General features: G+C 44.6%; 2 long non-coding RNA genes across 2 annotated transcripts in view; one reads left to right on the top strand and one right to left on the bottom strand.

Annotated features, from left to right (window-relative positions):
* LOC103891487 (uncharacterized) overlaps positions 1-9,961 on the top strand; it is a 16,389-nt gene extending 6,428 nt beyond the window's left edge. Inside the window, exon 2 of the long non-coding RNA XR_008509502.2 lies at positions 9,769-9,961. This is a non-coding gene — a long non-coding RNA (uncharacterized LOC103891487). The remainder of the gene's footprint in view (positions 1-9,768) is intronic.
* A 33,242-nt stretch (positions 9,962-43,203) lies between these two features.
* LOC103891488 (uncharacterized) lies at positions 43,204-63,984 on the bottom strand. Its single transcript, XR_655734.4, has 4 exons — positions 63,778-63,984; positions 58,544-58,627; positions 47,108-48,643; positions 43,204-44,097 (listed from the first exon to the last, which is right to left on the bottom strand). It is a non-coding gene; the product is annotated as an uncharacterized LOC103891488 (long non-coding RNA).
* Positions 63,985-72,089: the final 8,105 nt, after the last annotated feature.

Below are 72,089 nucleotides of genomic sequence, written 5' to 3'. Positions count from 1 at the left end.
ATCCCTAGATTCCAAACTTCCAGTAATTAAATGTATGTGTCTTGTCTGCAATACAATTCATCCAAGGTGAATAAAAAATTGACAGTGATTTTGGTAACAATTCACTTGTTACCAAACAAACGGCAGGTCATTTGTAATACATTCAGTGGCACCCTCACCCCTGTTCTCTCAAAGGAATTTCAGTCTTGCCTCGGTCAGAATTAAAAGGTAGATAAGCTGTCAGCCTACAAGCTTCCTGGTCTAATTAATTTGGGGACAGCAATGCTGTGAGACAGTAATAAGCATCTGTTTTCTTTTTCCATTTTCTCATGAGGTTATCAATTCCTTTTTCTGTACATGTCAACTGCAAACTTGAGAATAGACTTCAAGGGAAAACTTGGAACAATGCATACTTTCTAAATAAAAAAAGAAAAGAAATGAAAAATGAAGAAAGGAAGAAAAAGGAAGGAAGGGAGGGAGGAAGGAAGGAAGGAAGGAGAAACAAAAAGAAGAAAGAAATAAAAGAAAGAGCAGATACAATGCTGCTCATTTCTTCTTTCAATATTTCATATTTAAAGTGAAATCTGCTGCTTTTTACTGTGCATATTTGTTCTTTGACCACACTAGTGTTTTGCGAAACTTAAATTATTTGGATTTTAGAAACACCAATTAGGTCACCATGGATGCTACACTATTTCTTTTCCCAAATATTCATTTCCCTTACAAAGTGGCAATTGGCATAAATTGTAATGTTGGAAGTACACAGACTTGAGATTGGAAGGGAGTGAAGTTGCTCAAGGTCATTTAAGTTGTTGATTTTATCTCCTAGGACTTCTACGTTCTGTCCTTCTGCAGCCATCTAAAATCAGCCAGAAAGGTTTAGGATCCCATTTCCTGTTCTTGCATCGGCTGTCCCAGCTGCTGTTCCTCTCTCTGCAGTAAGAGGGTGTTTCTCTCCCTATTCAAGAGGAATGCCAACACTTGAGGTTTGGATTCCATCTTTTCCTGTCCCTTCTGCATCATTATCTTCTCTGCCCAATAGTAACAGCACCTGCCATAGCTAAAGACAGACCAGAAAGAACTCTCCTGAGAACTCATACCCCTTCGTAGGTACCTCCCCTCCCCTCTCCTTCCCTTTAGGGACCTTCAAAAGCAGCTATTTTGTTCTCCTCTTTCACTTTGATCTTTTATTTCTAGCTTTGTAATATACTGTTTTTGTCTCCACCATTCCATTACAAACTAGAATTTTAGACTCCAGAAGTTCTTCAAGAGCTTTTTATGTTGATTTTATATATTTTTTCTATTAATGAATCTAGACACACACACGTACACTTTTTAGCCATTTGCATTCTTGATGTCTTATGTTGATTGCCAATGCTGATGCCTCTCAAATCAAAAACTTATAACCATACTTTTGTTTCAAGCCCTGGGCCAGTATCCAATTTCTTAGTAGACCTGAGCATCTGGATCTAGACAAGTCTAAAACCTAACTCATGATTTCCTCTGTTTGAGTCCACTAGACTTGCTCCTAAAGCTGACCCTTTACACACATAACTCATATGTGGTGAGTAAAGCCACCATCCCACCTGCTGTTCAACAACACACCTCAGGGTGATTCCAGGTGCTGCTCCCTAGCCTCTCGATTCCATCAGTCACTCACCCAACCCTACGGATTCTGTTCTAAAATATCTCACTTTATTACTTTGTTACAGGTTCCCACCCTTTCTTACCATTCACATTTTAAAAACCCATTTACAATAATCATGACATACAACATTCAAGAAAATAGCATAAAATTCACATATATATTAGGTTGGTGCAAATGTAATCATGTTTTTTTTTTTTGTTTGTTTGTTTGTTTTGCACCAACCTCATAGTATATCAGAAACAGCCAAGTAACCAGTCCTCAGGTCAAGCAAAAGAACATTCCTCAAATTCTGGAAGGTTCTGAGTTTTCTCTTCTGGGTAACATCCTCTTCCTCCTTCTGAAGGCAATCCCTAGACCAGTTTAAGAGTGATCACTTCTTTACTTTTCTCCTAGTTTCCTCTCTGACACATGCCCTGAATTTCCCTCTCTGTGAATGGTATGTATTCTCTTCCTTGATTTTCATTTCATTTTATTTTTTCATTCACAGTTATGAATGAGTTCGAGATTCATCTATGCAGCGAAGCACAGTTGTTGTTGTATAGGGTTCCATGGCATTAATACAGAGCATGCTTTTTTCCCATTTGTCACTTGGGGGACACTAGGTTATTCCTAGTTTAGAGTGGATCATAACACCACTGCCTTCAGGACGCACTGCAGTTCCACTCTCTCGTATGTGTCTGAGAAACTTAGGGTGCATTCCTTGGAGTGGGATCCCAATCTCAATTAGGGATGGTCCCAATTACCTACACTACCACTACCTGCAGTGGAAGTACAGCATGAATTCTTCAGTGATTTCTGCAATAGCAAATGAATCCTTCTCTTTTTCCTTTCACCTTCGATGTCAAGGATCTTCCCAAGGTGCAGATCTGATGATGCCACGCTTCTGCATGGCATCTTTTTAATGACTGCCCTCCACCCTTGGACAATATTTATATTTTCTAGCAATGGCATTTAGGACTGATTGTGATCAGAGATCTGTCCTCCAATCCAGACTCCCACCTTGCCATTTGCTTACCTTGGTGGTATACATCACCCTTACAGAAGTGCTCCCAGCTACTGCAACATGAAAGCATGTCTTCAAGAGCTGACCCTTTTACACGCTATTCTTCATTTATATCAAATCCTTAGGGAAGACATTCCCTTATCTCCAGCCTGAGTCCAGTGCAAGTCCCCAGGATTCTGAAATCTCTCCAGGCATTCATTTATTATAGCAGCTATCAAGTTGTATTGGAAGTATCTGTTTACATTGAATTCATTCATATCCTGCCTTCTTATACAAAAGGGTTGGATAGATGAAATACAATAGAGATGGAACCATATAAGCAGATAAGTGTAGCTAGACTACAGTTTAAAGAGGGGAACATTGGAAATTAGACAGACAAGCTATGGGATTTCATGTGGTCATTAAAATTGGGTCCCAGAAAGACACTAAGGACAGGGACCACAAAGCAGGTGTGCGCCTTCACCAGATGGTGGGAATGGGGGCTGTGTATTCCATCTCTGAATTGCCAGTGCCTGACACCTCTTCAGAGCATTAGGATCACGTGGGTGTTGAAGTGGATGCCCAGGTAACAGGCACCTTTAGAATTGCCATGACCTCATTCATGTGCTGCAGAATGATGCTGGTGTACATGGCTAGACATCTGAAGTATTTGGAAGAACAAGTGCCATTTACAAGCTGCAATTGCTAACTAAACGGTCTGTAGGGACAATCCATCATCAGCTGTCACAAAGACTGAGCAGGCTTAGGAGGTGGGAGCAACTAACAGGGCAACGATGGAGGGCCTTTTAAAAATTAAATAAACACGAAGAAAAATTTAAACAGTCAGCTAAAATAACTCTTGTTGTTCTTAAATATTTAGAGCTTCCAGTTTTATAACTTTTTCCACAAGGTTAGAAGAAGAACACTCAGGATTTAGGAATCTGTCTAATAATAACTGTCTTCAATGACGTAGGGAGGACGGGCAGGTAGAAAGTGATTTGTTTTGAGACCAGCATCCTAAACTAGGTTCATTCACAACCATTGTCTAAGAGGCTGCCATTCACACAGAAGAGACGCCAGGGAAGAGCAGCTCCTGGAAACTGCATCCCCTTCCTTCCGTCTGCTTACCAAGTCCTGACCACATTATGGGGACCAACAGAATTTACCCTGCCTTGTTCCCTTCAAATGTGATTTGGGAAATCAGGAAATTTTTATCTGGAGCCAGTAAGAGACGGTTTTATTTATTCTGATTTCTCTTGGGAGATGCATTCGATGGAAGACATCAATATTCTTTTATATCGTGCAGCCCGACATGCTAAAGTCTTGTTAATGAACACTTTCCCATCTGGCAGTTTCTCCATAGCAGTTCCATGCCTGGTGGTGATGGAAAGGTTTCTCAGAACACTTAGGTTTTTTCAGCCAGCCAGACAAATAGCATCCTGTAGGCTAACTTAAAGCTTGTTTTTTGGTTATATTGCTGTAACAGGTGAGTCTTAAATCCCCAAATTCTAAGAAAATAAAGCCTGAGGGCAAGGAGGACGTATTTGACACCATAGCTCACTTAAAGGTAAACCAAAATATGCCTGGAGAACAAAACAGAAACTGAGCATTACCTTAGAATAATAATTATTATTATTATTGAGACAAGGTTTTGCCGTGTCACCCAGGCTGGAGTGTACTGGCGCTATCAGTGTTCACGGCAGCCTCAACCTCCTGGACACAAGTGTTCCTCCCTCCTCAGACTCCCAAGTAGCTTCCCTTTAGGATTTAAGGAAAAATGCTGAGTTAATAGATGGCACAAAGAAGGCCAGGATTACTCTGGAACCCATCACCCTGAGCCTTCACAACAACATGAGCTCTCCTGGTGGATACCACCTTGCTCCTCCTCAGTGTGATAGGAGCCACATGACTGAGCTCAGCCTTCAGACTGATCAATCCCATCTGTGGCCCACATGCCTCATCCCCATCTACATCCATCCCCAATAGACATCCGAGGGTGCTACTCCAAATGTCATGCCCCCAAGTCCTGTGCAAGTTCTTATCTGACCCTATGGCGCATCCCTCCCCTCCACCTCCATCTTCTGGCCAGCCTGAGTACAGTGCATGTCCCCAGGATTCTGCCCTGTGTCCTATCAAGTTCTCCTCTGATCTTTGCTCTCACCTTTTGACACCTGGCTGTTCTCTGGGAACACCCTGTCACTGCAGATGCAGGGTTTTTTTCTCACACACTGCCTCTATCAGGATCAGGAAGTGGGGTTGGTTTCTCCTCTTTCTTATGTTCCTTCCAAACCTTTCTTCTCCCTCTCTCCTAACCAGAAGTCCCTGATGATCAAGGATGTGTCTCACTGGCCTCTGCCATCCCCTGCCCTGGTTATTGCCATTGTCTCCTTACTTGATCCTTCTCAGTCATTTCAGACACTAGATCCAGCCACAGCTTTGTGCACACTCCATCCTGATCATGATCTACATTGTGATCATCATCTACACTGTTGTTTCCAACCTCATGGATGCCTAGGGTGGCCATATGTCATGGTTTCTCTTGGAGTGTCCTGGCTTAGGCCTATTGTCCTGAAGTAATTATCGTCGGCACCACTTTCATTCTCATGCCTCCCCATTTGGAAGATAAATTATATTGGTGGTCTTGTGGTCGGCCAGATATCTACTCCTCTGTCACTGCTTTCTCTTCATCTATGTTCTCCTCCCTCCCACTACCACCAGTCATTCCTCCATCATATCTGGGATCTTGGGCTCACCAATATATAGGATCTCAACTCTGAGCATTCAAAACATGAGTGTTGCCTCCTATTCTTTCAATTCCAAAGCAATTTAAACTTCACTGAGATCTTCCATTTGACGATCCCTTCACTCCCTCTGTGGACTGTCATTATAATCAACTTCCCGATGCCCTCTACTCCAGTAGAATTCCCTGCCAAACCCTAACCTGCTTTAGTGAAAGTATCTTTCTTCCTTCTGTCTGTGTCCAAGCAGAACTTGATTTTAAAACTATCAATCACTCAACCGGACTGACTGGTTTCATCTTAAATCATGACTATAAACCTCAAATGAGCAATGATTCTACAGACCAATCCTATTCAGGTTCCCCCAATTGCAGTCTGCCAGTGTGTCAGGCAGTGGTCTTGAAGACAGAGAAATAGAATTTACCTCATCTGAACGACAGAAAGAAAATAGATTAGAAAAAAAAAAACAAAGAGAGCCTCAGGAACCTGTGGGACTCTGACAGAAGATCCAACATTCATATTTTTGGAGTCTCAGAAGGAGAGGAGACCATGAGGCTGAAAGAGTATTCAGAGACATAAGGTTTATATATTTCGTTTATATAAACAAAGGTTTATATATTTTGTCAAATTTTGGGAGTTTTCTGGTGTTGTATCTTTGAATACTCTTTCTTTGTTTACATATTTTGTTCAGCTTTTTGAATAAATCCCAAATAGAATACACCTAAAGAAATCCATGCCAAGATATGTCATAATTACACTTTTGAAATCCAAAGACACAGAAGAAACTGTTAAAAGCAGAGAGAGAGAAATGACACACCACTTGTAGGAAAACACCCACTCAAATGACAGCAGATTTCTCAACAGAAACCACAGAGGCCAGAAGAAAGTGGTACAGCATTTTTCAAGGGCTGAAAGAAAAGGATTGTCCACAATGAAGTCTAAACCCGCTGAAATTATCCTTCAGGAAAATAAAGACGTTTTCCTATAAAGGACAACTAAAAAAATTGTCTCTAAAAGACCTACCCCAAATGATTGCTAAAGGTAGCTCTTCAAACAGAAAGGAAAAGCTGAAAGGAAGAATATTGGAGTTATTGGAAAGGAGGAAGGAACGGTGGAAAAGGCAGGTAGACCGAGACACAAATGAGACTAGGCTTTTGTCTGTGAGTTTTAGAAACCATATTTGATGAGTGAAACCAATATAACACTATCTGATACTCAAGATGATATTTAAAAATGGGACCATAAAGAGGCCTAAATGGAAGTTAGGATTCCACATTTCACTTGAATTCATAAAATACAAGATCTAATATTACTCATTAAAAAACAACAACAACAACAACAAAAGAAAACCTCCTGTCTCAACCTCATCTTCCCCTTCACTACTTTTTCATCTCTCTGACATTTTGCAGCAATGCTTCTTAGAAGAGCTTCACTCACCATCCCACCCTGATTTTGTTTCCCTTCATACCACTCCATTCAAAAGGATCTTTTCAAAGTCCTTTGCAATTCTGGCAAGAATAGACAGCTGATATTTTCCCAAATTGTCTTTGAGTAATCAAAGGCATTTTCCTGTCAGCTCTCTCTGATGTCAGGATTATTCAGAATATGTATTTTCTGAGTCATCCTCCCTCACTGCCTTTGGTTCCTTGACAATGGAGCTATACACGTTAAAGCACAAATACTCCTAATATTTCATACGCTGGCTTGGATTTCATCATTCCTAACAATTTGCTGCTACCTTGAAATTAAAACCTGCTTACATCTACTAAAGGCTCAGTTTTAAAACAGCACTTGAACCAGACAGTCAGTCCTGTGGGGAATGACATAATTGCCCAAAGAACCAAGCCGCAAGCTTTTTACTGTACAAAGAGTGAACATTTGCAAGGGTTAAGACTTGTTCTATTTTCACTCTTAATTTTTTTGATGCTACACAAAATTATGGCACTCCCAGATATGGGGCAAAATTAGAGTCTTCTTATTTTTTCTTATGATGACAGAACTTTGAACTGAGCTATTTTGAGTTCAGTATTTTGAGTATTTCAAGATAAGTTTCAATTTGTAAAGACGCACATCTCAGTACAGAGCAACCTCCAGAGGAATGAGATCCATCTGAAGCTTAGGAATCCTGTTTTGCCCAAACACAATGAAAAGGAAAGGAAATGAGAATGTATGGGTATATGTATGAAGTGTGTGTGTGTGTGTGTGTGTGCGCATGAGAGAGAGAGAGAGAGAAGCAAATTAGAATGAAAAGATACACTTGAAAAAATCCATTGGCCTGAGTTTAAATGTCCACTCAAGCAAGTCACGTAGCTCCTCTGAGCCTCACGTGTGAAATAGGAGGATAATGCCAATCTTGCAGGATTATGGGGACGCTGTCCATGTTGATCATCAAACCTTGCTGACCTCTGTTCTCCATGAGGAAGACTCAAAGACTAGCTATTTCTGGCTTTGTTGGGGTGTTGGGGTGCCACATGACTCATTGTGGTCATGAGTTAGGAACAGAGAGCACCTCAAGGATGTGCATTTGATTTTCAATGTGAGGTCACACAGAGCTCTTTGGCCTGCCACATGGCCAGCATTCAAACTGGTGCCTTTTGGCCTGGCCTCTGAGCAGCAGTGATGAGCAGGGAGCCTTGCCAATGTGCATTGTCATGTTCCATGGGCTGGAATGAAATTTTGGTTGTTCCAAACCCTGAGATGTTCAGTCCTATGTTCCCAAGGCATTATCAAATTTCTGCCATATCAGGTGCCTGTTGCAGTGATGGAGGCCAGAGACGCTCATTAGGCAGGGACGTGACAAATGCTGCTGTTGCTCTTGCTGTGAAATCCATTCTTACTGATTCTTCCCTGGCTTTAGGAGAGTGTTGCAAACTCCTCATACCAACCATCCTCACATAACCCCCTTCTCTTAAAGTCTTTGATGGACCCACATTCATGTGAAGACAGAGAACCAAGTTGATTTTCCAACAGGCACTGGGAGTCAACCCAAGTTATTTGCTTATTGGGTGGAGGCAAGTAGCCTTAACCCTCATGGTAACCCTGTGACAGTGCAAGTTTAGGTAAGATGCCATTGTGGTGTCTCCCTTCTCTGCCAGACTCCATTCTCATTGCACTGACCTTGCAGTGAGACAGCCCTGAATCCTGTGCTGTTGAAGATGTGAGGCCCTCCTAAACGGCCTGCTTTATGGAAGGATTTTTGGTACTCCCATCACCACATCCACAGAGAAGCCAATTGTAGGCTAAGGGATCAGGGGCTGTGATACTGCTGTGTGCTGTGATACTGTGTGCAGCGAGCTGCTCTGCATTGCCAAGGCCTTATGCTTGCTATAAACACCATTGTTGACAGCTCTGCTCTTTGCCAGGGTGCTAATGGTCATGGTGGAGGGCAATGAGCAGACAGGAACCACCCCGGCCATGGCTGGTCTTCACATCCCTCCACCTGCAGGGAGCCATGGACCCTTCTACTGCTGACGCTAGGAGACCAGCCAGACACCACTGCTGACTCCACCCATGCTCCCTGCACTTGTTCACACCTGCCACACGAATCATCCCAGAAAATGACTTCCACATGTCACCTCTGTGTTCCTCTCATGGTTCTCCATGCTTTGAGAGCACAGGCAAACTCCCTGTGTCAGTCAGCTAGGGTTGCTGTGACAGAGAGCCACAGCCTAGTGGTTTAAACTGCAGAGATTCATCATCTCACAGCTCTAGAGGCTGCAAATCTAAGATCAAGGTGTTGGCAGGTGGGTTCCTTCTGAGGCTGTGAGAGAGAATCTGTACAGGTCTCTCTTCTGGGGGTTTGCTGGCAGCCTGTGGGTTCCTTGGTGTGTGAACGCATCACCCTGACCTCTGTCTCTGTTCTTGGCATTCTCCATGTTTGTGTCTGTCCTTGTGTCTGAATTTCCCCTTTTTACAAAGACACTAGTAAGATTTGATTAACCACCCACCCCCCCGCCCCTGCCCCCGACCAACCCACTTGCCAAGGACCAATTCTAAATTGACTGCATTGACAAAACCCTATTTCCTAATAATGTTACATTCTGAGGCACTGGGGGTTAGGACTTCAACATATGTATCTTAGGAGGGGGTGCAGTTCAGCTCAAAACACTCCCACGGTTGAGCAATCCAGGCTCTCCACCAGGTTTTCCAACCTTCCTTTTCCATCTTATATTCTGAATTGTAATATGCTTTCCCACCACACCTGGGTAGCCAGACTGCTCGAACACTTCTCTGCCTGGGGGTCTAAGCCGTCCTTCTCAGGTCTATCCATCCTTTAACATGTAGCTAAATCATTTTTGTGGAGGGTGTTGAGATTCCTTCAACCTTGGTGATATGGGTGAACGCACTGAATTCAATTTTTTGCATATACAACAGGTTGGGCAGCTACTCACAGGTTTTCTTGCAATTATCCTATCTTCCAGGACAGTATCATCCCTAGACCTCAGCAAGAGAGACCACTGAGTGAGGCATCCATGGAACCCAAGGAAGAGGCCTATGAAGAACCTGCAGTCACCTTCTAGACCATTATCCCTTACCAAACTGTGTCCCCTCCAGAGCTGAGGACTGGATGTTCCCATGTTGACACCTCCAGTGGGAAAGAAAATTCTAGATTCAGCTCTGGGTGTCCAAGTCATTATGGAGGCATATTTGTCAAGGTGGAAGAAAAGGACATATTCTATTTAGCAGTTTGTAAGTTTGATCGATAACTTTAAAATATTTGGACCTATGGTGTGGGCGCCTTTTGCCTCTTAATCAGGGTTGGGTAGGAGTAGAACTTGCTACAGGCAACCTCTTTCCCCACCTGCTGCACTCCTGTATTATGACATGAGATTTTTTAAAGATAAATACAAACTTATCTGAAAGGAAGTTGGTCCTTCCTGGCCCTTCAGCATAGTTTTAGCTGCTCCTGTTTTGTTCTGATATCATTATTCTTCCACTCTCCTATTTTGTGCTGAAGTAATAAGATGTTTCCACGGGAGTATGCATTTGTCCCAATAAAAGGACTTTTAGTGAACCAATCGAACAAGTCCCCAAAACCCACCTCCAATTCACAATGATAGTCTCACCATGCAAGAGGAAAGGTGGTTTTAGGTGCAGCAGCTTATGGGGTGAGACATGGGAATGAGGCTCCTGCGTCTTACATGGTACCCACTCTTGCCTGCTGTGCAAGTCAATTTCTATGTCTGCCCCCAGGCAATGTCCAGCCACCTACTGATCTTATGTGATGGGGGGAGAGGAGGAGATACTTTGCATGGCCCCCAGTGACAAAGAAGAGGCCCTTAGCTATAGCTACTCTTGTGTGAGTACAGGGGAGGATTTCTCAAGGAGCAGAAGTAGCTTCTCCTTGAATGTATTTGGCAATTTTCAAAGGCATATCAGATGCCAGAAAATTAATGCAAAGAGCTTATGTTGGTAAAAAGGCATTTGGTTGAATACAAACTCACCTGGATTTTTCCTTTCTGTAAATGGGAAGAGATTGTGGCTTTTCTTTTCTAGGAGCACCAGGAAGGGTTGGCTGTTCCCAGGTGAGAGGGTGGCAGCCAAGCCTTCCCAGTGGCTCACACCACCTCCTGCTCCGTTCCACCACCAACCCTCTGGGGAGCGCTCTGCCTGGGGGCTTCTCCCAACCTCCCTGCTCCCTTCCCCCTCAAGGACGTAATGACTGAGCCCTTGTTACTCTGTCATAGTTAAACTAACTTCACTTCTAAATATTCACTTGGGCAAAAACATTCTCTTTAATATTTTTCTTCTCATTTTTTTCTCTTTGAAATCTTATCTACCTATTTGAGTAAAACCTCTCTTCCTTTTCTCACTCAATTCTATTTTGGAATCAGAATATTTTGGAATCAGAATGGTTTAAGTACAGGACTGACACACCACTTCAAAGCATGTCAGGAATAGAAAGCATCTTCTTTTTTATATTTGATACAAAATGTATCCTGATCTTGCTGTCTGCTGCTGGCCCCGTGCTAGTTTAGAGGACAACTTCTCTTCACTGAGGAGAACATAGAATCCTGGAGCTATTTTTGATGAGTAGTCTAAGTCATTTCCACTATCAATAGCTAAGTAAATGTTATGAATCTTTTCTGTAATACCACCATAATTCAAGTAGTTCTGAAATAAAAATAAAGTAAGGTAATGAAGAACTATCCATCACTAAGTCAGGAGGTTTTCTTCTGAGGCAAATAGACTTGTATGTACACATATTAATCATTAATTTTACTTTTTGTGGGCAAAGTGTCATTTGTCTATCTAGTACTTATCTCTCTTTTTTTCCTTAGCCACAGAACCCTTGTTTTATTGAAATAACAATGAATCCAGCTACAAAATTCAAATTTCTCAGCCCGCATTGCAGACACTTGTGGCTGTGCTAAATTCTGGCCACTGAGATTTAAGTAGCAGATTTTGGCTGAGGCTTCCAGGAAAGTACCTTAAAAGAGGGAAAGGCAACTGGCACATTTCCCTTAGTCCTCTCGCCTTTATCTTTCTTCCTGCCTGGAATGCAGACATGATGGCTTAGGCTTCAGCAGTCCATGAAGTAGCCTTGAGGTCAGAAGCAACTCGTTGAGGGTGGTGAAACAGAACTTTAGAAGGAACTTGGGACTTCCTTCTTTGGACTTCTTTCTTTCTTTTCTTTTCTTTTTTTTTTTTTTTTTTTGGAGACGGTGTTTAGCTCTTGTTGCCCAGGCTGGAATGCAATGGCACAATCTCGGTTCACTGCAACCTCTGCCTCCCAGAATCAAGCGATTCTCCTGCCTCAGCCTCCCAAGTAGCTGGGATTACAGGTGCCAGCCACCACACCTGGCTAATTTTTTGGTATTATTAGTAGAGATGGGGTTTCACCATGTTGGCCATGCTGGTCTTGAACTCCTGACCTTATGTGATCCACCCGCTTCAGCCTCTCAAAGTGCTGGGATTACAGGCTTGAGCCACCAGGCCTGGACTTCTTTATATGAGACAAAAATAATCCCTCTCTTCTTTAAGCTGCTATCAGGTCACTCTAGTTCTATGCAGTTGAATTTGATCCTAGTTAATACATTCCACTGTACTCAAATGCAAGAAATGTCATATTATTTTTCTAAATGACAAAAAAAAAAAAAACAAATTTCTAAGTCCCATTTAGCTGGCTGGTAAGAAATTGAGTCTCAGCATGGACCTGACACAGTGCCCAGAAAACACGGTAAGGGCGTATGGTATTTGGCCCATCAGGGTGGCTGCTAAGATGCTCATGCAGAGGGAGACAGAGCTTCCAGGTTTGATGTGGGCACGGAAGTCTTTGGCTGGGTCTGCAACCTGGGCAGCCCGATCCAGCCCTCTGGGTGTATGAGGCAGCCATGTCCCTCCCCTTGGGGTCCTATGGGTTCCAGCACTGACTTCGACCTCCCCAAGAGGCGCCCCCAGACTCACACCCCTCCCCAGAATCAGGGATATCCCCGGCCTCCAGGCCAACCCCTCTGCCTCCATGTTTCCAAATTCTTCTCGTTCCCTGCGCTCCTTCCTGTCACTCTCGGGGAAAGGGGCTCTTGAACCACAAAGGGCCTCTCCTGAAGGCAGGCGGGCATGAAGAAAGGGGATGCCCACCCTCAGAGGGGGGCCTCTCTTTGTCCTCCTGTTCACTTGTGTGTAAGTGTTTTCCTGTGGGAGACGGGACCACTTTCCAGACTCTCAAAGGTTCCTGTGAACCAAGAAGATAGAGTGTGGAAGAGGCTCAAAAGTCTCTTTCAGAATTTCCACATCAGCATCTCCTGCTTAGACCTGTTCTTGTTTCCATGGCATATAGAATGGTTATAAGGGATACAAGTTTGGAAAGTCAAAAGACAAAACAAAGACAGAATGAAAGGCAAAGTAGAAAATGGAAAGGTTTGAATCTGAATGTGGGAGAAGAAAGGAAGTGAGTACTGACTGGAGAGGCGCATAGCCAATGCCTGGGTATGTTTGGCAACCACAACATGACTGATAAGAGTCATGGTCAGAATGAAATCACTAGTGATTATTTGCCCTTTATATCAATAAGTTAAAATTACTATAGATTTTGCCATATCACAATGCTACAAAAAATAGATGTATCACCTAAACAGACATCTGATCCCTTACAATCTGAAATCAGGGACGAAGTGGAGTTTGACAGTGAGTAATACATGCATATAAGTCCTTATAGAATTCTAGCAGTGGCCTCTAACTTGAAATTAAGATGTTTAACTCTTCAAATATTAAAATCACTGCAGAGTCTAGTCACGGGGTATATCAGCCTCAATTTCTAATCATTGTAATGCAATCAATAATTTGCTCTTCAGAAAACACCACCTCTCTGTTTTCTCATCTGCAACATGGGAGGCCTTGTTAGCATTAATAATTTAATGTGCATCAGAGCTTGGAGGAGGGAGAGAGCCTATAGAGGCAGGCTTTGTTGCTGCTGCTGTTATAATAATGATTATGTCTGAGGCGCCTGGGTGTGTGTGGACTTAGGGAGATCACGTTCTGACGGGCTGACTCCCTGAAACTTTCTGCCTGGCACTGGTGCCTGCCCAGGGAATGGGTTATGGAGTTCAGGCCTGTTTGGGTTTGTAGCATGTAATGATAGTTTCAGGGTAACTGGTGTTGTTGAATTTGGAGCTGGGTCTTGGGCGTTCACCATCTGATTAATTTGCCCATCTGACTCACTCACCTGCCGAGGGAGTCAAGAACCATGTCTGTAATAGGGGAAATTGGAATCACTTGTTTCAGGCAAATTTATCCAAAGGTCTTATTTTCTCAAAGTGCTACCTGCAGTTACATTGGAAGAGAGCCCAGCGTGGCTCCTCTGAGTCAAGTGCTGCATCCTTTTTTTTTTTTCTTTCTCCCTAGGCTACTGTACTTCTTTGTAAAAAGAAGAAAATTAGTTAATGGAATGAGCCTGTTAACACATTGCACTCGGGCTGCAAGAAAAGTCATGGTTGAATCAAATAATGATCTTAAGCTTGTGCTCTTAGATGAGAGAGAAATACATTGAAAGAGGATGTGCTTGACCTCTGCAGACTGAGCCTGGCCAGGTCCCTGCTTGTCCTGAGATGATGAGAGGAGGCATGATGTGGCCATGGCGTGCTGGAGCTGCCAGGAGCATCACCTTCACCTGGCCCCTCACTAGCTGTCTGCTGTCTTCTTACAATGCTGGTGTGTCTGTAAGTGAAGTGTGGGAGTGTGCTCAGCTGCAGCCCATTTTGACATAAAAGCATACGAAGTTGATGAAAAGTGCTGGCTTCTTTGTGCTCAGGTCTACTGTGATCTGTAAACCCCCCAGAGAATTCTGAGCTCAGTTCTTTCCATCCCACCTGCACCATCTGATGTCTGGCTTTGCTGTGACCACAGGGCACAGATTTCCCTTCGTGAAAAGGGCTCTGCAGGAGGCAGCCAGGAGGGAGCCGAGCCAATGGGCAGTTGGGTCACATGTGTGAAGTAGGGGTGAGTGGATGTGAACAGTCCTGTAAATGGATGGTACCTGTGGATGATGTCAGGTCACAGGAGGAACACAGAAGGGATAAAAGGGGGAAAGCGCATTGAAAGGTGGAGGCTGAACTGGAGAAGGTCCTTTTAGCTGAAGCTGCCTGTACCCTGCCCATAGCCTCTGACTCTTGGCCTGAGGGGTTTCTCTGGATGCTGGAGCCCTCAGATCCTGCACAGAGAAGGCCTGAAGTGCAGGGGAGTTAGTGCCCCCATCCCACATGAGAACAGGCTCCAGCCCATGAGTGATGAGATGGGAGCTGGGAATCCAAAGCCTAGGTCCTGAGCCAGCCATGGGAATGACTGGGACAGCTGAAGGTAACCTGCAATAATACGCCTTCCAGCCAGGGCTGTGCTGATCGAGGAGTCTCACTGGCTGTCCAGAAGAGCACAGAAGTCCTAATTTGTAGCCTTTGCTGACTTCCGTGATTCCAGTTCCCTCACTGACGGCAGAGTTGGGAGGAGGAGCAGTGATGCTGATATGCCACACCGGGTCAAGGTCAGCACCAAGCTGGAAGTTTTAATATAATGTGTTTAGTTGTAAGTTTGTATAATTTAATTTTCAACAATAGACAACTTTCAAAACCAGCTTACAAAAATCTTGAAAATGTCCCAAGCGGGCTGGGCTCTCTGCTTCCTCCCTGCTCAGCAATTCGTCCCTCACTCAGGGCCCCAAGGGCCCCTCCTCCGTTAAGTGCTGTCTTGGACTGTTGTCTTCCCATAGGGACTTTCAACAGTCTCTCAGTCGTGTGACCTACTTTGTCTACTGAAAGCCAGCAGGTGGTACAGATCCATCCTGCTCCACTCTCTGTTTCTCCTTCCCTGGAAATGAGTGGCACCTCTGGTCCTCACAAGGGCCACACTCAGCTCTAGCGGCTGCCTCACTGTCAGCTCCATGCAGCCCTCAGCCACTGGCTTCCAGGCATGGAGCTCCACTGCAGCCTGCACCTGAGCCATGCCCAGGGCTGGAGCGCAGCAAGGGCTGGAGAGGGCGTGAGTGTGAGCGTGTGTATGTGTGTATGTGCAGGTGTGTGTCTGTGTATGTATCTGTGACTGTGTGTGAGCAGGTATGTGTGAGTTATGAGGAAGCATATGTGTGTAAGTGTGTATAAGGGTATATATGTGTGTGGCATGTGCGTGTGTGTGATTGTGTATATGTGATTGTGTGTGAGGGTACATAAGGGTGTGTGTATTAGTGTGTATGAGGAATGTGTATATGGGTGTGTGTGTGTCATTGTGTATATGTGAGTGTGTATGTGAGTGTGAGCATGAGTGTTAGAGTATATGCATTCTTGTGTATGGGTATGTTGTATATATGTTTGTGTGCATGTGGGATTGTGTGAGCATGAGTATGTGCCCATGAGTGTGTGTGTATGATTGTATATGGCTGTGTGTATGATTGTATATGGCTGTGTGCATGCATGTGTATGAGTGTGTAGGTGTGTGTGTGTGTGTGTAAGGGAGTGTGTGAATGTATGTATAAGAGTATGTATATGTGAGTGTGACCATGAATGTGTGAGAGTATATGAGTGAGTGCGTATGGATATGTGTGTGAGTATGAGTGAGTGATTGTGTGTATATGAGTACATGCATGAGTGTATGAGTGTGTCTGTGATTGGGGGGGTGTATGATTGTGTATGTGTGTGTGCATGCATGTGTATGAGAGTGTGCAAATGTGTATGTGTGTGTGGCCTCAGTACCTCTGCCTCCTTTCTTTAGCAATAGTACCCCACTTTTCTTGGGATACATACCCCACATGATCCCTGCAAGCTGCCAGTCCAGATTGCCTGACACCCTGGGAGGCAGAGTCCTGACTCCTGCAAGGGAGCAGGAAATTCAAGGGCAGCAGTGGCAGACGCCAAAGGGGAGTGTCCCTTACTTGAGCCACCTGTGTCACCAGGGCCCAGAGCGTCTTCATGTGATCCTCGAGCCCTCCTGAGATAGAAGCTTTCTAATGTCATTTTATAAATTCCTTTCCTGCTTAAGTCAGCTAGGGAGGCAGGCTGTTTGCAAATACGAGCTCTATTACGTAACTGTCTTGTGAAGGGGACCCTGCTGTCCCACTAGAATTGTGAAATTATTTCCTGACGGTGGCCTGACAGGGCAAAGGGCAGATTAGGTCTCGTCACTGTCGGGGAGGGGCAGAGGGCCAGGCTTGTTGCTAAGAGACGGAAACTGCAAGGACACTGTCTCTACAGGATTTCTCCCAAAATCCATGTATGGGATCAATCCAATAACCAGGGTAAGGACGACAGTCGTAGACAGATAGAGGAAAGAATCCCTGGAATCCAAGAAGCATATGACAACTTATCTTGCTAACAAAAGCAATGCACCCTGACCACATACTGAGCACCAGGCCTGACATACTACATTACTGAACCATCGCAGCACCTGGAAAATAGATTTTTAAAAGGCCCTTAGTATCTCCACGTCCAGTCAGTACCCCTCATTCAGAAGACCTCAGGTGCACAGAGGTTACACAGAAACACGCAGGTCAGTGGTGGAGCCGGGAATGAATGAGGACGGCCCCACCCCAGAGTCGCCAAGTCTGAATCTCTGGGGGAGGGGCCGGGAATCTGCATTCTAGCAACCACTCCCACGGCCCTTTATGCACCTGTCTGAAAACCACTGCCTTATGCAGAGAGCTGGATCGGTGTGCTGTGAAACACAGGTTGATTTCTGTGTTCTCTGCATCTGACTTCTGAGGGATCTGGTTGGAATACTAAGAAACACACATGGTGGGCTCCATGGATCCGTCCTGCCCTGCATGCCTGGGAAAGGTCTCCCACAGCACCGGCTGTGGCCTCCCACAGAGCCCTCTCATCTGAACATTAGCCTCACAGGCTGCTTGGGTATGGGGAGACCTTGCTAGAATCCTCCTGGAACGTGTGACCTGTTGTCCAGGATCCATAGCTACGGACTCTGCATCAGCTGTGGGAGCCGCTCAGTGTGGACCAGGCTCAAAGAACCCTGCATAGAGAGCTGCCCACGTTTGTTTACGCACCGTTTGTTGTGTTTTTCCGGAGTGAAAGGAACAGGACATACAGGGTGGACAAAACCGATAGGGGCAGCTATGTCATTTCAGACAAAAACAAGCCTTCTCGGAAACATTCAAATACTAGATGATTATGGCTTTCCAGGGACAATGTCTCTCTACTTCTGTCTGCAAACATCCCCAGGGACTGAAAGCATCTTGAAGCCTGCCTCCCCAGGTTAGGGAGTCACTGACAGGGCAGAAGTCACATTTTGAATGTGTGTTTTATCGGCACTTCACAGAGGATGAAGCAAAGGCACAGATATCTGACACTGTGGCTGTGCCTCCGTGCCCCCGCTGTCAGTGACCGCCTCACCCTTCAGGATGGCCCCGTAGACTCACACACCACTGCTCCATTCTGCTTTGGTCTTGATTTTTTTGTTCTGTGTTTGATTTTCAGCGCCTTTGGCTGCTCTTGGGGTCTCCTCTTTCCCTGAGGCAGGGGCCTAAGGGCAGGAAGGGGCGTGTTGGGCCCAAGGGGGCCAGCTGGTGAGGACAGCCCTGCCTGCTCTGGTGGTCTCACCTCTCTTCAGTGGGCTCATCACATTCACAGAGGTTCTTCGTGCCTCCCTCACTTTGTTGCCACAACAAGAAAGATTTCATTCCATCTCTATTTGAAAGAGAGCCGGAGACATCAAGTGGCTGGCTATGGTCACCCAGCCCCAACCCTGGGTCTTGTCGGTGTAGGACCCCGTGTTTATCTTCGTGTCATTTCATCTTCCCCCTACTCCCACCAACACCTTCTATTTAATCTTTCCCTCAGCTCTTCCTCCTTCTTGCACAACTGAGGTGCCTGTGAGGGGCTGGATGTGGGAGGTGGGTGATACCTCAAACAGTAATTTCCAAAAGCATTTTAGATGCAACCTTGGAGTCTTCAAAGGAGCACTGGGCAATTTTGCCTGGAGAGGGGGTGGAGGCGGGTAAAGGATCTCTGCATTTTCATCCCCTGGAACTGGCTGGAACTGGCTGGAACTGGCTGCCTGTTGGATGTCCCTGGAGCTGTGGCATCCTTTTCATGTCAACTTCAGGATTTATTTGGCTCTTGTCTCTGCCCTGGGCCTGCCTCCCTGCTGCCAATGCCTGTGGTCTGGATGCACTTGCTGCGAATTGCCCAGGTGGCAGTGGTGGAGCAGAGTCTGCTGGGAGACACAGCAGGAAACATACAGCACCCTGGGGTCCCAGGTGGGACGGCTGGGCACGGTGTATTTGTGAGAAGAGGCTCCAGACCTGGGGTCTGGGCTCTGGAGACATGTGGGTGGGGCACAGGTGACAGGAAAAGGATGGGTGAGCCCAGATCCACCTGGCCTATGGAGGTCTTAACTTCCTAGACCTATCCAAGCCTCTCTGTAGCGATAAATGCCATGGAAAGGTTCTGGGGACTGCCGGGTAGTGGGATGGGAGGGTGGAGGGGGCTGTCTCCTACAGCCAAGAAGGAGACATAGTAAAGACCCTTGGATTCAGGCTTAAAGAATAACTAGGGGCATTGGCCTTCTTAGAGAGGACACAGGACTTTGTCTGACTTTGCCCTTGTCTGGTGTCATTCCAAGTGGCAATTCTCAATTCTCGGTTCTGCAGTTATCCAGCACCACCTGGGTGTCCAACAAGTTCATGCCATGAACACTGGAGGTGAAGGGCTCTGTCCTATGACTCTGCCCCACAGCAGACACCAGCCACAAGGCCCAAGGGTCATCCGGCTGTGAAATCAGGGGCTCCTATGACCTTCCCCCCGGCTTAATACCCTGCTAGAATAGTCACAGAATGCAGGGCAGCACTCTACTTACAATTATGGTTTTGTTATGAAAGATACAACTCAGGAGTGGCCAAATGGAAGAGAAGCATAGGAGAAGGTATTGGGGGAACAAGTGTGGAGTTTCCCTGTCCTCTCAGTGCACAGCTCCCCACTTCATGTGGGTGCTTCTACCACCCTGCAAGCTCCTCAAACCCCATTGTTTGGGGATTTTGTGGAGATTCCATGATGTAGGTGTGATTGACACATCATTAGCCATTAGTGACTGACTCAGTCTCCAGCCCCTCCCCCCCACTCTGGGTTGGGGATGAAGTGGCATCATGTTTGGTCTTTTTGGCCACTAGCCGCCATCCTGAAACTGTCTAGAGTTCAGCCACCAGCCATCTCCTTAGCACACAGAAGACAGCAAACTCCCAGGGTTCCGGGAGCTGTGTGCCAGCCTGGGATGGAAAGAGATCAGGAGGTAGATGGATGAGCAGGGGTATTTTCCTGATCTATCCCCAGAACCCCCTTGTCATCCTCAAAAAACAGGCTGTGAAGGCAGAGGCAAGGCTCATCGTGGGGTTCCAGGTGTGGAGGTGCTGCAGACCACCTGCAGTTCCAAGGCAGCAGATGCTGCCAGGGGCACGGATCGCCCAAGAAAACCTTGGGGCTACTGTTGCCTGACTGAAGGACCCTGGGTGTGAGCAGGACTCTGCTCAGAGGGCCCTGAGCCCTCTCAGGCCATCCCTGACCACATTGCAGCCTCCACTAGCCCCGCATCAGGTTCTGGCCCTGCCCAGAGCCACCTGCCTGCAGTGGGGATGAGACATCCCAACTTCTCTCAGACTTGGGAGGCCACCCAAGGTCTCAGGTTGGAAAGGCCGCCTTAAAAGATACTTCGCTTCCAGTTCTTAATCTTTGAGGATTTGGGGGAAGAACCAACAGTGTATTGTGTGTGGTGTGGTGTGTGTGTGTTGTGTGGTGCATGCATATAAGTGTGGCATGTAAGTATATGTGTGCTTGGTACATGCATACGGATGGATGTATATTGTGTGTATGTATGGGACACCTGGTTTGTAACATTTGTCATTGTCTATGGTATAAATCCTCCCATGACAGCCAATGGAAAGCTAATGCCATGTCACCAAAAACAGAGTTGGAAAGGGTGTGCAGAGCCACTACCTTAAGTATGATGACGTACATATATCACCAGACAGATAAACAGACACGCAGCCTAGAGAACACTGACAATAACACAACGTGGGGGTTATTATCTTGAATTTTAATATAATTTATTTTATTGCAAATCTATTCATTTTAATTTTTAATAATGGCTGTGTGTAACAACTGGTCCCGAAATTCACAGACATTTGGCAATCGACCCCATCAAGTGGGTACGGGTTGGCCTAGACCACCCTGGATTCCTTCTCTGGCTGCGCTCTGTGGCCAATGTACTGAGCCCTGCCGGCCTCTTTCCTCAAGAAGCTGGGAATCTGGTAGGAGCTGGAGATGGTTTCACTGGGGTCCCCAGGCTCACCCCCCATGGGGCTGCAGAGGGAGTGGTGGAGATACACATGGAGGCCTCCTGGCTCTGGGAGTAGCTTCACACTCACTCAGGGAATTGTTCGAAGGGCTCTGGCTTGAGGCACCACATACAGTTTTCTTTTTTTAAAGTATGGTATTAATTTATACTTGTCTGTTGTTTATCCAATAAATGGCATTCCAAATAGCAGGGCACTAACCTGAAGGGGAGAGGAGTGTGAATTCTGTTCTAAGCATGGTACAGCATCTGCTTACATACTCATGCATATGCACACATGCATATATGTATATCCATGTCTACATCAGGCGTGGGCACTTACTGACTTATAAGGCATAGCCAAAGATAAAAGGCAACACTATACTCCATTGAGGATGAATCTCACTTGGGTAATAAAATGACAAAGAAAACTAGAGAACTAATGGCCATAAGACTCAGCCCAGCTGTGCCCCAGGAGGGAGGAGAGATTTGGGAGTGGGGTTCTGTAGGGGGGTGGGAAGGCTCTAGAGTGGGCGCTGAGGGTTACAAGCATGTTTGCCTTATAGGACTTCATTAAACTTCATGTTTGCTTTATGCAGCTTCCTCTACTTGTGGGACATTTACTGTTAAATATATACTTTCATATATATGTGCAGATATACCTCAATATATATGTATATATATGTCTGTATGTGTGTGTTGTGTGTGCACACACATGCACAGAGACATTACAGACATGTACTCCCTCTCTTTCACCTGAGTTGGCAGAAAGTTTTGTTGCTGGGCCCTGCTGAGGTAACCGGTTTGCCCAGTGGCTTGCTGGCCTTGCCAGGCTGTGCTGAGTCTTCTGCAACGGCTGGCAGGTGCTGCCTGGGCTATAACTGGTCGTAGGGCTCCAGGTTTTAAATGGACCTAGGGGGATCAGCCCAGGGTTCCATGCAGGTTTAGCAGGTAGGGTTTAGCAGGCCACAGCTCTGAGAAGGCTCCGACCTGGAAAATGCTCACGGACTTGAGGCCTGCCCTGCCTGACAGTGGCTCTGATTTCCTGACCTGTGCACAGGAGCTGGCTGAGGGGCAGCCCCTGCAGGCTTAGAGTTTTCTGGTGAAAAGTGTTGTGGCAAAAGGAGCTTGAGCTGGTCCCCCAGTAACTCTGGGCCATGCGGGGCCCTACCCCTCCCGAGGAGAAGGGCATGACTGATATGCCCCCTCTGCCCCAGGGAGGCACACACCAGGGCAGGGGTAGGAGACACTCAGCCTCAGTAGCCACTTTCCAATCAAGGGCCTGGTGTCACAGAAACCTCAGGCCTCCTTCCTGTAAGTCGGGGTGGTTCTAAGCAGCAAGTTTCACTTTCCATGCCTGGCCGGGACAGCTAGGTGTTGAGACTGAAGAGACAGCCCACCTGTCCTTCTGCCCAGAAAGTGAAAATGCCTGAGAAGGGGCTGGGAGTGACTGGGGACAGCCAGATGAAGGTCCAGGTCTGGTGTCGGGTCCCTGAGGAGGGAGCTCTGTGGACTGGCTCCGTAGCACATGCTCCTGGGGCCTGCCTGGCACCAGTGCAGGGATTAAGGTCGGAGTCCACTGGCTGCTGGGAAGGCTGGCACTGCAGTTACACTAAGGCGCTGGGCAGTGTTAGGCACTCAAAATCTATTTTAAGCCTTGTGTAAACATGCATGAGGCAAAGTCTCCCTCTCCCTGCTGCTCCTGCAAAAAGAGCTGTCTTTTGCATTGCCAAATTCTCAGGGTTCTTGTGGAGGTTAAGCGAGTGCTGTTTTGATTTTTTTCTGGAGGTGAAGTGAATTATAGCCTTGTTGTTTTAATAAGTCACAATATTTACAAGTTCATTTCTTTGAACTGTGTGTGGGGGGTTATTTTGTCTGCAATTTTGAAGGTAAATAATTTTCTGCTGTTTCACTGTCGTTTCAGCCAGATATTTTTGTTTGGTTTGGTTTTCAAAAGGAGGAGAAGGGAACTGGCTTTTATAGAACGTCTTTGCTCTGTCCTTACCAACATGGGAGTTGTGCTTCCATTACCTTCTTTAATCATTTTCATAAGGATTTTTGTACAAATGATGAGGAATGACGGGTGGTTTTAAATTTGTTTTTCAGAAAGAAGTAATGCATGACTCTGATTTGCAGCTGCAGGATAAATCCAAACTCTTTCGGTGAGATGTCATGGAGAGCTCATCTCTCAGCATCAAAGTTGCCTCTCCTGACTTTTGAACCTTAAGTGTTCTGTGTGGAAGAAAAATGGAGACAACAAATTTCTATGCATGGATTCAAAGACTCCTCATAATATACAGACTGCATTCTCCCCAGCTTTTTATCTCTATATATTCTTTTTGTTGAGTTTCAACCACATAGAGTTGAAATTCACCTTCCCACATTACATTTTTCATCAATAGTTGAAGGCCTATTTATGTAAATATCAGGAACTATCAGAACTCCCTGCAACAGGAAACCTGACCCCCAACTCCCCCGAAATGCATCATGATAAAGAGTCACTTGCCAAAATAACAAATCAGCTTCCTGGAACATGCTTGCTCAAAACCAGGAGAGGAGCTTAGAGACGTCAGCTTGACTTCTGCCTCGTACGCAGGAAGGCTGACCTTCAAAGATCAAACATCGTCCCAAATATCCCTTCATCTTGTAATACTCCTGCTTGTCGTAGCTCCTGTTATCATCAGGCCCTGGGCCAACCACCCATCATGTCAGAAAAGAGTTGGGGACAATCCCTGCATTATTTCTCCTTTGCCCTGCTGGTATAGACAATCTGTGTTATGGCTGGGTGACTTGCTGACTTTTACTCTGAGCAACAGCTTTGTCAGAGTAAACTAAAACAGAGACTTCAGAGCATAATAAAATATGCCATTTTTTCTGTATAGAACTAAAGACATGGGTGAGAGAGAACAACTTAATTAAAAAGACAGTGCCCTTTCAGTCTTTTTTTTTTTTTTTTTTTTGAGATGGAGTCTTGCTCTGTCACCAGGCTGGAGTGCAGTGGCGTGATCTGGGCTCACTGCAACCTCTGCCTCCTGAGTTCAAGTGATTCTCCTGCCTCAGCCTCCCAAGTAGCTGGGACTACAGGCACATGCCACCATACCCAGCTAATTTTTTTTTGTATTTTTAGTAGAGACAGGGTTTTACCATGTTGGCCAGGATGGTCTCGATCTCTTGACCTTGTGATCCGCCCGTCTCTGCCTCCCAAAGTGCTGGGACTACAGGCGTGAGAGTTTGTATTAATAAAATAAGAGGAACAATACCAAGGAGAGTGCTTCGTAAGGATGTCAAGGCTGCCTGTTCCCTGCTCTACACAGCATATCTCTGACAAAGCGGAGGCCACAGAAAGGGGCACCTGGTGGAAGGCCCAGGCAGCAGAGCACAGGCCCTGCAACTCTGGATGCTGGGGTGTCATTTAGTGTTTTGAATTAGCCGTGAGCCTGGGGGGCTGCCGCCGGGATCATTTCCAGCAGGGCGGTACCATTTGGTTCCTTCTGACAAAAGGGCCACTGCCTAAGATTTTCCGCGTCTGCATTCAAGTGGCAGATGAGACACGGATAATAATACACACTCCAAATCTTTTCAGGAATTCACAGACTCTGTTTGCAATGTTATCCTGAATTTGATCACGACATGCACAGAACTGGTTTGAAAATTATTTTCCAGAAGCAAATCTTTAATAAAACTTTTTCATCTGAAAAGCAATCTAGCCAAAGTGTCAACAGAGGTAGATAGGATAAAAAATAATTACTCGGGATTCCAAGCCAAGACGAACATATGAGTATTACCACGGATTTGGGTGTGATAGCGACCCCTTGCCCCTCTCCAACCCCCTTGATCCTGGGATCCCTGCCTGTCTCTGTGCTTGCAGGCTTCTCCCCGGTAGGGACAGAGAATGTGAAGTGCCTAAATGCTTAGTGATTTCATTCCAGGGCACTTTCCTATCATCCTGGTTACTGATGCCAGAGGAAAGCAGGAAGGGTGGGGGGTTGGGTTTGCAGCATCTGATGGAGATTGTGGTTTGCAGATTGTGAATTGGTGTTTTGTTCTACAAAAATAATGAACATGGTAACCATAGAAACCTAGTAGAAAGGTGTCCAAGAGGCTAATTGACTCAGTCAAATGAGTATTTCTCTATGATGACTTGTAGTGATCTTGTTAAATTGTGCAGGGTTTCTTTCTGGGGGGCAGCAGGAGCTGTGACAAAATGCATTTATTATGCCATCCTCACGTGTCAGACTGACAACGACTGCTGTGTTGTTGCTACGAGCTGGCTGCATAACAGCACCCACAGCTGCAGGACCATTGCAACTGCTTACTTGCAACAGGTGCTGTGTTTTAGGACCCAGACCCCAGAACCTGGATTGACAGAGGGGCCAGCTGCTTAATTTTTGGCTGGCTGTTTTTCATCTGTGGAGTGGTGCCCCTCTGAAGAGACCAGAGCATGTGAAACTCTATCCTCATTCAAAGAACACTGTCCTAATTTTTCTTTTGTTGGAGGCCGCAAGTGCCAGAGAGAAGGATAAGAAAGGCTTTGGGCCACTTGCCCCAGCTTGAAGGCCACGATGCCAAACCAACCCGGGCAGTGCCTGGAGTGTCAGGAATTTACAAGCAAAGAGTCCAAGTGCTGAGCACATTTGACTAGTAAGGGTGTCTTTACCCCAGCTGGCAGAGTTTCGATTAAAAAAAAAAAAAAGAAACACAAAATGGCAAACAGCTCTTTGCTTTTTGGGCTCAACTTTGCATAGCAGAGTGCATTAGCTTAAAATGTCAACAGTGACCATTGCCAGATAGATGTACTTCCCAAGAAAAATACTGGGGGCAGTTTCTATTCTGGGAGAAATTTTTGGTGAACAAAAACCTCATTCCAGCGCTACTCATCACTTTATTTAAGTCAAAGCGGGGGGGATGTTTTAATAGCAAAAAGGCCCATTTAACATTTCAGCTGACTCAAAGCCCAGATTCTCTGACAAGGTCTTTGGTGCTGGTGGTGGTCCGGACCCATGGGAGGACACTGGGGCTTCTTCACAAGGGATTGTTCATGCCATTCAAGGATAATGCCAAAATATATATTTTCCTTTTTCAAACGTAAAATGGACACGAACTTTTGGAAAACCAGGAAAACACACAAAAGTAATTAAGTAAAAATATGCATAATTGATATATAATCTCCCCATTGAAAACTGATGATTCTACCTATTTTTAGATGTAGTCTTTTCCCAGGGGAAAGATTTAGGGGTCCAGAAGAACTTTCTGGAAGCTGGGTCCCCATCTGAGTTGTAGTGACAACCAGGGTCAGAAGGAGAGAGGACGGCTTAGCTGGACATTTCACAGACAGTAGGATAAGGCCACGCATGTGCTGAAAGAGCATGCTTTGATCAAAGGAGCCTAGGAAAGCCACCATGAGTGTCTGCCTGGGAGGGACAGCTCATCCCCAGGGGGCTGGAACCTCCATTCCTCCATCTCTCCCAGATCTCACCCTTCCCCTTGGGAGCTTAATAACTTTCTGAGTTCCATCAGAAACATGCTGTCTCCCCCAGCAAGGCAACTGGGTGCGCGTTTTGTGAGATGAAGACTGGGAGGGCAGGCACTATGTGAGAATAAACAGGGATGACTCTCCCCAGCTCCTGGACAGCTGGGGGCATGGCGGGAGGACTCTGTGCATTCAAGACCACCAGCTGCAGTGACCTCATGCCCAGCCATGAGGGAGAAAGCTCACGTGACCTACCTGTCTCCCCTCGCCTGTCAGGGGCTCCCTCACACAGAAAGGAGTGGGCTCCTCCTGGGCTACCGATGGGACAGGTGTATAAATCTTAGCTACACATGTGAGTGTGCAAAAAATGTCCTATGTCCTTATTTACTTGTTAAGTAAAATTAGATCCCAGTTCTGAATTAAATCTCAGTTCTGGAGTGTCTCTCTCTGCACATATTTCTCAGGGTTCTTGAACAGAACAATGTATTTGGGGGCTCCAGGTCCTAGGCTCACACTGAGGTCCCTAAGTGATCCCTGACTCTGTGCCCGCAGGGGCCTTGAAGTCCTCCATCTATGCTGCTTTTTAGTTACAGGAAAGATTTTCCTGGTGAGATTTCTGGGCCCAGGGGCTACCCTTCCCTAGATATTAGAGATGCAGTGTTGAACAAAATGTAGAACAAGCCTATGCCCCTGGAAGATTTTCAGTGTCAGGGAGACAGGCTAAGCACACACACAAACTGCAGATACTAAGCCATTGTCCACTATGGACCAGAAGTTTCTGTGAGATACTGTGGTGGTGGAGGAGGTGGTGCTTTAGCAGAACCCCTATCCTCCCTGCGTTCCCCAGCTGGAAGGAGTCTCTCCTAAGTCCCAGCTCCTCACCTGATTTTTCTTTTCTCCCTCCTTCCCATTTTTGTCTCCCTCCAGAGACAGAATGTGCTTTAACCTTCTGGAAACTTCTACTATTTTCCTGCAACCTGACTACCCCTTAGGTGAGGGAGTCCAGAATGCTGGCTTGAAATGGGAGAGAGAAAGAACTGCCACATAATTTGCAAGACCTTTTTTGAAAAAGAAAAGGTATTAAGAATTCCAGGACAGCATTAGGAATGTATTAAACCAGGTGAGAGACATTGTATGACAGCACAGCTCATACATTCATGAACCTGATGCCAGGGAGGAAAATATGCAATGAGGAATAGTCAAAAAACACTACAGATTAAGAACTCAATAAATTATCCTGATGTTTATGTACTTTTATATGTACATACCGTTTTAACATAATTGTCATCATTTTTCATTCCCCCGATAAAAAGGAAGCTATGGAGTATGATGGTGGCCATGAAATCTGAGACTAGACTGCCTGGTTCAGGTCACACCTTCATGGTCACCATCTGTGAGCCCTTAGGCAGTGCCTCTATCTCCTCTTCTGCAAAATGGAAACCTTGACCTCTCCTTCTCCTGGACTGAGTGGATTAGGACAGAGCAGTGCCTGGAATGAGTGGGGCTGTAGGCACTGTAGTGATGCTTCTCTGTGTGTCAGGTCTGCTCTAGCCCAGAGTTACACCATTGAGCAACCCACAGAGGACCCTGGGCTAGTGGAGCACCCACCCACAGAGCTGAGACAGGCAATGGAGACCCTCAAGCAAGCCCAGGGCACCTCAGGGGCTCCATTCTCTGAAGAAAACTAAGACAGGGGAAGGGGCTGCAAACTCACAGGGCTCTATTAGGCATTCAGTTATTTTGTACTTTTCTTTATGTAAGTATTATCACTTTTGTGTTAAGAGTAATTCTGGAATAGTTTATATTTTGATGCTATATTTAATAGATTTTTTTTCTGTCAATAGATATCTTGATTAGTTATACCTTAAACCTATGTTTAGTAAACTTTCCTTAAATTTGTCTATTGTATAGAATTCTCTTCGTTCTATTCATTCCAATAGATTTTTATTTACCTCTCTTGAGTTTTCTAAGTGGACACATTGACTGAAAACAATATGGTATTCTATCCTCCTGTGTAACAGTTAGAATCACCACTTAGCTTTACCTGCCATGGTGTTGCCCAGGGCATTTGGAGTCATACTAAACAGTAATGTCATGCAGAGGATCATTATTTTGTCCCCAGCTATTATTTGGAATACAAATATATTCTGTCCATGGGCCTCTTCTCTACTCTAGCTCAGGAGTTACTTTGATAATGAGCTACATAATTCAATCTCCCACCTCTATCCTTTTTGGGGAAAATTTTTACAATTATGTTCTTTATTAAAAAGGTTTATATTTCTCTTCCTGTTAAAAAATTATTTTAGTTTCTGAGTATTACATGCTTCATAAAATAAAGTTAGTTGATTTTATTTATTTTATATTGTGGAAAAATACACACACAGAACACTGGAATAATAGTAATAATAGAAAGAATAAGAAAAAGAATAACAAAGCTAACTAAGTAACTTGCCCAAAGTCAGACTGTCAATAAGTGGCAGAGATGGGATTTAGATATTTCCTTGAATGAGCTCTTCTGAGAATGAGCTCTACCTTGAAGATGATTTTTAAGAAATGACAAAAATATGCCAGCTGCCAGAAAATTACAGAATAGAGTCCGTTTCATTCAAAGAATTATGCAGATACAACACAAATCAGATGTTAAGAGTAATAGTTTACTTGACAGTGGTTCACAGTGTCTTTTTCTGGTTTCAGAATAAGGAACAGTGGAGCTTCCCCCTAAGACCCTGGTGTGTTTCTGCATCAGGAAACCTTCTCTCCTGCAATGTGGTGAGTTGGATTTATGGCAGTTATATCTGCTGCTTGGAAGCCAGACTGCCTTGAAATTAATCTTGAAATTGACCAACTGCATAACCATGGGGAAATTAACCTCCAAGGTTTTGCTTTCTTATCTATAAAATGGCAGTGATTATAGTGCTTGCTTCCAGGACTAAAATGAGATAGTGCATGGGACACGTTTAGCCCAGATGCTGATCTTTAGTAAGTACCCAGTGCAGTTAACAATATCACATCTAGTATCCCCGATCATGGTTCCATCCTTCCATGGCTTTCTGGAAAGGTTAGCAGTGGTACTAATGGTGAATGGGTTTTGGGTCCCGGAGTCCTCTGATAATTTGATGAGCATTTACATGATCTGAGTAGAAAAGAAAAGTGCATGTGAACACAGGCATCTCATTTCTTTTCAGAAGATTCAAATTCTGCATTAAGAACCCCAGCTAAGTAAGTTCCTGGTTCCTTCTTTCACATGTCCAGTTAAATAATTCTCAGATGTTAGGATGACTGGGACACCGGGGTCCCACTTCCCCAGGACATTGAATTTGTAACAAATATCTCATGTGCTTCCATACAGTTAAATCTGGCTGCTTCAGATGCTGACTTCATTCCTCACTTCATTTTACACCCCTGCCTGATTTTCCTTCTGCTTTGCTTATATCGTCTATTTTTATTTTATTCTCATTGCCAATGTTGTGGTCATGTTTGTATGCCATCTTAAATCCCTTGTGGGAGGCAGAGAGCAACGACATGGAGTATTAAACAAAATACTCACAGATTCCACTGCCTCTGCGGGCAGGGCCAGGTGGAGCCGCAGTTGTTCTCTCTACTGTGAGGCTGCAAGGCCTGGAGGTGGGTTTTGGTGAATTCCTGAGCTAGTTCCCCTGCTTTCCTGGTGCTGATGACTTCACTGGAGCTAACCAGGGAGCAGCCGCTGTGGAGTCTTGCTTCTGCCTGTTTTCCTCTCATGTTTGATAGAGGATTTCTGCTATGATCCCTCCAGAGACCAGGGCCTGCTGGCTCTGTCCTCACACTGGTTTCTGGGTTTCTGGTCGCACCATTTGTCAGATGAAGTGTTCCTTGTGGTCAGCATTTACCAGTCAAGCTGGGCTGGGGATCCACACAGGCTATGGTGTTTTCTGGTCATAGAGAAGCCCTAGAAGCCAATAATTCCTCATGTATTAGTCAGGGTTCTCCACAGAAACAGAAGAAACCGGATCTCTCTCTCTCTCGCTCGCTCTCTCTGTCTCTCTCTCTCTCGCTCTCTCTGTCTCTCTCTCTCACACACACACACCATACATATTTTTGTTTTGTAACACATTTTGTTTTGTAAACTAGGGTTAATGATAAGTAACCAGCAAAGGTTTCATGAGGATGAGAGAGAGAGAAAGAAGAGAGAATGTGTGTGTGTGTGTGTGTGTATGTGTGTAAAGAGAGAGAGCGATTTATGATGAGGAATTGGCTTACACAAATCATGGATTCTGAGAAGTCCCTGGGTCTGCAAGCTGGAGAGTCAGGAAAGCCCATGGTGTGATTCAATCTGTTTCTAAAGGCCTGAGAACCAGGGAGCCAATGATACGAATCCTTGTCTGAGGGTCAGAGAAGGTGAGATGAGATGTCCCAGTTCAAGCAGGCAGACAGGAAGCACACAGGGTAAATTCCTCCTTTCTCTGCTTTTTTGCTCTACTCAGCCCCTCAATTGATTTGCTGAGGCCCCTCCACCTTGGGAAGGGCCATGTTCTTAAGTCATTCTGCCAATTCAAATGTTAATCTCTTCCAGAAACACTTTCACAGATATACCCAGAAATAATGTTTAAGCAAATATCTGGGCACCCCATGACCCAGTCAAGTTGATACATAAAATGAACCACCATACCTCACTTGCAGACTCTTTCCCTCTAGATTCTAGAGCATCACTTTGATACTCTATGGTTCAAAATTATTTAGTGACTATTTTTGGCCATAGAGTTAAGTATTAATTGAATACAAAGCCGGTTATATATTCAAAGCCATATGGGGCACCAGCCTTATAGCCATTATTCTGTACACATTCCTGGCGAGCCTGATGTCCCTTCAGCTTTCTTGGCTATTTGTCACTCCACACCTAGCTGCTTTAAATCTGGGGGTGTGGAGGTGGGCCTTTAAGACCTTTTGTTTCCCTTAAAATAGACTTAGGCAGTTGCTGCCTATAGCCGTTTTTTGTGGAAATGCATTTGTTACTTTTGAGAATACAGTGACCTCTTGCAGTTCTAGGAGTTCTCTTGAATTCAGAAGAGCCCCTACAACACCGAACCTGTGATTTTAAGGATCACCAGTGCTTCTGTTGAAGGGCAGGTTCCCTGCATTCTCCTCTCCTGGGCCTTCCCCTCCCCATGCATCGCACCATAAGTCTTCTATCTCTTCGTGCAGAAGGGAGTAACAGCAGGAATTGTTTAAGCAGCTCTCGTAGCCCTTCTATATGCACATTTTTCTAGCACACCAATATTAACCAAGGTGTAGATTGGGCACAATTTGCTTCCTAAGCAAATTCGTCATGCAGGAGCCCACCTTTCCTCTGGATGTGATGTTGACTCTGCTCTCCCTTCCAGTGGCAAACAGATGGAAACTGGATTGGGAAAGCATCCCATGGAACAACAATCTTTTCTTCCTGTGGGAGCTAGTGCATGATCCAGGTGAGGTCTGGAAGGATAGGCTCAGGGACAACGAGATGTGGGGGCATGAATGGCAGCCAGGCAAGCTGGGCTAGCTGAGCATAGCTCAGATCTCAGTCTGCAGAGGTCAGCCCCGGCAGAACATATGTGTCGGCCTCCTACCCCACAGATGAGCTGGAACGGCTCGCAGGGCTTCAGCTGGGGCAGGTGCAACACTTCCCCAAACAGCAGTTTGCACGAAGTCCCGTAGTTCCCACAGAGACTTAAACAGCAGAAGCAGTTCCTCCTGGCTGGACAGGCACCCACAGTCCCACCTCCCTGGAACCCACATCTGTCTGTGAGCATAGTGGTTGCTCTGTGCCAGTTGATAAAAAGTAGTGTAGAATTATCATTACTTGAACTTTTGCCTAACCTTGTATTGTGAAAAATTTGAAATGTATCAAAAAATTGAAATCATTTTGCAGTGAACACCATTTACCCACACCCTGAATCACTCCTTTGCTACATAGTAGTTGCTTTATCACACATCCGTGCTGCTAGCCATGCCTGTATCCACCCATGAATTCCTCTTATGCATTGTATTTTGGAGTAAGTTGCAGACATCAGTTACATTTGTTTTTCATTGTAGTATTTAATTAATTTAATTTAATTTAATTTAATTTAATTTTTTTTTGATGGAGCCTCTCTCTGTCCACTAGGCTGGAGTGCAGTGGTGTGATCTCGACTCACTGCAATCTCCAACTCCCAGGTTCAAGCCATTCTCCTGCCTCAGCCACCTGAGTAGCTGGGATTACAGACACGTGCCACCATGCCCAGCTGATTTTTATATTTTTAGTAGAGACGGGGTTTCACCATGTTGGCCAGGTTAGTCTTGAACTCCTGACCTCGTGATCTGCCCACCTCAGCCTCCCAAAGTGCTGGGATTACAGGCGTGAGCCACTGAGACTGGCTTTTTTTTTTTTTTTTTTTGAGACCGAGCCTTGCTCTGTCACCAGGCTAGAATGCAGTGGCGCGATCTTGGGTCATTGCAACCTGTATTTAATTAATTTTAAAGTTTCAAAGGAAATTAATGAAAGGCATGATATTTTGTAATTACCAAAGGGGCCATGGGTTAAAACAAGCTGAAGAATAGAAGCTAGAAAACATGTTTTCCACTGTGAAGGCTGAGCTGTCTGGCCCTTACGGAAGACAGGTAGTTATAGAAACACATTTGGTGGCCATGGTTAGCCCATCAAGGTCTGAAGACTCCAGCAGGTAAAGAGAGTCTGCGGCGCGCATCTGGAATTTGGGGGTGGGTTAGGCAGGATGGATTTGTGAGAGTAAAGACAAAGGGCTGAGGGACAACCCAGTAGATGGCACCAAGGACAGAAATGCAACCTGAAAACCAGTCTGGTGGCCTCACTGAAGTCTCGCTCTGAAGTACACAGAGAATGCAGGCCTGGTGTGAGGAAGCACAAGGAAGAGAGAGCCCGGCACCACAGCAGGAGGGCCCAGCGTCAGAGGGACCGGGGGAAGATCCAGAGCCTCTGCGGTAGCCATCTCATCTGGGATACCCGGGCTCCTGGGGCACTCACGGGCCAGCGTCTGACCAGACATCACGGTGCAGAGTGTGGCTGCATGGACCCTTCGTCTTGTAATGATGGCCCTTGATTTGGGGTGGTTACATCCTCTAGGGGCACACCAGAACACTGCGTGTTTGCTTCTCTAGTCTACAAGGATTCTGTGTTCATTCCATTAACAGGGAATGGGCATTGTATGAAAGAAGGTTCAGCCATGATGAAAGTTTGGGAAATTCTAGTTAAATCTAACAAGTTTCTTGACTACAGGACTTCTTAGATGTTTAGTGCACGATGTGGAATATGAATATCTAAGAAAGTAATGTATTATGAGGTGTTTCCCAATATTTCCACCCTCCATGGTTTGTAGCCTCTTTGGGAACTCATTTTTAGCACACGGCCCTAAGCTATCTGGGGTATCATTTGTTAATGGAGCTCATAGGACTCCACTAAGTTAAATTAAAGCTATATTCAGGGCAGAAAAAGAGAAAGCAAACAGTGTTTCAGACAGACAACAAGGTGTGGGGCAATCACACTTTTTCTCACCTGCTTCTTCATCAGAGCCATTCTAGGGGGAAAGACATAGACGTTTGTGCCCCTAAAAAGCATTGACTACCTCGGGTCAGTCTAGGCTGCTGCACGAAGCCTTTCCTATTGCCTCTGGCCAGCTGTTTTCTTCTGTGTGGTTGTGGACTGAACCCTCTGCATATTTCAGCACTGCATCTATGCTGTTTTATATGGCTTGGCTTTCTGAGTGTCAAGAGAAGGTCTAGGCTTTGGAATCAAAATAATTTTTTCTTTTTTTTTTTTCAGCGGAGTCTCGCTCTGTCACCCAGGCTGGAGTGCAGTGGCATGATCTCGGCTCACTGCAAGCTCCGCCTCCCGGGTTCAGGCCATTCTCCTGCCTCAGCCCCCCGTGTAGCTGGGACTACAGGTGCCCGCCACCACGCCCAGCTAATTTTTTGTATTTTTTAGTAGAGACAGGGTTTCACTGTGTTAGCCAGGATGGTCTCGATCTCCTGGCCTCGTGATCTGCCCACCTCGGCCTTCCAAAGTGCTGGGATTACAGGCGTGAGCCATCACGCTTGGCCCAAAATAGCTTTTTCAAGTTTCCCGGCTCTGTGATCATGAATACTTGTCATAAGCTCTCATTTTGTTTTATACACTAGGATTCATGATAAGTAATTAGCAAGAGTTTTATGAGGACGAGAGTTAATATAGATGCTGAGCCCTCCCTGAAGTGTCTTGCATATAGTTAAGTGTTCAGTTAATGTACTGATGTGGTAATACAAGAATCATAATTGGTATCATTATCTCTGTTAAGATTTATTTCAAATTTCATAATGAATACTCAATAAATATCCAGTGACTTGAGCTAGAAAAAAAGAAAAAAGGATTACATTAGAAAAATTTTTAAAGAATTGATTATATTATGTGTTGATTAAAGTCATATGATTTGAGAAAAATACTTCAGGATCAGAACAGAAAATGCTATGGTCTGTTTGTGTCCTCCAAAATTTATATGTTGAAATCCTAACACTTCAGGTGATGATGTTAGGAAGTGGGGCCTTTCAGAGGTGACAAAGTCATGAGGGTGGAGCCTCCATGAATGGGACTAGTGCCCTTATAAAAGAGGTTTGGTGGCTTAAGCCTGCAATCCCAACACTTTGGGAGGCCAAGGCATGAGGATCTCTTGAGCTCAGGAATTTGAGACTGGCCTGGGCAAACAGTGAGACCCTTATCTCTATAAAAGTTTTAAAAATATTTGATAGGCCTGGTGGCATGTTTCCGTAGTCCCAGCTACTCGAGAAGCTGAGGCAGGAGGATCGCTTGAACCCAGGAGGTCAAGGCTATAGTTAGCTATGATTACACCACTGCACTTTAGCCTTTGGTGACATAGTGAAACCCTGTTTCTGAAAAAAAAAAGAGGCCCAAGAGAACTCCTGTGACCCTTCCACCATGTGAGGAACAGAAAGAAGGCGCTGTCTGTGAACCTGGAGGCAGGCTCTCATGAGACGCTGAATTTGCCAGAGCCTAGAGTGTGGACTTTCAGCCTCCAGGACTGTAAAAAATGTTTGTTATTCCTTGCAGTGTACAGTATTTTGCCACAACAGCCTGAATGGCATAAGTCGGGAAATAAGCAATGTTTTCAGAGGAATAATGGCATTGCTTTGGCGTGTGATTAGTTAATAAATTGCCACCTGCTTCCATGGCCTGCTGCCCTAATACAAAAGGCAGGAGGCACCTGAAAACTGAAAGTGTACATTTCCTCATGCCCAGCCTTCCTAACTTCTATCACTTGGAACTCCTGGCAGAACGTGGAACTCCACGTTCAGCCTGTCATGGAGTACGAGCAGGAAGGGGCTAAAATGCTATCTCTCCCATCCATTTCTGCTTGTGCTTTTCTGATCCCAGGACTCTGGAATTCCTTATGCATGACCTCCAAGGGAAGGGGTGGGATGAATTAGTCAGAGCTTTAACATTCCCAAATCCTCCTCAAATTAAAGCAGCTAAGTTTTCATTTGTTGTCTGTTTGAAGATCCTTCATGAAGTCTGGTCTGAGAATAAGAGCTCCATTACTTAAAACACATTAGAAGTTGAGTGACCTACTCTTCAAAGTTTCCGGTGATGGAGTATTGAAATGATGCAGCCAAGCCCAGGTGGTTTTATACCTGGTGAGCCATAGCATGACCCTGTCTCCTGGACTCACCGACTCTCCGCTTTACCTCCTTTGAATTTGTAGCCTCTTCCCTTCTGCTAGGTGACAGGTGGCTATAGGTACACAAGGGGTAGGGAACATCAGGAAGGTGAAATTTCAGATCTCAAGCAATTCCAGAGAAAACTCTCTGTCCACTGATGGTGTTCACTTCCACAGTCTTGGCTATATGCCCCCGTGTTAGTGCCCCAGGCACAGAATTCGGCCGCTTGGCTGGTGGCATTTCCCTTGGAAGAAAACAGAAGGTTAGCGTCACGAGCTGTCTCCATCCAGGGGCCCACAGCACCACTTCCCCACTTGTCTCATGGTTTCAATTCGAATGAACCTTCACCCTTAGACAGTGCCCTTCTGTGAAAGTATGGCAGCCCTCAAGGTCTCTGATACAGAAATGCCGCTTGTTAAGTTAACAGGACTGTTGCATTGGGTCCACCTTTCTGCCACTCTGACCTTTAAGGTGACCATTTGAAGCTCCTTAAAAGCCTTCTGGGGTCTACTGGGGGCGACAACTGTGGTTATGCAGTGATTAAAAACGCTGAAGTGTTGCTTACCCACGCCTACCCTATGTTTCTACTAAGCATGTGGCTTGAACCTTCAAGGATGATCACATTTTGCTGCTGCTTCTACCTGGGGTGTCCTCTCCTTCCTTCACTCCTTGGGATAGATGGGATCATGGCACACAGACACCCAGTCTCCCGGTCCTCAGTGTGGAGTTCACATTCCTAATGCAGGGTCTTTCGGATTGGCCATGTGTCTGCTTTGGCCAATGAAATGTGGGCCAAAATGGCAGCCTGCCCGTCCTATGCTGATACCTGAAGAGGCATTGCAGGTTCTGGCTTGCCCTTTGGCATATTATACTATGCCTTCACAGTGGAAGGGTGCCTCATTGAGTCACTGATCCAAGGAGTGTGAGGCACAGAGAACACACCTGGGCACATGCCATAGCCTCAAGGCACAGCCAGCAAACCACAGCCTACTTACCTGAGAGAGAGGAATATAAATGCTTATTGTTGTAGGCCACTGAGTTTTATCCACAGCACTATTATAGAACTAGCTCACTGATATATTTCTTCTCCTTAATAACCCTTCACGTTGGCCAGGCGCAGTGGCTCATGCCTGTAATCCCAGCACTTTTGGAGGCCGAAGTGAGCAGATCATTTGAGGTCAGGGGTTGGAGACCAGCCTGGGCAACATGGTGAAACCCCGTCTCTACTAAAAATACAAAAAAAGTAGCCAGGCGTGGTGGTGCATGCCTGTAATCCCAGCTACTCGGGAGGCTGAGGCACAGAGAATTGCTTGAACCTGGGAGGCAGAGGTTGCAGTGAGCCAAGATTGTGCCACTGCACTCCAGCCTGGGCAGCAGAGTGAGACTCCATCTCAAAAAAAAAAATAAATAAATATATAAAAATAAAATAACCCTTTATGTCCCGAGGGGAAGGGTGCTCTGTCTGCTGTGGATGCTCATCACACTGTGTTCCGTTTACAGTTAAGGCATGCACCTATCTTCTAGGATGGAGCTCTATGAGGAGAGAGACCCTACTATTCACTTTTCTATTTCCAGGCCACTGCAGAGACTGTCTTATGGTAGGTCTTAGATACATGGTGTGTAATACATGGTAGTATAAATTAATCAGTGCCCCTCAATACTTTTGCCTTTCTTCCTTTGTTTATTTTAGTCGTTTAAGATTGAACAACATGATGCCTTTGCCAGAAGTTAATGGGAAACCCAAGAAGAGATGAGCCAGACTGGTTAGTTCAGAAGAGAATTGATGGGGAAGACAATGGGAGCTGCTGTTTGAATGTGGCCCTGACATTATTTGTGCTTTTCAATCCCATGTTACCAAAACACATTTCAAACTGGCCTATAAATCACACCTTGTGCATAATTTTAAGTGGATAAATATTTGTCGCCCAAGTGAACGATGTTTGCAACTTTCAAAAAATTGTATTAAGTGTGGTTATTATTATAATGGTGTGAATGTTTACTCTCATTGCCTTGGCTGTGCAGATTCAATACAGTTTCTTTTTAACATAGAAGATTTCATCTTCTTCATTGACTCTCATCTCACTAGGTAAAGAGGAGATAAGAGTCCATCCTCTCAGTTCAGGTTCTTCAGAAAAAGGCTCAATAACCAGATTGTGAGTGCAAGTAGTTTCTTTGCAAGGTCATCCTGGGAAGCTGCAATGGGAAGGCAGGCCGTAAAATACGTGTTAGCAAGAACTTTAAGCACCGTGGGCAACTGGAGCCCAACCCCACTGGGGAGCTTTGGAAGACAGTATAGAACATGCCTTAGAATGATCCTTCCTGAGGTGAGGAGCTGGGGTATGAATACAACCAACCCACTCTCCCACTCTCAGTAGCTGAGGGCTGCTCCCACAGGGTGTTGATTTTCTGGTACTTTCTGACCTGCTCCACACACGGCTGGAGTGGACTCTGGCTAGGAGTAGAAGAGGATCTAACATGATCTGAGCAGGCTGCTGCAGAGTCAGCTATACTCAGACATCACATTGCATGTTTAACATGTCGCTGTCTCTTTAGATTTGAATCCTATTGTTTTGGTGTTATGGTCTCTTTTTTGGAAGTGCTCTGCCTTTTAGATTCCCTTCGTTGCCTTTCCCCTGTCCAATATGAAAGCAAGCCACCAGAGGAGCTTTCTCAGCCTCCTAGTGGGAGAGGAGTGGGCATCAGATCTTGTCTCTCTTCTTCTGTGGCTGATCCATGGCTTGTATCTGGTGAAATGTGATGCATTCCCATGGGCTTCCTGGGGGTGTGTTCACACTTCCCACTGGGGGCCTTGAGTGTCACTCTTTGACCTCTGGTATCTACACCCACAAGCTCCCTTGGCTCCTTGTGTCACTCATAGCTGACTGAGCAGCACCCTGGGGTTCCACATGGAAATGGGAGACAGTTCCTTTGTTTTGAGCTTTCTGTTTCAATGTCTGCTGTGCCTTCTCACATCCCCGACTTCACCACATGGAGGAATGGCAGGGCACATATGGCTCTCTGCTTGATTTCCTTTCTCTCTCTTTCTCTCGCTCTCACTTCAAGGAGATCTGAAGGGATAGATTCTATCAAGTCCTCTCTCCAGCCCTGGATAATGCTAAACTTAATGTCTTATTGTCCAGGCCTGGATCTTAGCAGAAACAGAAAAAAAAAAAAAAAAAAGAAAATCCTTGACTTATAAAACAAACGTTTTGCTGCAGATTTAAAAATCATGTTCTAGATGTCAGAATATAATATGGAATCTTTCTTCATATTTGTAGAGTAGCAGACCTAAATATCCCTGAAGCAATTGAATGCCACCAACACAGTAAGAGGAAGGTCAGTATAAACAAATGCAAAAGAGAAAAGGACATCAATATATTTCAATAATATTGTCTCCATTTCATTATAGCCTCTCTACATTTTTTTTTGAAAAACAAGACTAAGGTCAGAAAAAATTTCAATCAGTCTTGTTAATTCTCTCTTTTGTTTTTTTCCGTCCATTCCTTGAGCTTTCTTTAAGTTCAATTTTGAAATAATGTGTACCAGTCATAATGCTATCATCTTTAAGGAAGACAAAACCAATTCAGACTGATCTGAAAAGGACCTTGTAGCCTCCACAGTGCCAACTTGGAGATGACCCTGACTAAGGCTGGGGCACTGTCCTCCAGGATACAGTATACACCCTTCCTCCAGAATCATCTTATAGACCTGCCCTTCTACTCCCAAAGTAGTAGAACATATTTGTGGGAACCAAGAGGTGGAAGTAGGCACGAATCTGCTTACATCCCTCCTGGGGTGGCCTTATCAACACTGGTGGGCAGAGATTCTCCCAGTGGTTGGAGTTTTGAGTAGCTCACTTGGAAATCTTTGTGTGAAGAAAGAAGGAGTTCGATGTAAGAATATACTTGAATTTATGGGTAATCTGTGATTTGGCTTGGGAGTCTTAAGGGAGATGGGTTAGGAGAGTGGGAAAGAGGTGGTCTGGGGAGAAGGCATGGATGGGTCTATGCGGGTGGACATGAAGTGTGAAAATCTCTGTATCTTGTGATAACACCCACCAGAGAGCAATTGCCATGTAGGAGGAACCAAACAACCAGCTGGACAGAAGGACAAGCCAGGTGGCATCAGCCAGCCTCTGCTACGGTGACCCCAGTGCTGGCACGCAAGGTACATGCAGGTAGTAGCCATGGTGCTAGGGATGGGGCTTATGCGTGAGCCTTGTGGAATAGGCATCCATTCCCCAGGGCTGACCAGCTCCTGTCTCTGTGAAACACCTGCCTGATGCTGGAATATGGCACCGTCCCTCAAGTAGGCCAACCAATCATGGGGTGTCAAGTTGCTTACATTTGGATCCCTTTCCTAGAAGAAAAGAGATCTTTCTTGACTGAAATTGATTTATATTCTAGTTATGGGTTTGATGTTCCTGCATGTGAACCTTTGCCAGAATGAAAATCTGATGACCTGCAGGAAACACTATGCAGCATCCTCTCAGACCAAGGGACCCGCTTATAGCAAAAGTGGTACAGCAGCAGACACACGCACCTAGGTCCTCTGGTCCTCACCTCCCACGTTGCCCAGAAGCTGCTGACATGAAGGCCCAGTTATACAGACTAGAGGAGGCCCAGAGCAGTACCAGCTTAGAGATGAGCCTGGGCATGGCCAGGGCACCATCCTTCAGAATGCAGAATACACCCCGCATCCAGCATCATTTTATGGAGCTGCATCCGCCCAACCCTGAGTAGCAGGATGCAGGTCTAGGATCCAAGAAGTGGAAGTAGGCATGGATCTGCTTACATCCCTCCCCAGACCTATTTGTAAAATAAGTCTGTTTCTCCTCCCAGCAATTTAAGGTTCTGTGGATCTAGAGATGTTCTTCCCAAAGGGGGAATGCTTCCATCAGGGGTCACAGCAAGAATCCATGAAGCTTAAACTTTGCTTAAACTTCTGAGGTTTTCATCCAACAAAGTAGGAGGCAGAAGAGGAGTCCGTTTCCTGGAGCGGGCCACAGGCTCTGACTGCCAGAGGAGAGAGGGCTGCTTCACACGACAGGGGCAGGGAGGAAAATGTTTGTCACTCAGGGGATCCCCAGGCACCACTTGGTGTTCCCTTGCCTCATTTTGATGGCAAATTAACAAGCACTGCAGCCAGAGTCTGAGAAGGGCTTGGTAAATAGAACCTCAGACTTCAGGAAAGAGGGTGTGGGTTACCACATTAGGAGGGCCACAGGGACCAGCTCTCAGCAGACCAAGAACCAGGAGAACCTACAATGGCTAGTGGACGAGGGAGCTGAGAAGCATCAGTGGGGAGAGGAGTTGCAGTGGCTGCAGCTATGATTCTTTCCACTAAATCTCTTGGTTGTTTCCTCAGGAAGAAGATAGACAAAAACACCAGAGGAGCTGCTCCCAGATGGAGTGGACTTGCCATACAAAGCAAGGGAGTCCCAGCAGGGCAGGGATCTGTAGTGGATGGTGACGCGGCACCCAGGAAACTTCATCAGGATGTAGCTACTTCTTCTCCCACTGCGGGCGGTACCAGCTGCTGAAGGCTCACAGCTGAGACTCTCTAAGGAAAGGGGACACATAGCTCAGGTGATGCCCACTCTCCAGGGACAGCCTGCACCAGTGACTAGAAGCAGGAGGAAAATGCCCACTGCCTGGCTTCTATTTGTGATGGCCTCTGAAGGGCTATCTCAGATCCACTGCTGCCTTTGGGGGAACGGAGGTCCTTGTGGAGACCATATTCCATCTGAACTGCCTCTGCCCAATCCTGCTTTCCTGACTTATGGTTGTTGTTCCCAAGAAGACACCCTCATAAATCATTTCTAGGGAACCCAACTGAAGCCATAAATCCCTCCAGAAAAAAATCTCTAAGGGGAGTCTCCCTGCAACTCATGGGATCGAATTGGGCCCTATGCCCATCCCTTAATCAATGACCCACAAAGAAAGTGAATTTTCATGCTGTCTTCTGCCGGAATGTTGGGAAGTCTGTGACGAGCACATTGACCTCTCCAGTGACGCCCCCAGAGCTGCAGCATCACGGGAGTGGGATGGACCATGTCTGCTCTTCTGGATCTTCTGTGGCACTGAGCAGGGGAATGCATTGCATGTCATCCTGGGCACCCGCCTCCCAGAGGAACAGAGCAGCTGCTGCTGGTCAATGTCTACCATGAGGCTTGCATCTGCCAGGCCCCCGTGCATGCGAACCAAAGCATGTATGTGTGTGCATATTTAAACTTCTCAAGGTTAGAGTCACTCTGTGTAAGAATAAACCTCAAATATTTAATGCTTGATTTTAAAAAATTAGAAAAAAAACAATTCAGGACTTGGGGCTTCTTAAATAACTTTAACAAGATAAAGTTCTCAACGAGAACTTTAGTGTCATGATAGAATTTCAAAAGCACAAAGCTGGAGGAGTTGTTGCTTATGGTGCAGTAAGCCCCATTCTGTGTACTCTGAAACTCTAGTTCAGAGGATGTAGCAGGAGTTTTAGAAAAATAAAAGGTGAGTATGTGTGGTCAAATACATTAGATCATGCTGAATAACAAGGATAAATAGGCTTCTTTGCTTGGGTCCTCCGAGAGCATCTTCCCTCCACATTTCACAAACAGCCTGGGAGAGGCTGCCTGCATGACCTCAGAGAACCTCTTAGAATGAAGGTTTTATTTCCTTCTTATTTGCACGTGGACTGGTGCAGGCTGTTCCTGTGGTACTCACTGCAACGCCCAGCATGCCAGCTGTCATGTCCTCATGCGATTAGAAGAATTCCAGTGTTACACAAACATGTGTGGAGTATTTCCTGTCACTGAACAAGTTTTCTGCTCTAGGGGTTTGTTTCTCTTTCTGAGTCAGGAATCAGAATTCAAAGATTGTTCATTAAATTGTCTGCCCAACGGTATCTGCTATGAGGGAAAGGAGAAATGGGTCTGAGTCATGTGAGGCATCACGACTTCTGTCAACTTTATTTTATTAACCTTGAAAACAGAGCTCTCACATGTCAGTAATAAACTTTTCCCTGAACGTTTACCAGAGCCTCTATTTTAGGCTTGTCCTGTTTGTTTCTTGTCAGCATATTCTATCAGGAATATTCATAGTAATCTGCTCAGTACCTAAGAAAATCAACAGCAGATTATTTAGAAAACTCTCAAAGGTCTAGGGATATTGTGTTTATTCAACATGTAGATCCAAATGATAAGGAATGCCTGATTAACTGTGGACATTATCATCAAATGAAATAACTGAATTATATTATGCACAGTTTTCTGGAGGTCTTGATTCATTTGATTATCTTCTGATATTTTCTGTTGCTTTTTGTGGTTTTGTGAGTTGTTGCAGGTTTTAATGGCTTAGGTAAGCAAGGGAATGGAGGTGCTACCCAGCAGTGAGATTGTATGGAGACCGCTGGGAGGACAGGAAAACAGCCTGCCATGGTAGGTGTGCACGATTAAAATTAGGTCCAGAGTAACCTGGAAATAAGACAGCCTTGGAGGAAAAGGAAATCCAGTTTTCTGTTGAAGCTGCTCATTGAACCCCCGACAAGGTCATGGAAATAGCCCCTAAGAACACACAAGGCTCCATGATCGGTGCTAACATCTTATGACTTGCAAATGCACTGTGTTCTAGGATGCATAACAGGTTCTTCTCAGATCTCAACTCAGGACACTATTTCAAGAAAAGTCTTGTTACTCTTCTATCAAGGACCCCCGGCGAGACTCCCGTGTGCCGCATGCTGCTGGGTCTCCATCCTGCTGGCAGCTAGTGCTGACCTAAACCTGCATGCAGGGGTTCTGCTGGGGTGAAAATGGAATGAGCTGCTTCCTTCCTCATGGGCAGGGAATGCACAATGCCTGGTAAGCAGAGAGAGTTACTCGTTTAAAGTTTCAGTGTGCTGAAAGAGCTAGTACCAGCACAAAAAACACAAAACACAAACCAGTTAAGTACAGAATGTCTCTCTCTGGGCATTCACTCTCAGAACAAAACAACATTGATGGAAATAGCCAAGAAGCAAGGGTGAAATATTTTCAAGCAGACAGGCATGAGGGCTTGAAGATATATTTAGGCTTCAGCTCCTCCTTGCCTGGGAAATTTCTCAGTTACAGTAAACGAATGGGGGACACAGCACCTGGATGACCAGGTTCTGAGAGTCAGCAACGGCTCAGCTCTGGGACATGTGGGCAGACCCACTGCCCCTGTAAACTCCTGTCTTCCCACCATGAGCATCTGCAATCCAGCAAGACCTGGCGACCCTCATGCCTGCACACCATGTTCTGTAACCTGGATTTCCAAAGGAGACCATGATTTCATTTAAATGTTTTCCCCCCACATATTTTTCCCTACCACCTTTTACAAATTTCCAAGATGGTTCTCCAATCAAAAGCCAATTGATAGGCTTAGTAGAATTCTATCCTAAGATTTTACTGAACCAGACAGACTTTTCTTTAATAATGCCTGCCTAGCTGGCCTGAGTCCAGGGGATAAATTGTGAATTAAGTGTCACCATATAGATAAAGATGCCCAGCATCGGATAACTTCAGAGTAGTGCTACCGGACTGTGCCTCCATCTAATAGACTGAACGTTGTATCCTCCCAAAATTCATATGTGGAAGCTTGAACCCCCAGTGTGGCTGTATTTGGATGCAGGGCCTTTACAGAAGTAATTAAGGTTAAATGAGGTTATAAGGGTGAGGCCCTGATCCAATAGGATTAGTGTCCTTGTAAGAGACACCAGAAGGCTTCCCCCACCTCTCCCTCCATACACAAAGAAGAGATCACATGAGCATGCAGGGAGACTGTGGCCACCTACAAGCCAAGGTCTGCAGAAACCTCAGAATGAGATCTACCTTGCTGGCACCTTGATCTTGGATGTCCAGCCTCTAGAACTATGGGAAATACACTGCGGTATCTACGCCACCCAGTCCATGGTATTTTGTGCTGGCAGCCTGAACTTACTCACACACTGCATGAGTAAGCACACCTCTCCACTAGGTGTCTGCAGTACTAGTGATAACTGTAAGAACTTAGATTCACCATGCAGTAATGACTTGCTGTGCTTAGATTTGCCATCCAGTGATGACTTGCTGTGTGCCTGGCCCTGTTAAACACTCTAATCTGTATTTGTTTCTCCTTTTGCTGTGGGACATTTTCCTTCCATGTTCTTGCTGAGCCGTGGTCTGCGGTCTGTAGGGACTCTTGCACATCAACATGAAGACAATGTGCTATGCTCAGACAGGCTGATGTGGCATTGCTTTGTTGAAGCCATAACAAAAAACTGGGTTGCAGTCTCAGTTTTACATGTTTCATTTCCCTTTGGATTCGTATAAATTTGACAGATTGTATTTCTGTGTCATCCCAGCATTGGCGGTTATGTGACAATCCTTTGGGTAAAAGTTGATCATGTAAACCTCCTGGGTTCACAGCCCAACCACAATGTCTTTGGAATGAAGCTGTCCCAGCAGCAAATTTATAAAATGGCCACTTATGCCATGGGAGTTGTGGAGACAGGGGGAAGGAAACCCCATCTAGAGAACTTGCTCCCAGTGATTTCTCTTCTCTCTTTAACCACTTCACTTATTTGAGTCTAGAAGGTTCTGGAAGATTCTGCCTTGAGTAAGTGATACCTCGACTCACTCTCTATCTGCTTCCATTCAGTAGAGAGCTGAGTGGTCGCTGGGAACAAGCTACTGCCACATGGGCCATGGGATAGGTGCCTTGACAGGACCAGGGCTTCTAAGAGTGGGGTCAGAGGTGAGGGAAGGAAGGAGGGCAGCCCTCTACCACCTATTTTGGTGGGATTCAGATTGGGACTGCCCCCGGCCTTCACCTTCTTGGTGACAGCCCACCATGGGGCCAAGGGCTGTGTTCCTCTCTGCTCAAATCCCTCCCTCGTTTCCTCTCTCCTTGTCCTCCTATTTCAGTTCATACCAGCAAATACACTGCTCAGACTGTTCATGTGGCTATGGGACTGAGGGCTGAGGGTAGAGCTAGAGATTCTATTTTGACTCCAGGTGTGTTTGACCCATCAGGTTGGCCAAGCCAACTTTGCCAATTGGCAAGGTGAAAGCCAGCACACAGTCCCCATGCTGGCAGCCCAAAGTCAAGGCCTCCTTTGCAGTTCAAGCAAGAAAGCAGAGAATCCTTCAGTCCTCAGTGTGGGACCAGCACTCCCCACTCCACAGCTGCGAAGGGACGCAGTCTGCATTGTCAAGTAGCTGGCCCTACAGCATCACTTTTTCAGGGTATCAGGCATAGCAGTCACATCTCTCTACAGGAAATGTAAACCCATGGCCCATTAGGAGGGTGTTCTCCTGTGTAGCCACAACACTGCCAAGAATTTTGCCAGGCGTGGCCTGATCTACAAAGTAGCATCAATCTGCAGGAAGGAGCTCTTAATATTTGAGCAACAAGCAGCTAATTTCCCCTTTCTTTTCTAAACACAGTTTGAGTGAGGGTGTGATGATTTGGAAGAAACCCAGGTAAGCATCACCTTATTTAAGAAGCCAAGTTTGATAGTCAAAGTCCCAACCTTGAGTCTTCAAAAATAAGAGAAAGATCTGTGTTCTGGTCCAGATCTGCGACTAACTTATATGTTAAGTTTGCTTGGCAATTGAACTGGTACCTTTTCTCCCCTCGATTTGCACCTAGATAGGCCTTAAATGTGGAGTCTAGAAAATGAGAAACAGAAGAGTGATGCCAAAAGCCATTATTAAAGACACTAGAAATTTTCGGTAGGAAATAGGCATCTCCCCTTCATTCTCATACCATCCATCATTTTTCCTTGTAAAGCTATTCCCCCTCCCTTCCTCCCAACCTCCCTGCTTCCTTCTATCCTCCTTTCTTGTCTTTCTTTTCCACTTCCACCTTTTACTCAGCCAGTATTTCTCACATGTCAGTGTTGTTCTTTTTCACTTCCACCTTTTATTCAGCCGGTATTTCTCACGTGTCAGTGTTGTGCTAGGCTTCAGAGGAACAACCAGAAAGCCATGCGTGTTCTGTCCTTCAGAGCTCTCTGTCCTCCCAGAGCTCTCTGTCCTCCCAGAGGGGTCTTGATGGTGCTGGTAAACTGTGCAAAAGCTGCATGGAAGCTGGGCTGGGAGCTGAGGGGCACAGGCAGGGGCCACCTAGCTCAGGGTCTGTGTGAGTGCGGGGCTGAGGCTCTCATGGGCTTCCCGGGGAGCGGCTGCCAGATTCAATTCTCAAAGGCTGACAAGGAGACAGATGGGCAAACAGTATCAGGCACTCCAAGTCTAAGGACCAGCAAGCCTAGCGACCTGGCCCAGAGCACGGCAGGTGTGAAACACGGTGGCTCTCCATGAGGAGCTCGGGGTGCAGCGTGATTTGGGGGAACTGGGGCTGCAGATGCAGGCAGAAGCCGCATCAGGAGGGACTTTGCTCTTCCACTAGGAAGTCTGGCCTTGGCTGTGAAGGTGCTGGGCATCACAGAAGGACTGAGAGGAGAGGGCCATGCCCAGCACTGTGTTCATGCTCACTTTTAGAGAAACTGGGCTTTTTCAGGGAAACTTGGGTGGAGGCTTTTGTGGCAACCCTGACTTGATGGAAGATAAAGATGTCAATATCCACATGGTCCTGATGGCAGATATTTTGGAGATAGAATTGGTGGGCCTATTTACCAAGTAGCCCAAAGGGTGGGAGGAGGAGTCTGCCATTGTTTGGGATCTTTGATGATTTCTTTTTAAGGAGCTGATGGCTCACACAGAATGGTTCTAAGGGCCTTGAACACAGGCCTCTCCCACACGTCTTCCTTAATAGATTCCTGACTCCAGACAGGAGTCCAGCATTAATACTTCATATCTGGGTGACCAAACCCTGCAGGCTCACACCTAGGAAAGGAGCAGGCTGGAGGAAGCAGAGCCTTCTGGGAGGAGTGGGAGGAAGACTCACCAGGGGATGAGGCTGCTGCACCTGAAGGTAACCAAGCCTGGGGGCAGTGAGGTCTTGCACCCTCCTCCCAGTGTTCCCCAGGATGGGTGTCTATGCCCAGGAGAAATGCACAGGAAGAGAGACACCTAGAGACACCCGCCTGGTCCAAAAACATTGTGAACCCAAGCCCAGAACACGGTCCAGGCTGACAATACTAAGGCAGGGGCTGGACAAAACCCATCAGGGAGCAAGCTAAGGTGGCTGGCGCCTGACAAACCTTCAGAAGTGCTTCCTTTGCTCTTCTGAGTAACTAAAATTTAGCCAAATTGCATAGGAGAGAAGCCTCCTCCTGCCTAGGCTCCTCCTGGGCTGTTCAGGACAGCTGCAGCCAAGTTCAGACTTAGAGCTGTGAGTAAGCAAGAGGAAGCGAGGCAGGCAGCTCTACCGCTGGCCGGTGTGAGGCATCCCAGATGGCTCCATGCAGCAAATTCATCTGCAGTGATTGTTTAGTGTCATCTGGATGGAAACAAAAAAAAAAAAAACAGGTGAACAAAGAAACAGGAGCTGTAGTTTTCCAGTTTATAGGTATTTTAAATTGCCTCCTAGCTTTCTTGGTGCAGACATAGCATCCCTTTCTTCAAGTTTTGGGGGCTCACTAACCTTACAAGATGATGGCATGAAAGTTCCAAGCACAGAGACAGGCCCATGCAGATACTAAATAAAACAACATGATGAAAATTGCCCAAATCAGAGAAATGATTTGAAGGCATCTTATTTGTCAGGCTCTGTATCTACATTATTTCAACATCTCAAGTTCATCTGTAGAGACAACTATATTATTGTGATTTAGTTGACAAGGAAACAGAGGCTCTGAGCATATAGGTAACTTGTCCTTACTGTGACAAGCTGGGATTCAGATCCAGAGCTAACTCCAAAATTTACACTTTTAAAAGGGAAATGTGGGTGGGAAGAATAGGATCTGTGGTCTGTTGATATTTCTTCTAGTGAGAACCTACCAGTGCCTTTTCCTCAAGGTATCAGGTAGATCAACCTGGAACATTCTATCTTGCTTCCTGTAACCCTCCAATGGTATAAGGGAGTTGAGGTGAGGAAGGGGTGGGGTGGTACAGGTAAGAGTCAATTTCAATCTTTTAGTTATAAAAGTCCATGGGTAGATTCTGATGCCTTCCTTGACCAGCCTATTTCTGCAAATTCTCCAGTGTGTCCATCCACCATTAACTGTGTTCATAAATCATATCTCACAAACTTCATCATCCCTTAACTGTGTTGTAGCACCTGGTCACAATTTTCTCCTTACTAAATGATACATCATGATTCAGCAACCGTGCAGAGGACAACTCAATTCAATGTCAACCTTGTAGGCTTAAAAATGAAGCAAACAAGCCTTCAAGAAGGCCACGTGCAGGCATGTATACTAACCTCAGGTCTCTCCTGGCCCAATGTTTGTGAACAGAAGTCAGAAGGTAGCAGTTGGGGGATACAGAATTTATTTTGTAGTTTGCAAAAGAAACAAGCAATCTTTGAGATCCAGGCCCTTCTATGTCCTGCAGATCACAGCTGATGTTTCATCTGCATTTGCACAAAGGATTCCTTTGCCCCCGGGGGTGCCATATTTTCATCACGTGTGGCAGTGCTGCAAATGCTGCTTTGGTTTGTGTGAAAGAAGGGATAGAAGACTTTAGTGAGTTTTTAAAGTATTCCTTTTAGAATTAAATGCATATTGTGGAACAAGGACATGTTACTGACTGACACCAATCAAGTCTGTGGTCCAACCTTTGAGCCCTACAAGGGGCAGCCAGGACACCAGCCTCATATGTAACCTAGTGGGGTTGCCACAGCAGAACACCATAGACGGGTGGCTTAAACAATAAACATTTATTTCTCACAGTCCTGAAGGTTAGAAGTCAAGATCAGGGTACCAGTATGGTCAAGGTCTTGGTAAGGGCCCTCTTTCTCATTCACAGATAGTCATCTTTTAGTCATCTCACAGTGGAGAGCAGAGGGAGAAAAGACAAGCTCTCTCATGTCAGTTCTTATAAAGGCACTAATCCCACCATGAGGGTTTCACTCTGTGACCTATTTACCTCTCAAAGACCCCATCACCAAATGCTTTCATACTGGGGATTAGGGTTTTAACATATGGATTTTGGAGGGATACAAATATGTCCTTGGCATATAGTAATTGACACAGTGCAGTATCAGTGAAAGAATAGACAAGCATCTCAACAGAACAGTGTAGAGAGCCCAATAGATCCGCATAAATATAGTCAACTGAACTTTGACTAAGACAAAGGCAATACAATGGAGAAATGTCTTTTTAACAAATGGGGCTGAAACAACTGGACACCCTCATGCAAAAAAAAAATTCTAGATACAGATCTTGTACTCTTCACAAAATTAACTAAAGTAGGCAATAGACTTGAGTCTAAAATGTAAAACAAAACTCCTAGAAGATAACATAGGAGAATACCTAGATGACCTTGGGTACGGTGATCAGTTTTTAGATACAACAGCAAAGGCTCAATCCACAAAAGAAATAATTGATAACTGGATTTCAGTAAAATAAAACATTTTTGCTCAGCAAAAGACAATATCAAGAGAATGAGAAGCCAAACAACTAGATTAAAAAATGAGTGAAAGACTTTAATAGAAATCTTACTAAAGAGGGGGTACAGCTGGAAAGTAAGCATGTGAAAAGATACCCCACGTCATTGTCATTAGGGAACTGCAAATTGACACAATGAGATACCACCACACACCAAAACCCAGAACTCTGACAACACTAAATCCTGGTGAGGACATGGAGCAACAAGAACTCTCATTCAATGCTGATGGGGATGCAAAATGTACAGGCACTTTGGAAGGCAGTTTATCAGTTTCTTACAAAACTAAACATAAGATCCAGCAATCACGCTCCTTGGTATTTACTCAAAGGAGTTGGAAACTATATCCACACAAAAAAAACTGCATATAGATGATTATAGTAGCATATTCATCATTGCCAAAACTTGGAAGCAACCAAGATGTCCTTCAGTAGGTGAATAGATAAATAAAATGTGGTACATTCATACAATGGAATGTTATTTCACCCTAAAAAGAAAGGAACTATCAAGCCATGAAAAGACATGGGGGATCCTTAAATGCATATTACTAAGTGAAAGAAGTCAACCTGAAATGGCTACTTACTATATGTTCTAATTATATGACATTCTGGAAAAGAAAAACTATAGAGACAGTAAAAGGTCAGTGGTTGCCAGGAGTTAGAAGGGAGAGAGGGATGAATAGGTTGAGCACAGAAGATTTTTAGGGCATGAAAATAACTACCCTGTATGATATTATACTGGTGGATACACGCCATTATACATTTGTCAAAACCCATAGATGGTACTGCCCCAAAAGTGAATCCCGACGTCAACTATGGACTCTGGGTGATAATCATAATGTCAATGTAGATTCATCCATTGTAATAAATGGACCTCTCTGGTGGGGAGATGTTGATAATGGGGAAGGCTGTGGATGTGTGGGGGCAGAGGGTAAATGGGAAATCTCTGTACTTTTCACTCAATTTTGCTGTGAACCCAAAACTGCTCTAAAAATAAAGTGTATTAATTATTTTTAAAATAGTAATATTGCCAATGAGGAAGAGCCTGCAGAAATGGAGCAACCAACTAAAGGAAGGTATTTCTAATGCCCCCTTTTGCAAGCATTGATAATCAGATAAGTCCACCTGCAGATGGAAAAGTATGTGGATATGTTGTCTTTTGCTATGTAAAAAATTACCCCAGACTCAGTGGCTTAAAACAACATATATTTATTATGTCACCGTTTCTATGGGTCAGGAATTCAGGCTGGATTCTCTGTGCAGGGTTTCCAACGGCTACAATTAGGGTGTTAGCTGGCCTGCATTCATTCCTGCAGCTCAGGTTCCTCTTTAGTTCCTGAAAGTTGTAGGACTGAGGCTCTCATTCTCTGCTGGCTGCTTGCCAGGGGCTGCTCTCAGCTCCTGGAGGTTTCTGGGGTTCCTTGCTACTTGGCCCCATCCACAGCTTCTGTCATGCTTAGAATCTTTCTTTCTTCAGAAAGGGCCTTTAAGAATCTTACCTGACTAGGTCAGGCCTAGTCTCTTTTAATCAATTCAAAGTCAGCCAAGTTTTGATCTAATTATGAAAGTTGTGTTCCGTCGTATTCATGGGTTTCTCCCTCACCTAAGGGAGGGGATTCCACAGGGCATGGATGTGAGAGGGTGGAAATCTTGGGAGTCACTATAGAATTATGCCTGCCTTGGTGTTTCTATTTTATAACCATACAAGACAAGAAATTAACCACAGCCAAATAAAGCATACCATGTCTAGTAGCTTAAATCTTTGCCCCCCGGAATCAACTGGCTTTGGTAGGTCTTACGGAGCTACAAAAGCAAGTTACACAACCTCCCTGGGTTCCCCGTCTGTATGATGTGGATCATGACCAGACCCATTTCATGGAGTGGCACAGAAGATTTACTGATCTCATCCCAGCACAGCTTTTGGTTCGGTGCTTGGTACATGGTGACTCAGAGTGAGTGAGCATCTCTTGTGAGTGCTTTTCTACAAAGTTGCTATAAGGCCCTGGCAGGGTATGTGGGGTTATCTTGTGCTTGCAAACACCACAATGCTGTTGTCAAAACTGAGAATTGGAAAGGAGCCCAAGACCACAGAGCGCTTGGGATGGGAATTCTGCAAGCCAGGTACAAGCCTGCCTGAGGACGTGAGGGATTAAGCTGTGAAAGCCTATAGGACCCCGCAGACCCTTGGATGTAGCTAAATCTTCAACCAAACGTACACGCATCCTCAGTTGAGTAGAGTGGAGCCATCCAGCATGGGATGGGGCAATATGGCAGGGTTGACACAATACATGAGGCTGGTGACATCACCACTGACTACCCTGTGCTTTAAAGAAGGACAGTTAGGGCCCCTCTGAGGTCCTAAGTACTGAAAAATTGTGTACACATTCCCATGCTGTAGTCCTACTTCTAATGCCAACTGTATTGTGGCCCAATTCAGGGAAATTAAACTGCTTTCCTCCTGGGAAACAAGTTGCATAAACCCAACTCCCTGGATGGCCCCATGCAAGTTACTTAACAGCTTTGCCTTAAGTCAATCAAAACATGGCCTGCCTTGGGAGACAGTCATTAGAGAATGCTGGCATGGCATCTTCTGATGGTGATTATTGTTATTGGGAGGCGCTTATCAAGAATGTTGAGGATTGTTTTGCAAGAGGCTGTGTTTATTAAAATGCAAATTATCCTATGCCACCCTCTCCTCTTCAAGCTTTGGAAATCAAAGAGAAGTATGCAGTACATGTTTATTTTAAGACAACTTTTCCCACCAACTTAGTCCTATAGCTTGCAGTTGAAATATTGGATGGCTATATGTCTTTTGGCAGAGGGACTTGTTTCATTTCTATGTACCTTTTGGAAAAGAAACACCAGCAAGTATGGTGTTCAGCCCAATTATGGCCTGAATGGAGAACATGTGTCTCAGACACTTCAGACTCTAGACCTGTGCTGGCCCACCTGGCCACTATCAGCCACGTGTGGCTATGGAGCTGTTGAAATGTGGCTGCTCTGAACTGAGACATGCTGTATGTGTAAAATACACACTGAGTTTTGAAGACTTACAACGGAAAATACAAAGAAAAATAATACATTAATACTTTTTGGGAACTGATTACATGTTGAAATGATAATATTTTAGCTACAGTGGGCAAAATCATTTTTATTATAAAAATTAATTTTACCTGCTTCTTTAGACTTTTTGAAATGTGGCTTCTAGAAAACGTACAATTGCAGAAGTCTCTCGTGTTCTATTTCTGTCTTTCAAGGCCGCCCTGGATGGAATGGGGGCCCTGGTTTGAAGCTTGGCTGTGTTGCTTGGAATTACCGCCCTCTTGGGCATTCTGCTTCTGAGGCTGCAATTGCCAATCTCACCAACCCACCGCACCAGAGGACCCTGGCTTGCATGGTATTGGCATCCCCCGATCAAGGTCTGTATGAGACTCCCCATTGTCTAGCTTATTCCCACTTGCTTGACACACCTTCCCCATGTCCCAGCCACCTTTATCCCTGGTTGTCCAAACATTACAGGTCAGTGGTTCCCATGAGACACTGAATGAGCTGTTCCACTGCATGGAATCCTTCAAGCATGAACGCTTCTGGGACCTCCTGTCCCCCACAAAAGCCACGTTTCCTCTCCCCTCCTCTGACCAGCCTTCCCCGAGGCACCTGCCCATGCATAGTCTCAGGGGGTCCCTCCCTGCATTCTCGCTGGGACTTGTCTATGTGTTTATTATAGTGCATTGACATGGTGTTGAAATTGTCTGTTTATGCATCTATCTCCTCATTAGGCTGCTTGCTCCTCAAGGGTAAGGAATCACCTCTTTCTATCTGTGTATCCATGATACTTAGTAAATATTTGTGAAATGCACATAGATTGAAAGAGTCAGAGGGTAAATAGCACTTGGTTGCTAACATTGCACCACTGCACAATGCTGCACCAATGGCTGTGGTGCTGCGAGCTTTATTTTTAATTTTATGTTTGTTATTATTGTTATTATTTTTAATGACAATGAAAACCACTGCAGGGAGTAAACCCAATGACTCTCCTCTGGAGTGATAAAGAGTCCATGGTGCCCTTTCTTCCCTTTCCAGGCAGCCAGCCTCCCCTGGGGTCACCCACAACCCTGGTTTGTTATGGTGGGTTGGACCATGGAAGAATGCCACAACATGCCAATTAACCACCTGCTGGGACGGTGATCTTGCTAACATGAAGCATGGAGGGTGATTGGCTGTTTGCCTGTTTTCATGAGAGATAGAAATCTCCTGCTTTGTGCCATGCAGGTCAGTGTTTGTGTAGTTTAGGCTGCGCGTCTGTTTGGGGTTGTTGAGGCCACACCGCCCCCATATGAGGACGTTGCTCCCTGGCCTGAATTGCCCTCCTTTTACGGAACCACAGGGCAGAGCTCCTTGTGCAGGGCACTGCCCACCTTCCCACTACAAGGTGCAAATTCAGACAAAATATTCAGTTCCAGGGATTCCCTGCTTCAGGATAATTCAATATATAGAAAGCTAACTTTCAGAAACATGGATTGACTAGAAGCAGTTCTTTTCCTGAGAAAGGAACTTCCTGGGGACCTACTCTAAGTTCTTATAAGGCATCGACATGACTCAATCAAAAATAGTCTTTGATTTGTAATTTAATTGACTCGTAGCTTTACAGACATATGCCTTTTGATAGATGGGAACCCAGTTTTTTTTTTGGTGAGAAGAGCAAAGAAAGTTTTGCCTGTCCAAATAACAACAACAACAACAACAACATAACTCACAGAGGAATCCACTAACTCATTTACCTACAGAGCTGCAAGGGGAATCCACTGAAAGCTGCAGAGTGGGGAAGTGAGGCAGGAAGCATGAGGCACTCCTGTGTGACACTGTGGTGGTGGGTAACTGGGCCCATGCCCACAGCTTACCTCCTGGTGGTGGCAGGCCCAGCTCCTCTCTTGCGACAGTGACCTGCTGGTCACATCACACCACCTCTGGGCCCAATGCCATATTGCATTTCTCCATCATAGATGCCTCCCCCTAGAGCCAACTGGAGGTTGCAGTTTGCTCAATGAGACCCAGATTTGAAATTCAAGATATGTGTTGTTTTCCTCTGTGGGATACTGGTGTTGTTAGCATGTCACTTGTTGGCCCTTTAGGGATAGGTTCCAAGTTGCCAATCCACCCAGCCCTGTGTGGCCCTAAGCTTAGGTGCCAATACTCTCCCTGTGACTTTCCTGAGAGGTGGTGTGAGGAGTCTTACTGGCCCAACAGCCAAGAACCCAGCTTCTGCAGACACTGAGAGCATGTTCTGTCTGACTGTCAACAATAGTCCTCTATTCTCAGTCCATCTCTGGGAAGGCTTGATGTTAGAGCAAGCATTGCACAGTAAGCCCTGCACCTGCCTACCATCCTTGCCACTTCTGTCCTAAGTGTATATGGCTTGTCTTCCAGGTTTTTCTTGTTTCTGTTTTCCTTTGTCTTTTCTTTTTTTTTTTTTTTACAGAGTCTCGCTGTCTCACCCAGGCTGGAGTGCAGTGGCGCGATCTCAAGTCACTGCAACCTCCACCTCACGGGTACAAGCAATTCTCCTGTCTCAGCCTCCCGAGTAGCTGGGACTACAGGTGACTGTCACCACCCCTGGCTAATTTTTGTATTTTTAGTAGAGATGGGGTTTCACCACGTTGGTCAGGCTGGTCTCGAACTCCTAACCTCAGGTGATCCACCCGCCTCAGCCTCCCAAAGTGCTGGGATTACAGGCATGAGCCACCGCGTCTGGCCTTTTATCTCTTTTTTAAAAATTCAAGTACTGGCCTTGTATTGACTGCATATTCACTGCATCAAGGCAGAGTCTTGGCGCACAGGGCTTCAGACAGTGTACTGGGCTAAAAGTTAATGACTGGATTCTGGATCCTTATTGACTCTGAGGTTCCATGGCCTCATTTTACTCGCCAGGCCTTGGTTGAATCATCTGGAATCCGAACACATGGCCCTACAATAGCCTGCAAAGCCCATGAACAAATGAAATCGCTGAGATGATTCAATTGTCAGTGCCCTGTGTCAACATGAATGAGCTGAGTAGAGAAGCCCCTCCCTCCTTCACATCACAGGAGTCAACAGCTACTGAGACCTGTGGATCTTTACAGTTGGAAATATTACGCCCCTGGAAAAGCAGTTATGTCTCTAATGCTTTGATTCGTTCCAAAACTGTATTTAAAACAAGAAGACATAAAACTGCTCCACTGAACAGTGTCTGATTCAGACAGATGAGCTGTTGTTTTGTCTTAGCCAATCAAAACATCATGTCCAAATGTTTTTTTCCTGCAAATTGACTGAACTGATTGTTATCAGCATGTCAATGCTTCAAAAGAAAGTGCTAACTTCAGAGCCCAATGTAGGATTGGTTTTGTTGTTCCATACATAGATACTTTAGCATGTTTACCATTGTGGTTGGCAGTTTGGAGCGGGAGTTAAATATATCATGTTTGAAATGCAATGATTAATATTAACTCTGACTAATAATATTCACAGCACATGATATTTTCACATTTCTTACCTCATTGGAACACGCTGAAAACTCAATGAGGCCAGTATTTTTGTTTATTGAAAGGTATCCTCGTGCTCAGAGAAATAAAGTTGTTTTCAGGGTCATGAGCCTGTGGGCTCATGAGCCAAGTGTTCAGACTTATGTCCCTACTCACTCCATCACGTCCTATGCCTGTAAAATATGCATTTGTAACAGTTTTAAGTGACAAATCAAATAAGCAGGTTGAAATAAATAATGCAGTTATTGAGAATATCTGAAGCTAAAGATTTTACAATACATCTAGTAAAACATTTCTATTTTAAACTACTATTTAAATAAAGGTTGTTAGTGTTCTGTGATCTATATCAGACCTAGTCTTCATTCCTTTGGATTATTGAAGGTCTTTATGGCCATTTATTCATTTAAGAGCAATGTTTGCATTTTAAGCAATTTATTTGAAGGGCCAGTGACATTTATTTAACATGCCTTTTATTAATTATAAAGATAAAGTTCTTCCTGGGCTCACTCTTTATAACTATGCATTACAAAGAACAGCTTTCTTATGTCTTTTCTTTGCAGAAAAGCCCCTATCAGTTTCCTTAACATTCAACTAAACCTCCCTCCTCTTATAGGGTTTAATGGGATTGACATTCATCTAAGGCCTTTAACTTGGCTTCTGTGTTATAAAGTGGCCTCTGTTGGATAGGACTCAGTTAATTCCATATATCTGGTTGAAATACAAAACAACACATGATTCCTAAGTACAGAGTGCATTTCTCTCACCACAGTGCTGAAGTCTATAACTAGGGTGCTGTCCCCAGGCTTCACAATTTTATTATTAAAGAAGACCTCTCATCCACTGTCCTCCACACCAGTGCCTCCACCTGGTCTTTAGCAAAACGAGGAAGGCCAGTGTGGAAGCTCTCACCAGCCAAAAACCCACTGTCTATAACTGACACCGGAATGAAGTGGAGTGGGTAGGACAAGGGGCTTCTGGCAGGCCCAGTGAGCTGGTAGCATTTGTGGACAGCCAGTCATGTGCTGAGGCTTCCAGCATTCAGTATACAAGGTGTTCATTGTGTAAACTGCAGGATAGATACGGGGCTTGGGAGAAAGTCTTCTGTTGAGGCTCTCAACTCCAGGCATTTTGCAGAGCTAAGTCAGCATCATCAGTAACAAAGAGTACTCTTGCACATGACACAATAAGCTGAATCTAAGCAATAGTCTTTTTAAAATAATAAGGGACACAGGAGACTTGTCCAGAAAGTAAATGAAATCTGAGATCAGGTCTCACCTTAGATTATCTGGCCTGCAGCTGATGACGTGGAGGGCAATGCTTGACTTGGTGCCAGTCAAGACACTGGACCAGAAATGATCACTTCTGGGGAAAAAAAAATGCAGACACACACACATGTGTGCATGCATACATGAACACACACATACACTCATGTACAGAGATATAACTATACACACAGGCACACACACACGTGCACATACTCACAGACATATGCCCAAATACGAACACATACACACATGCACGCACACAAGCACAATCAGTTTCTCTTAACTCTTTAAATCCTTTTCTTTTATCTGTCAAATTCCTTAAATAAATGTTCACCTAAAATGCTTGAGTAGGACTGATGTTTTTCATCTCCTAAATTGTGCGGTAGCTCAGATGTGGGTAAGTCAGTCTACAAGCACTAGGCTGAAAACAGCTGAAACACTAAGCACTACATTATTTTATTGTAGCTTTCTTCTGAAGAACTCTAAACACTTTGTTGAGCATATCTTGTGTTTCTTTACCTGGAAGAAAACAGTTGTTATTATTCCCACTTTCCTAGAGGGAAATGGACATTGTGTGTAAGTCAACCAGCCCTCAGTAATGCTGGGGCCAGGGAACCTGCCCTTCTCTCACTTATGCTAAACGGGACATTTTTAATTTTGTTTACTACTGTGGATAGAGACTATATCTGTATGGACTGCTACACCTCCTGGGAGAAGCAGATATATTCCTGAATGTGAAATAGTATAGAAACAGTTCTTTAATCTGATGATATTTTAAGTGCTCCAGGAGAAATTGCTATAGGAGATTTGCAGAGGTTTTTCATGGAGGCAATTAATAATTGACAGTCAATATACTGTCAGTAAATGATTGGATTTTCCCGTAGAGCAATTGCCTCACTCATCTTTTAGAAATATGAGAGAATGAGAAATATACATTGTTAATTAACAATTATTATTAATTAACATCGTCCCCAATCTCCCAAAAACCTTCTTGGCGTTCTGGAAGTTCCACCTGGAACCTGCAGAAGAAGCTGTGTCCCTGTACCTTCTGGCTCCTGTACCACTCCCTGGCTCATCCCTGGATTGGCCTGTGTAGGCAGCAGGAGGCCACCTCCACTGAGGAAGTGGATCTACCGGCTTTGCCTCCTCCAACTTCTGTTGGGGCTGCCCATGGGGAGCAATGTGAGCAAACCCTTAGACAACTTGCATGGTACCTAAGCTGTGGTGCATTTTAATTAGTCAATGGGGCAGTGGAGTCCTCCAGCCCTTTCACAGAAGCAGGCTCCATGTGCACTGCTGATCCTTAGGGGACATTAAGCATTCTGAGCTGCTTTGCCTCTACCAAAGCGTGGTGTGCTGACAGCTGCTTGCCCCCTACTGTGGGTTTTGCAAGAGAGGAGTTTTGCATTCATCTGTTTGCCACCATGATCCAGGAACCCTTTTCTCGCTCAGGAAGAGGACTGATTCTGAGGTACCGCGTAAACTGGAATCTCATCTCATTTCTTCCTTGCTTGCTACCAGGACCGAATGGTGCGGCTCACTCATGCATTCCTCAGGATGCTCAGAGCATGCTCTGCCCTTCCCCGTGGAAAGGCCAACCCTTCCCTTCTTCATACATAGGACAGGACCCTGGGAGGTTCAGTCCTGCCTCATTCTTCCTGCTGCTGCTGGCCTTACCAGAATTCCCACTGGCATCAGGATTTGCACAGCCAACCTTCTGCTGTGCGGCAGTCATGTGTTCTTATGAGAGTAATGCTGGAGGTGGCATCTGAGATGCAGGAAGAAAACATCATGGATGAGCAACATAAAAGAGCAAAAGCATTCAATGCTCAAGAGGATGTTGTGGATCCCAGAATATTTATCTCACACCAAACTGATAGCATAGACGGGGTTCAAGTCCAGGTGTTGGGATGGCTGAGAAAGGGGTTCAGACAGAGCTGGGAGTGAGCCCATGGGTGCAAGGGCATGGCAGCATCTCCACACTCCACTCCCTCATCTGTAGAAGGGAGGCCTGGATGCCTGTCTCAGCTGAAGGCAGGGAACAGCAGCTATTCTGGAACAACTCACCAATTCTGTCTCCCTGTTCGTTTGTTTTCTTTTGGGGATGCTTGATATGTGCAAATGAAACCTGAGCATGTTCCCCACAGTGGAAGACTTCTATCTATTCAATCTGGCCACATGATTATATAGTCCTATATCATCATAGGAATATATAAAGTGTGACTACATTTTATAACATCTATTTTGTGGGGTAATTAAAACTGAAGAAGTGAGATCCTGGTGGGGATGAGTGAACCAGGCCTTTTTATGCCAGCTTCTATAAGAAAAGAAGTGGGGTTTGCTTTATGTCAGTAAGCAGTGCAAAAATCAGACATAGATAGATAAACAGATAGATAGATATACATACGTATAAACACACATATACGTATGTGTACATAGCTGCAAGGGAGAATTTTGGAATTATTTTTTACGTGACTTGCTTTATTGCAATATTCACTTTATCGTGGTGGTCTAGAACTTAACCTTGGTAATATCTCCCAGGAATGCCTGTATAAAATTATTTATTTTTTATTTTAAATTTTATTAATTTAATTTTATTTGTAAATTTACATATAATTAAATTGTACATATTTATGGGGAATGTAGTGAGGTTTTGATGCATTTTAGTAGCTTACTAGAGCCGCCGAGCACTGGTGTGCTCACTTCTCATGGCGTGCCAAGTCTGTGGTAGAAATGGTTGATGGCCTGTGATTTCAGGTGTTAGCAAATTAACAGCCTCAAGCAGACAATTGATGCATTCATTGGATGGCGCCAGAGCTCAAATGCTCCAGCTAAATGATATTTATCATGCCCCATTTAACAAGCCTCCTTAATTCGCTCTCTTTGGCCTCCTGTGTTTACGAGGAACCAGCATGGTCGGTTTGTGGAATGCAGCATGCATCACCTCCAGAGAGCATCACCCACAGAACACTGGACCTGGAAATGCTAAGGGGAGGGGCATGGCTCTGAGCTGGTCTGTGGATCCAGTAGTCAAAGGCTCCGGAGCAGGGCCAAGCTAGGCAGGCCCGCCCAGGCCCTGACTGTCCATCTCCTTATTTTGGTCCAACTGCCTCCTCTGAAGAAGGCAGGGACTTCATCTTTTATGTCCTCATGACTAGCGCTTTCCAGGATTACTTGATGGGTTCTTGAATTTGAAAATGATTCTGAAGGAACTATAGTATGATTTATGGATTAAATAATGATTTTTTGGAATAGGGTAACACGATTCCCACAAGCCTAGTTATTTCTTGCCTGGGTTGTTTTTATTTATTTTATTTGTTTATTTTTTTGAGATAGAGTCTCGCTGTGTTACCCAGGCTGGAGTGCAATGGCATGATCTCTGCTCACTGCCACCTCTGCCTCCCAGGTTCAAGTGATTCTCATGCCTCAGCCTCCCAAGTAGCTGGGACAACAGGCAAGCACCACCATGCCTGGCTAATTTTTTGTATTTTTTAGTAGAGATGGGGTTTCACCATGTTGGTCAGGCTGGTCTCAAACTCCTGACCTCAAATGATCTGCCCTCCTTGGCCTCCCAAAGTGCTGGGATTACAGGCATGAGCCACAGCTCCCAGCCTCTTGCCTGGGTTATTGTAATAGCCTCCTCACTGCTCTCCTGCTGGAGCTCTCTGCCCAGAAGGTACCCTCACACCCACACCATGAGGCCTGCTTGTGCAAGAGGAGAGAGATCTGGAACATCTATTCAAGACAAAGTTATTCATTCTCTCGTTAAAGCATGATAAGGCAGACTTTATTTAGGACCATTATGATAGGTACAGGAACCACTGTGATGGAGTCTTGCTGTGGGGGGGAGATACTGGGCTCAACTCTGAATGCAACAAGGAAAAGTGGGAATTTATCACCAAGGAGTAGGACAGGGGTCAGTGGATGGAAAATTACTCAGAAGAAACATCAGGGCTGTTGGCGGATTCTGGCTTAACTGACCTGAGAGGATTATTGCTGAAGACAAACCAGGGTGACCAGACATCAACTGGGAGTGGTGGGGGATAAGGAACCTGATCAGATACCGAGGATGGGGTTCCTGGCTAAACTGACTTAGCAGGGTTCTTGCCAAAACTGGACAATGCAGACATGAACATGGGGGTCGCAAAGTCAGACATAGTCGGAAAAGAGCTCAGGAAGGCCTGAGTAGAGTTGGGTTGAGGAGGCATTCTTTGTCACATCCCTACTGGGCCTCCTGGAACCCCCCTCTGACTTGATCCTCAAAATCTCTTTTTTTTAATCCATAAAAGATAGGATAGCCTGTGCAGCAGGGAGTCACAGGGGCTCTTCTGATTTCAAGCTGCATCCAAGAGCAAAGGGTCACACATCCTACCAGTGTGAGCAGCTTTCCCAGAAAGACTTGTGAAGGGCTGCCCCAACAAAACTTGTTCTGCTTCCTGGGCCCTAAAGGAGGACTATAAGGAGGGTGCAAGGAGGTCTCTTTGGAGAAGCTATGGAGATACTTCACCTGTCACCTTTCCCTGTGGGGATAGGCGTGTTTTCCCCAGCTCATGCCAAATGAGGATGATTAGAGAGAACTCCCTGAAAAGCCTGGCGAAATTTACAGTGTCAGAAGCTGCCTAGAGCTTCCTGGGAGGACAGAGTGGGAGAGACAGAGCAACTTGTGTCCTGAGAGCAGATGGGCATCTCAGGCATGGATCACAGAGGACCCTGGGAACCTTGCCACCAGCAGGGCCTGGGATAGCCCCAGGTCGTGCCTGACTCTGCTAGGGTTAGAGGACACAGGGCCACAGGGACTGCCTTCTGAGAACCTGCAGGAGCTCCAAATAGGAAAAGAGAATCAGATAAGCTCACCAAGACAGAAAGTAGAATGGTGGTCACCAGGCGCTAGGGGGAGAAAGGGGAATAGGGAGGTGTTTGATGGGTACAGAGTTTCCGTTTGGGAAGATGAAGAATTTCTGGGGATGGGTGGTGGTATCAGTTTTACAAAAATGTGAATGCACTTTATGCCATTCAACTGTAACTTTAATGTGGCTAAGATGGTCAATTTTATGTTATGTATATTTTATCACAATTTTAAAAAGAAAGAGAATCCAAGTGTTGGCATCTACTGTCCAGCAGGCACCAATGTCCAACTGAAATGTCACCAATGAAATAAGGCCCTCTCCACTGGCCCGCCATCTTGGCCGTCTGTGGAGACCAACACAGGGAATGGGCATGAGGAAGAAGAAGGTCAGGACTCACCCCTTCCTCAGGTTCTGAGGGTCTGGCCAGGAGCCACCATTGTGTCCAGAGTCAGTTCCTGCCGGTGGGTTCATGGTCTCGCTGACTTCAAGAATAAAGCTGTGGACCTTCGCGGTGAGTGTTACAGCTCTTAAAAATGGCACAGACCCAAAGAGTGAGTGGTAGCAAGGTTTACTGTGAAGACCACAAGGACAAATCTTCCACAGCATGGAAGGGGACCCCAGCAGGTTGCCAGGTGCTGGCTAGGGGTGACCAGCTTTTATTCCCTTATTGTCCCCTCCCATGTTCCTTTTCTGTCCTATCAGAGTGCCATTTTTTCAATCCTCCCCAGGATTGGCTACTTTTATAATCCTGCTGATTGGTGCATTTTACAGAGCACTGATTGGTGCGTTTTACAACCCTCTTGTAAGACAGGAAAGTTCCCTAAGTCCCCACTCGACCCAGGAAGTCCAGCTGGCTTCACTTCTCACCATGGCTGGGGGAGCCCTTCCCCAGATGAGAGTGGGAGACTTAGGTTTAGATTAGGCTGGACATTCAATATCTGATCATCAGACTGGGGAATGATAACTCGGAGATGACTGTAATGGTTGATCCTGATAGTGCCTGAGATGCCTTCTGGAACCTGAGAAGGGAGAAACATTTGACTTGTGCTGTGTAAGGGAAAATGTCTATTTCATAATTCTGCCCTCCAAGTCCCATTTATTCAATAAGTTACGCATGCTTGACTATAGGATTGTTTTTTTAATTACAACAAAGGATACCCCAAACAAAACAAAGGTAAGGATACTGGGAAAAACATTACTTGAGCTATAACAAGAGTTAATATGGACAACATATCAATAACTTTTACAAACTTATAATAAAAGTGAAATAACACAGAAAAAAGTGAGTGAATCCTATTCATAGGCAATTCACAGAGAGGTGAATGCAAATGGTTGATAAGCATATTTTTAAAAATATCAAGTCATATATGGAAGCATCGAAAAGTAAATGAAAATAAATAGTTACATCAATCTTGGTTTATCATATTGGAAAAACCATCATATTAATATTATCCATGTTGGTGAGGAGGTAAAGGAGAGAGCATTTTGTATGTTGTTTATTATATTTTCCCATCCACACACACACACATATGCACACACACATGCACACACATCCATCTGTTCCATTTCTGCTCATCTAGTCTGCAGAAATGAAGTCATTTGCGCATGTCATAGGTACAATGCGACATATTCCAGCACAAAATTGCAAGTCCACCAACAGGAAAATGCTTAAATAAGTTGACTACACACCTAATATAGAGTATCATTCAGATATTAAGCATGTTGAGATAGATCCACATTCATCGAATTACAGGGATGCCCATGCCATGAAGTAAGGAAATAAGTTGGACAGATATATAAATATAACAATGAGCTGGGCGCAGTGGCTCATGTCTGTAATCCCAGCACTTTGGGAGGCTGAGGCGGGCAGATCACTTGTGGTCAGGAGTTCGAGACCAACCTGGCCAATATGGTGAAATCCCATCTCTACTAAAAATACAAAAATTAGCTGGGCATGGTAGCGGTTACCTGTAATCCCAGCTACTTAGGAGGCTGAGGCAGGAGAATTGCTTGAACCCAGGAGGCGGAGCTTGCCGTGAGCCAAGATCATGCCACTGAACTCTAGCCTGGGTGACAAGAATGAAACTCTGTCTCAGAAAAACATAAACATGAAAATAAATAAATAACACAATGAAGAAGGGGAGACATTTGTGATCCACGGGTATGTGTGTGTATGTTTGTATCTGAGGGCCTGACCGTGCAGAAGTTTTGTAACATACACACCAGGCCCTCAATACTGGTTCCATGGTTGTGTTAGAAGGATGAGGGAAGAAGGAAGCAATACATAAAATATTAATAAATGTTAAGTAAAACAGCCAATTATAATATCTATTTAGTATCTTTCTTCACATACATAAAAATGAATATGCACCGTATTTACAGGCAAGCACAGGAAGAAGAAAAACATTGATTTGATTAAAGGATATCATTGTGGACTTTTAGGGTTTCAATATTTTAAAATAAATTTTATTTTGGAATAATTTTAGATTTAATAGATAAGTTACAAAGATATTACAGAGACTTCCCCTATACCCTTTACTGAATTTCCTCCATCATTAATATCTGATACTATCACCGTGCTTTTGTGAAAACTAAGACACTGACATTGTTACATTACTACTAACTAAACCGTGGAGTTTATTGGATTTCATCAGTGTTTTTAAATTACGTTCTGTTTTAGTTCCAGGATCCAGTTCAGGGCACCACTACCTGCTCAGTTATGATGTCATGATACTGATGGCTTGTTGTGTAGTCATGTGAGGATGGCTTTTTAACACTTAATTGGGCTATACTATTGTAGTTGCCTCTTTGCCTTAAGGACTTTCATTTTTACTTTGATGTAAGTTTGCAATAAAGTAGAAAATGTTTTTAATGACTTTATTGCCGTCTAAGTGAGATATTTTTGCAAGACACTTAGAGTTCTTCTTGATGTGCTCAATTCTCCCTGTCTAATTAGGCGTGTCTTCCTCTCTTTCTCTACCCACCTTCTTGATGTTTCAGCCACTTGGGATGCAATGCTTCATCGTGTGGATGCCATATTATCCCTTTCCACCTCGCCCACATTGATTCCAAATCCATCAGTCTTGGCCTCATTTCCCGTGAAGGTCCTAGGCCATACTTGCCCACATCTTCTGGTTACTGATAAGTCTCTTTGTGCCCCCAGCTGGCCCATTCCTCTTCCATAGAGCTCAACCCAGCAACCATGCAACTATAAGTCCTACCACAATTTGTGTGTGTGTGTGTGTGTGTGTGTGTAGGGGTGATCTCCTCCTGACCCAGGAGCACATGACACAGATGCTGTGTGTTCATCTCTGTGCCCCTTGGTTCCCAGCTAAGTGTCTTGGACCTGCATGATGGAAAAAAGAAGGAAGACAAGGAAGAGAGGGAGGAAGAGAATATTCAGCCTTAAAAATGGAGGAAATCATGTCACAAGCTGCAACGTAAATGAGCGTGATGGACATTATGCTAAGTAGAACAAACCAGGCACAAAAGGACAAATGCAATCTGATTCCACCCATGGGAGGCCCCCGGAGAAGTTCAAGTCATGGAGACAGAAAGTGGAATGACGGTTTCCAGGGCCTGGGGGGAGGAGGAATGGGGAGTGAGTGTTTAATGAGTACTGAGTTTTTGTTTGGGATGATAAAAAAAGTTCTGGAAATGGTTAACGATGATGGTTGTACAACTGTGAATGTACCTAATGCTGCTAAACTGTACACTTGAAAATGGTTAAGAAGGTAAATTTTATGTTATGTGTACTTCATCACAATTTAAAAGAAAAGAAATAACATGTCTATGGAAACAATATTTTGAAACTGGTTTACAAGGAGGTGACTAAGTGCTCTCTTCCTGTCCTCCTTTGCGATTGTAAACAGAAAATTAGTCATTTAAAGTCTGTTAGCTGTGCACTCCAGGAGGCAGGGGACATGAAGTGAGAGCAGGTGACTGGTGCGTTTCCATTTGTGCTGCAACAACTAGGAGGAAGTGACAGAAATGAAAGCAAACAATGGAATGAAAAACTCATGAAAAGGTAAATTGGAGCTCCAAAGTCAGGGGAATACAATGAAAGAAAAACCGTAACTGTTCCCGGTGTGCCGGGCCAGTGGAGACAAGGGCCTCCCTCTGCCCTGTGTGCCTGGATGATGGTCAATTCATCTCAGGCCGGAACAGTTGTCCTGGACACTTCAGAGGAAGGCAACAGAGTGACTCACCACAGGCTGCAGCGTCCTAGGGGCACGCATGCATCCATTTATCAGCACTGGAACAATTTATGGATAGCTGGCAATTTGTAGAAGGGGCCACTTAATATATTTTTTTAGAGCCTAGCTCCATTTAAAAAATAAATCAGAAGTAGAAAAGTAGATTAAGGAAGCAATAGGGTGTCTCATGGGCCGTGTATGAAATGCATACAGTATTTGGTATATAATACAGGTCTAGTGTTGGACACTTAAGATTACTATATAGGCATTAGGAATTTCATGTCAATTTCTCATGATCCCTTTATTTGTGATAATGGGAGTATTTCAGTGGAAATAAAGGATTCACCTAAGAAGCTTTTTAGGATGATTTAAGACCTAACACAATGATATTAGTGATGTATTGCCACATAACAAATCTTAGTGGTTTGAAACAACAAACGTTTATAGTATCTCAGTTTCTGAGTGTCAGGAATCCAGGTGTGGCTTCACTGGGTGGTTTGGATCAGGGTCTCAGAGTTGCAGTCTGCATGTTTGTGGGTCTGCGTCCGTCTTGAGATTTGAGGAATGGGTCAGATCTGCTGCCAAGCTCACCACCTGGGTAGGAGCAGGATGCCATTCTTTGCAGATGTTGGATGGAGGGTCTCAGATCTTCATGGTCTGTCGGCTGGAGCTGTGTGTCCCTTGGCAAGGTGTGTCTGTACTGTGAGTGCAGCTCACACTGTGGCAGCTGACTTTCTGCAGTTATGAGCATCAGACAAGAGAGGATGAGCAAGCCAGAATGCAGTCTTTCTGTAACCTCATCATAGATGTGACATCCCATCACTTTAGCCATATTGTCTCTTTTAGAAGCAGGTCACTGGGTCCCACCCTCATTCAAGAAGAAGGTATTACAAAGGGTGTGAACACCAAAGGTACTGGGGTCCTTCTAGAAGCTTTCTACTACAATTATGAGAAGAAATGCAGTAGCCCCAAATCATTGGAAACAGGGTCACAGGGAGATAGAGCAAGTTGGAAAGTGCCTTGGGACTTGGCTTCCTTCTTTTCCAACAAGAATCCTCTTCATGAATGTGACATCACCTCTTTGATAGGTGGAAGGAGGCAGGGAGCAGGGGCAGATCAAGGCTTATGTCAGCATGGTCCTACTGAGGCAGCTCTGTCCTTTCTGCGGGGAGCAGCAATCAGATGCAGGTCTTCATCTCCATCAGGAGCTGGAATCCTGGTTTCTGATGTTGGCCCGGAGCACTTCTGGAGAAATGTGTGAGGGAGACAAGTGGAGAAGGGATGTCCACGGCCCACCATACTTAGGGTGGTGTACCTGAGTGAGGTGCCCATGCTCTCGTCTTCTGTAACCTGGTGGGCACAGCCAGGGGCAGTGGCTGCCTACACATGATACCTTATGAAGAAGCAGCAGCTGTGGAATGCTCCCTTTGGGCCATGCACGCTGCAGGGGCTCTGCGTGCATCACTTCACTTCACCCCCACAAGAGCACAATAGAGAGGTTACTGTCCTGCCTCCAGTTTTAAATCTGGGGAAACTGAGATTGTGAGATCGAGCCATCTGCTGCAGCACATGGGGCCGGTGGGTGGCCAAACCCAGATTTCCATACTGGTCTTGATGACTAATTACTTCTAAGTTACTCTTTTTCAAAGTTCTTTTAGCTATACTAGTTGTTGTTGTTGTTGTTGTTGTTGTTTTTGCCTTTCCACACATTTTAGAATAATGTCTAAGTCTGCAAAAGTCTTACTGAGAGTATGAAAGAAATTGTTTAAACCTATAGATCAATTTGAGAAGAATTGACATCCTCACTCTCTTATGTCTTTGAATCCATGATTAAATCTATTATTTAAATCTATGATGGTATTTCTATTTACTTTATGGATCTTTGAGTTCTTTTATCAGCCTTCTGCAGTACAACTTCTGTTTATACTTTGTTAGATTTATACCTTAGTATTTCATTTCTTTTAGCTATTGTAAATGGCTAAATGTTCTCTTCTAGAGTACAGAAACACAGCTGAGTTTTGTATGTTTCTCTTTTAACCTGAAATATTGCTGAGCCCACTTATTAGTTCTAGGTGTGCTTTTTTCTTTCTTTCTTTCTTTTTTTTTTTTTTTTGAGACAGAGTCTCACTCTGTTGCCCAGGCTGGAGTGCAATGACTCCATCTCAGCTCAAGCGATTCTCCTGCCTCAGCCTCCTGAGTAGCTGGGATTACAGGTGTGAACCACCATGCCTGGCTAATTTTTTGTATTTTTAGTAGAGACGGGGTTTCACCGTGTTAGCCAGGATGGTCTCAATCTGCTGACCTCGTGATCTGCCCACCTCAGCCTCCCAAAGGGCTGGGATTACAGGCATGAGCCACCACGCCCAGACTTCTAGGTGTGCTTTTGTAGATTCTCTAGGATTTTGTGAGTAGACAATCAAGCCAACTACAAGTAGGGACAGTTTTATTTCTTTCATTGCATTCTGTTTTTTATTTACTTTTTCTTTTTCTTTTCTTTTTTTTTTTTTTTTTTGCCTTAATGAACTGGTTAAAACTTCTAGCACTGTATTCACCAGGAATGATGAGAACAGATATCCCTGCCTGGCTCCAAATCTTAGGGGGAAAGCATTCACACCATGCAGTATAAAGTGAGCTGTGGTTTTACCGATGCTTTTTGTGAAGTTGAGGAAGTTTCTCCCTTATTACTATTATTACTATTTTCTAAAAGTTTTCTTTTTTGTTTCTCCCTCTCTCTTTTTTTAAATGAATCAGGGTTGCATTTTGCCAAATGCTTTTTTCTACATCAGTTGATGTCATCAGGTGATTTTTCTTCTTTAGCTTGTAAATGTGGTCAGTTACAACACAGACAGTTCCTGACTTGCAATAGTGTGACTTAAAATTTTTCAATTTTTTGACTCTACAGTAGTACAAAACCATCTAACCATTCTGTTTTTCATTTTCAGTATGGTATTCAGTAAATTATGTGAGACATTTTATACTTTATTATAAAATAAGCTTTGTGTTTGATGATTTTTCCCAACTGTAGGCTAATGGAAACATTCTGAGCACAATTAATGTAGGCGAGGCTAAGCTATGAGGTTTGGTAGGTTAGGCATATTAACTGCATTGTTGACTTAACGATATTTTCAACTTATGAATGGGTTTATTGGGCCATAACTTCATGGTAAACTGAAAAGTATCTGCAATTGATTTTTGAATATTGAACTCGCTTTGAATTTCGGGAACAAAATCCACTTGGTTGTGATGTGCAATTATTTTTACTTATTGCTAAGTTCTATTTGTTATTTTGTTAAAATTTTTTGCATCTATAATTATGGCAAATATTAGTCTGTAGTTTTCCTTTTGGTATACTTCTGGTCTAGTTTTGTGTCAGTATAATGCTGGATTCATAAAATTCATTGGGAAGTGTTTCCATTCTTTCTATTTTTGGGAAGAGACTATGTATAATTGGTGTTAATCCTTGAAATATTTGGCAGAATTCTTCAGTAAAACCATCTGGACTCAAAGATTTCTTTTACGAGGGAGTTTTAACATTACTAATTCAATTTCCTAAAGAGTGTTCAAATTCTCTATTTCATATTTTGTGAACTCCAGTGGTTTGTGTTTTTCAAAGAATTGGTCCATTTCATCTAAGTTGTCAAATTTATGTGTGTAGTTATTCACAGTATCCTCTTATCCTTTGGACATCTGTAGGGTCTGTAGTGATATCCTTGGCTTCATTATTTTTATTTATAAATTTTATTATCTTTTATTTTTGTCAGTCTTGCTAGAAGTTTGTCAATTTTATTGATCTTTTTAATGATCCAGTTCTTTGTTTCATTCATTGTCTCTATTGCTTTCGTGCTTTTTATTTGACAGATTTCTGCTTTTATCTTTATTATTTTCTTCCTTCTGCATTCTTTGGGTTTATTTTTCTCTTGTTTGTCTAGGATCTTGGAGTGAAAGCTTAGATTAGTGATTTGAGACTTTTCATTTTTTCTTATCTATTCATGTAGTGCTACAATTTTCCCTCTCACCACTGCTTTTGTGATGTTTAATAAAGTTTGTTATGTTGTATTTTCATTTTCATTCAACTCTGTGCATCTTATTTCCCTTGAGACTTCCTCTTTGACCCATAGATTATTAAGAAGTGTGTTATTTAGTTTGTAAGTATATCAAGATTTTCCCTTATTGTTCTGTTATTGATATCTTATTTGATTCCACTGTGGGAATCATACTTTATCTGATTTTAATTCTTTTAAGAGAACATACCTTACCTGATTTTAAATCTTTTAAATTTTCTAAGGTTTGTTTTATGGTCTGGGATATCTGTCTTGATATACATCGTGTGAGCACTTGAAAAGAATTTGTATTCTATTGTTGTTGGATGGAGTATTCTATAAATATGGATTAGCACTTGTTGATTGATGGTTTCTATGGTTTGAGTGTTTATCCCCTCCAAACATCAAGTTTAAATTTGGTTGCCATTGTGGTGGTGTTGGAAATTGAGGCTTTGGGGAGGTGATAGGACCAT

Source organism: Pongo abelii, chromosome 13, assembly GCF_028885655.2.
Source record: "Pongo abelii isolate AG06213 chromosome 13, NHGRI_mPonAbe1-v2.0_pri, whole genome shotgun sequence".
In the NCBI taxonomy this organism is placed as follows: Eukaryota; Metazoa; Chordata; class Mammalia; order Primates; family Hominidae; genus Pongo; species Pongo abelii.
This window is presented reverse-complemented; position numbering and strand designations above follow the sequence as displayed.